The sequence below is a fragment of the Diadema antillarum genome, unplaced genomic scaffold (genome assembly GCF_040938485.1).
Source record: "Diadema antillarum isolate AM-2024a unplaced genomic scaffold, OU_Dant_1.0 scf00000075, whole genome shotgun sequence".
In the NCBI taxonomy this organism is placed as follows: Eukaryota; Metazoa; Echinodermata; class Echinoidea; order Diadematoida; family Diadematidae; genus Diadema; species Diadema antillarum.
In genome coordinates this window covers 4,274,582-4,346,670 of record NW_027270964.1, presented here as the reverse complement: position 1 = coordinate 4,346,670, position 72,089 = coordinate 4,274,582, and the positions used below count along the sequence as shown (strand labels likewise).

The 72,089-nt window shown below is 39.2% G+C and overlaps 2 protein-coding genes across 2 annotated transcripts; one reads left to right on the top strand and one right to left on the bottom strand.

Annotated features, from left to right (window-relative positions):
- Positions 1-37,349: 37,349 nt before the first annotated feature.
- LOC139717421 (trafficking protein particle complex subunit 13-like) lies at positions 37,350-56,918 on the bottom strand. The gene is made up of 12 exons (XM_071628921.1): positions 56,825-56,918; positions 52,186-52,260; positions 51,683-51,779; positions 51,314-51,383; positions 50,846-50,991; positions 50,318-50,390; positions 49,767-49,811; positions 41,003-41,136; positions 39,968-40,169; positions 39,266-39,366; positions 38,688-38,835; positions 37,350-38,098 (listed from the first exon to the last, which is right to left on the bottom strand). The coding sequence occupies exons 1-12, from the start codon at positions 56,865-56,867 to the stop codon at positions 37,994-37,996; spliced, it is 1,239 nt and encodes a 412-aa protein (XP_071485022.1). The 5' UTR covers positions 56,868-56,918; the 3' UTR covers positions 37,350-37,993.
- Positions 56,919-58,814: 1,896 nt separating this feature from the next.
- Positions 58,815-66,638, top strand: LOC139717420 (E3 ubiquitin-protein ligase TRIM23-like). The gene is made up of 9 exons (XM_071628920.1): positions 58,815-58,983; positions 59,612-59,893; positions 60,202-60,384; positions 61,201-61,416; positions 62,178-62,312; positions 62,948-63,077; positions 64,735-64,845; positions 65,734-65,858; positions 66,298-66,638. Exons 1-9 carry the CDS (start codon positions 58,822-58,824, stop codon positions 66,475-66,477), a joined length of 1,524 nt encoding a protein of 507 aa, XP_071485021.1. The 5' UTR covers positions 58,815-58,821; the 3' UTR covers positions 66,478-66,638.
- Positions 66,639-72,089: the final 5,451 nt, after the last annotated feature.

Here is a 72,089-nt window from a genome sequence, read left to right as displayed (position 1 = left end):
AGCATGACCATAACTTTTCCGGGTGAGTCGCGGGGATGCCCGGAGAGGTCCACGCAGAACGCCAGTAGGAGGCCCTTAGCGGCAGCACTTCGCAAGCAACTCCCGCGTATAGGTACTTCGCAGTCCCCGTATGCAGCCAAGATAATGACATTCCGTGGGACTTCTGCCATTCCTTCAGAGGAATTCCTTCACTGAGTTATCAGCCCCCATGCGACTGGTACAAAGGTCACACAGTCACACAGTATACCCGCAAGTAGAATTTAAGTAGAACGCGTCCAGCAAGTAAGACACATGCACTGACTCGCCCAAATCCTTGTTCGCCCTCAGAAATTTCCGGTATGCTGGAAAATCCCCACACGCAACAAGCCTGCAGAGCTTGCCCGGAAAGGTGTGACAGGGCCTAAACATGGTCGCGGGTAAAAAGATTTGCGTGCACACCTCCGGGTGACTAAGGGTGAGATACGTGCTAGGTACTGTCATGTGCGGCTCATTCCGGGGACCTCCGGGTATAGTAAAAATTGTTCTTCATTAGTCGCACGCAAGGCTTGCCCGGAAAGGTGTGACACGGCCTTTAGAGAGCCACACGTTGAAGGTATTGTTTGATTTGATTTGCTCTGATTTGATCCCACCTCTTGTATCTTCTCCAGATATAATAACAATTGGAATATCCAAAGCATGACAAAACGTACAAACCAATATTGAATAGGTGGTTTCATTCCATGTTGATCAGTGCTACTGCTAGGATATTTGCAAAATAATGCAATGTTTCAAATTACACACTAAAAGTACATTAGAAATATCACAGGATGGAATCGATATTATAGGCATGTTTTATTTCACTATTCGTGAATGTTAGCCAAATGTTTGATAGTTTTGAGTAACTGCAAAAACTACTACAAAACAAATCTTTTTTACCGTAATGCACTATTGTCCCAGCAGCCTATCCATAAAAAGCTGTTGAATTATGATAATGCATTGCAATCTCTCTTCTGAATCATTTGTGTGCTCGAACATGTGGACATATATCATTTGGACATATTGCGAATACATGTCTCAGAGTTGTGATTTATACCTAAATTTCTGGACGTTTGTAGCATTTCTTTGCCAGACCTTAGGAAGAGCATGGCCATACATGTAGATCACTTCCTCTAAGCCGCTGTTGAAAGACCACAATCGCTTGGTAAGTGAGCCATTTGTCCTGAGGGAGAAAGTTTAAAAATGGAGAACAAGAAAATCAAGTCACATACGACACTTGAGAAAACAGCAGACTGGGATACAGTTTAATCTCGAATTGCACTTGACAGAGTGTGACTCTGGATAAAACGTGTTAAATACGGACGTTAAAACGAGTAAGTTACAGTAGTGTAACTCTCAGTTTTAACGTCAGAACGTCTTCGGGTACCATCGCCGTCATGGCCGAGTTAACCTACCAGAAGATACATCGAAAATTGTACTGACTGATCTGGGTAAACTGTGCCACTACGTACTTTGAGCTTCATACATCAAAGGTAGCCATTGTTCTGTTCATGCTGCAACGAATGCAAAGAATTTAGAACCATATCTTTTCCTGTACACAGCCCTGTGCAAGTGCTGTGACTTTAAAAACACATAGACCCCGTTTACAGTGCGGGGCTGGGCCGAGCCGCGGCCGAGCCGCGGACGAGCCCAGCCTCAATTGCGAGGGCGGGCCCCGCAATTTTGTCCGTTTACACTGCCGCACTTTTGATTCAAACCTTTCGATATGTTGTCGTAGTGGCGCTCTGCTTGTAAACAAATGCAATTTGGTATTGTCTGGTTTTCAGACCCTTTGCCAAATAAATTCCGTGGCGACGAAGTCGCCGTTCGGGCAAAGGTCTTTGCCGAAGGGAAAAATCCTTTGCAGGACAAAACCACCTTAAACTATACTAGTTTTCGACGTTGAGGGGGTTAATATCCTGAACAGCGAAATAGTGTAGGTTGAGGCAGAGGGTTTGGAAGCCAGACTAAGATTGGCCGCGCATTTGGCCCAGTTTACGTTTACACTGAGAAAAGGCCGGGCCGCGGCCGAGACCACCTTCAGACACCCGAGGCCAAATGCGAGGCCAATTTTCACGCCTCGCATTGGCCTTTTGCGCGTTTACACTGAAGCGGGGCTGGGCCGAGCCGCGGCCGAGCCGCGGCCGAGCCTCGCACTGTAAACGGGGTTTTACAGAGAGTGTGAGCCCAGAAGATTTTGACCGAGTAACGGTAACTATCATGAATTGTAGATAAGTAATGAGGAAGAGCAGACTAACATTGTGTGGATATGTGACTAGGAGAGAAAAGACAAAATGGCTTCAGATATACCAGTAAATTTTCTAGTTGCCGGGAGAAACCCACATTAAGACTCCCTCAAGACCTGGGAAGAAACCATCAAAGAAGACAGAATGGCGTCTAAAATCACCCACATCAACCCAACAGACAGGATATCATGATAGAGGGTTATTGAGAAAATGAACTGTCCACTCTGAGTGTGAAAAATGATGATGGAGATGATACAATAAACTATGTGCATTCATTTACATTAACAATCACTGTCACATGGTAATACTGAATAAAAAATAAGAAGACAAACTCACGTCAAGTGATGAGTTTTTGTCAAGTCTGTTGTCGTTGTGTTGACCTTCATGGCATTTCCCATAACGATTTGAGGTAAATAGTCGCTAACTTCATCATCTGTCACTCCCGTCAAGCAAATTCTATTGATAAGATGTATAAGTTTTTCATTTCTCACAGCGTTACTTGAAGTGTACTTGGAATCTTGATACGTTGCATCGGAAACAGGAACACACAAAGTATAGAATACCACTGATATATAAAAACGAAAGCTACTTCATCAAGCCAAACGAAAGTGCAGTGCAAGCAAGTCCTATGCCCTTTCTAAGCAAGTACCCTCTTTTAAAGGGTATCATTTTGTAAGGGAAAAAATGATACCTGTACTGTATTTCTGCAATCATTACATGATGATGATAAAGAACAAACCAATTAATCAAAGCGCCTTTTACTCTACTATTTCTGGGAAATATCAAATGTTATCTGCATAGATGATTTGTTTAATATTGATCGAGGATAGCTTTAGCAACTCACACTCGGGCTCCACTTGACATGACATCTTATACATGTACTTGACTTGCGGTTAATATTACATATTTCTATCATAAAAATGAAAGTTTCCCAAAACATTCGAACATGCGAATTTAAAGTATATTATACAAGACGTATATAGGTCAATTCATTCTTTTCTATTTTCATTTCCAAACAGCATTAGACAAATAGTGCATGCTCTTATCATTCGCCTTACTGAATTATAGAACGACAAATACTCAGATATATCCCTAGTACCGTTTTGTTTCACAGAGGCCGCAGGTACATTACTTCAATACATTTATACAAAACATACAAATTAATCAATTCAATTAAAAAATAAACTTGTCATTCAATTTTAATAACCATGACGCAGACACACGAATACATATATATACACACACACTCTCTCTCACACACACACACTAGCGCACAAACAAATGAGGGAAATGTAGTGAATAGACACAGACAGGGGGATGGGGAATAGAAAGGGTGAAGGGTACGTCCTTGGACAAGGTGTTTTACCCGCCATGTCCCTCTCGACCCAGGTGTATAAATGGGTACCTAGCATTGCTGGGGTGATAATGATAGCAAGGTCTTCTGGTAGAGCAGTGGCAACACTGAAGACGCTACCCTGGATAAATAAGATCTTATTATCATTATTATTCTTATGATAATAGTAATAATAATAATAATAATAATAATAATAATATAATAATAATAATAATGATAATAATGATAATAATAATAGTAACAATGATTAATAATAATAACAATTATTATTATTATTATTATTATTATTATTATTATTATTATCATTATTATTATTATTATTATATCACTCCAAATGCATAATCAATAACCCTCATGTAATGCCAGTTCGCCGTTGACTTCGGCCTTGGTATCAGTGATATATTCACTATGTGTAATGATATGCATGTATCATAATGATGTGATGATAATGAACACACGCGTATACGCGTATACATGTATAAATGGAGAGATAGAGACAGCTGATCGCAAATGACTCACCTGCCAAAAGACTGCCTCAAAGTCGTTATGGGCATTTTTGCATACATGTCATCAGACATATAGGTGGAGGTTGTTGCAGTCGTGATGACGATGATTATGACAGACATTATAAGTGCGAAAGCTCTGAAGATTTTCCACCTCGTCATTGAGCAACAGTCCAACATTGTATATGTTTTCACCTCTTCCTGAAAGATAATTGGAAGATCTTAATTTTACAATGACAATGCATCACATTTATTTAACATAATGTACGGTCAATTTATTTTCATTTTCTCCGTTTAGTACTTAACAGCATAACATGCGGCCGTCTTTGTGTCTTCAGCGAAGGAAAACAACAAGAAAAAGATTTAAGAGCATTTATTTTCAATAAAACTCTGTGGGTTAAGTGGGACTCCACTACGGATCTAGCACTCTATCTCTCTCTCTTGGAAAAACAAACCCCGACAACAAACAGCTATTTACCTATCATTGTTGTGCCTGACATTTCTTTTTCACCTTGAATTGGAAGAGCAATCTGCACCCACGTATTACCCCAGCTGCCAGCACACCAAGTAATATGGCGATCAGTCATCCTGATTCTACGCTAGTCTACGCCAGGAAGGATGTGTTGTTATATGAATTATGCACAGGATAGAGCTGTGCATCATTCGTTTTATAAAATGGGTCGAAAATTCGAAAACTAACAGTATTTTTCAGCGTTTTTCATGTACCTTTGTGGGTCAAGACGTCCGAAGATGTTCGTCCCAAACATTTACGCACGTCGCACTCGGAAATCCCGCACATATGGGGGGTTGGGTTTCCGGACATTTAAGTTCCCGCATGAAAACTTACTTATTTTACATAGAATATGCACCCTTTACCTTAAAGACTTGATATAGACTCCTCATATAGGCCTACTAGACAACATACTCTGAAAACGGCGTGAGAATTAACCTGCTAAATCGTTGGATTTGCCCTTCAAAGTGACTCCATGTACGCGTCCGGTCCCACAACGCTTGGTCTACTGTACTGTACGTATAGTATACGTACATGTACGCACGCCACACATGTTATGCACAAGGGAAGAAAGGCCGGCCGGCCGGAACAGCCCGAACTAGAAGTTGTTTACAGGATTGAAAGCGCGTATGCATGCAATTCAAAGGAGCCGCCGCGCGCACAGACGATCGGCAATAGGATTTAACACGCAGTGCGATGGGACTAGAATAACCAAAGCACACGTGACTCATTTCAGCGCTTCCTATTGGCTACATTCTTGAACCCATTTTATAAATGATTTTGTATGAGAGCTACATATGAGAGAACAAATACAGTAAAAATCAGTGGTGTGTGTAACACTGGGCGTATCAGGTTACAGGGAAATCTCTCCCTAACCGCTAACCATGCCACGTACAAGGTATCGTTGTCTTTAATGTATTGGGGCCTACGTGTACATCTTGGATGGCCTTTCCTGTATTAATGAAGTAGCTTCTTATTGTCTGACTTCAATAACATGTACAATTGTTACAATATCGTGACTCTGTCATCTATTTCAGCAGACATAGCAATTTTAAGACAGAATACAATCTAACAAAACAAAACAGAACAAAAACCCCGAAAGACAGCGACTACTAGTATAGCTGTTAGTGGTACGAAGCATGGAGCATAATATGTACAATATATATGTGGGCGACAATACACACATACATACATATATACATATATACATATACTATTGTAATGTACGTGCAAAAATATCAATAAAACTAACAAATACTATGTGAAATTTACTTACACAACATAATACATACATTGCATCGTTCTCCCACAGACTTCCTTTTCATTTCATGCATGTGGAATAAGTACATGGGAATAAGTTTCAGTCATATTTCGTCATGCATAGGACCAAATAAACATAAAATGTATTCTTGTATGCCCTAATTGTTATCTGTAAGTGAGGTTTAAAACATGTTACTGCTGGCATGTAAATGAGTCCCACCACTCCTTAAAATAAGATTTCCGTATCATTTCAAAGTTTCTCCAGAGAATTTCACCTGAAAAAAGATAGCGGTTGAAATAAATATATACAAAAAAAAATCTCACTTTTGATCCTTAATAATAGTTCAATTAAGGATTAAGTTGGATTTGATCGTTGGATTGAACGAAATTGATTCATGCTCTCTCTTCATTATTCAAATCCCCTCCAACTAAATTCTACACTATTCAGCTACCACTCATATCAATGACAGTGTTATCTGATGTTTAAGGGTCAAAAGTGGGAAATGCTTTGTGTAACACCTAGTGTATATATATATATATATATATATATATATATATATGATTTCTAGCTTGTCTTCCGTCCTTCGGCCATTAATATTCGTTAATTAGCATGTATATTGGCATTAGGTGCAATCATGAGGTACTTCAGAATGTGAACTTAACTGTTGCCTACTGCGTGCGAAAAAAAAAGATGAGTCATCGCCGAAAGTGCGATGTAGATGTAAGAGGAAAGTCGGCGGTCATCTGTAATTGTTCGTCCATGTTGACGTTTTTTAGTGCCCTTGGGTAGTGCTGACCCTTTCTTTTTTTAATTTGAATGATTTTATGGACACGTTTGAACTCAAAATATTTTTCACGAGCAATAATATGCCCTCCTTTAAGAGCTGACTTGACTGGCGGTTAATGTTTCGTCCTTTGTCAGTAATGGTACGCATTGCGACCTCGTACTGGTTCAATACGCGTATGTGCTCCCCGTCCACAAAGGTGTTTTCAGCTTCTTTTTGTTGTCAATGATTAGGGCAAAAGGAAGTTCAGCAGTGACAATGCCAGGATTGTTCAGGGCACATTCAAATGATTTCCAACTTTTTAGTAGCTCTTAACCTCACCAAGCAATCGCACGATAGGTCTCGGCATTCACATCTATATACTTAAAGTTTAGACATCTGAAGTTTGCTTAATTGCTTGTTTATTTGTTTGTTTATTTGTTTGTCAGTGGTACGACAGAGTTGTCTGGAACGTACAGGCCATTTACCAAGAAAACAAAAAACAAGTATCGGTATCTATTCAAAATCGTGCAACTCATTTACTCTATTTTGGTAGGTCCCCTACTTCCCTCAAGCGATAATGTAGACCAAAATGCTGATCTGAGGAGGTGCTGGTAAATCTGGCGTCTAATAATTTACCTATCACTGTGTGCCTGGAATTTCTTCTTCACCTTGAATTAGAAGAGCCATCTACACCCCCGTATTATGAATATCCCAGCACACTAAGTAACGTACATAGCTATCAGTCATCCTGATCCTAGTCTACAGAGGATGTGTTGTATGACATTGTGATAGCTACGTATGAGAGGACAACTATTGTACCATGAAATCAGTGGTTTATGTACATGTAGCACTGGATTTATGGATACGGGAAAATCGCTCCCTATAACCAAAGAGCTATTATTAATGTGTGTAATAGCTCCTTGCTATAACCATGCCACAGGGTATCGTTGTGCATCGTGGATGGTCTTTCCTATGTTAAGAAGTACAACAAAAATAAAGTAACTTCTTATTGTTCGATGTTGTTCGACTTCAATAACATGTATAAGTGTTACGTATCGTGACTCTGTAATCTATTTCAGCAGACATATCAATCTTAAGACAGAATACAATCTAACAAAACAAAACAGAACAAAAACCCCGAAAGACAGCGACTATAACTGTAAGTGATACGAAGCATGGAGGATATATGATATTCTATATTTTTTTTTCCCAACCGGTGTATCTCAAAATAATTACATGTATATTGTTATAGAATAGTATATCATTTACTCATTATATCTAGCGATCCACGTCCGAAAAGCTTTGCTTTTTAGTGGATCACTATTTTCCATAATCGAATTTATTTTCCGCTCGCCCACGAAGTATTTATACGGTGTTTTTCCTAAATAGTGTACATGTTATATGTTGTTCTATAATTTGTCTCGTATATATATTACATGAACCTTTTGCAAACGTTTGAACAATATTATTTCATCACATGTATACTTTGTACTATGTTTTTTTGATTTTCGATGATTGGAAATAAACTATGATTGAATTGAATTGAATTGAATTGAATTGAATTGAATATATATATATATATATATATATACATATTATATGTACAGGTGTATATATAATTACATATGGGCGACAATACATTATACTATTGTAATGTACAAACAAAAAAAAAACCCAATAAAACTAACAAATACTATGTGAAATTTACTTGCACAACATAGTACATAAAAGAATTTAGATTAAAAAAGCACGTGCAACACATTCATATTTGACCAGCACCGCCGTGATGAACGTTAAGGAATTCAAAATCACGAAAAGCAAGCACAAACAGCAATTGGGTAACGTTTTTCCTTATGCTGATACTCTTTTGTTGTAACGACTGTATTAGTTTGTTTGAATATTATGCAAAATTAATGTGTCTTGAAATAAGTTCTTTTTTTCGAGATACTGAGATTTACCATCATTCTGAAGATCAGACAGAAGCAAACACATGCAATCCGATTAGAATTAACTGAATAAATAAAACTTTGAAATGAAAAATTAAATAACAGTGAAAACGGGGGATTTCACGTGAAGAAATGCGGTATGAATTACACAGAACAGAGATTTGTAATGTTCAAATGTTCAAAATGTAAAGTTAGTGGCTGTGAATAAATTTGAAATTGGTACTTGGACAAAATCGAACGAATATATAGGCAGCTGGCTGGAAATAAATTGATGCCAAACTTGCGTCATTAAATTGAATGAATTTTCCTCTTAATTGGATGAAATGGATTAGAATAGAATGATGTAAAACGATACCGAATGCTCAAAGAATAAACATGAACGGTGAGAATAGGTTGTTGACGAAAATCACTTGAATTTGCACCCCTTATCATTAATCGAATGCAAATCTAATGAAACTGTATGGGGAAACCTATAATAATGCAATTTTTTGAAGAAGTATATATTGCACTTTCTTTGTGTACAACTCTAGGCATTCGTGACAATTTGACACATGGCATGTTGGAACTGGGTAACACACACACACACACACACACACATTATAATATATATATATATATATATATATATATATATATATATATATATAGTAGGCCTACTGCCTCATACTCGTGCACATCACCAAGCATATAGACACTTTCACACATTCCACCTACCTTCTGAAACCGACAGTAGGCCTATGTATTGATGATCTGCCTCTGGATGTCTCACAAACAAGTATAACAGGATCTACTGTCTGAAGCCTGTGAGATTTCCGTTAATTATGTTGATGGTGTGGTAGAGTAGCAGAGCTTCACACAAGTCATCGAGTGGAAACATGGAGACAGAGTGTCTTGGTGGAATACGGATTGTTCGACGCTGTACAGTACTGCACACTATCAATGGCTGTGCAACATCTGCCACATCACGTTTGCTTCTATGGCAGGCCGGGAGAACTATTGAAATAAATAAAACATAAAAAAATAATAGTAATGATAATAAAAATAGATGAATAAACAAAGAAAATAAAATAAATATGTACATATATGAATAAAAGGGAAAAATATGGCTACAAACGGCAGCTTTTGGACTGTAAAATTTCAAAATTTTCAAGCTCGCTCGCTTCGCTCGCTTGCATCCAGCAGTTGAGCCCGGTGCGCCTCCCCCTTAATTTCTAAAGCGAAAAACATAGCTACAACGGCAGTTGTTGGACTCTAGAATGTCAAAATTTCAAGCTCGCTCGCTTCGCTCGCTCGCATTGAATCGTTATGCCATTCTCCTAATGTTGCTGACAGTAATTGCCAGTAGTTGCGTCCGATGCCCCCCCCCCCTTAATTTCCAAAGCGAAAGATATAGCTACAAACGGGAGTTTGGGGACTGTAAAATGTCAAAATACTCAAGCTCGCTCGCTTTGCTCGCTCGCATTGAATCGTTATGCCATTCTCCTCATGTTGCTGCCAGTAATTGCCAGCAGTTGCGCCCGATGCGCCGCCCCATTAATTTCCAAAGTGAAAGATAAAGCTACAAACCCCAGTTTTGGGACTGTAGAATGTCAAAATTTTCAAGCTTGCTCGCTTCGCTCGCTCGCATTGAATCGTTATGCCATTCTCCCAATGTTGCTGCCAATAATTGCCAGCAGTTGCGCCCGATGCGCCCCCATTTATTTCAAAGCGAAATATGTAGCTACAATTAAAACTCCAGTTTTGGATCTGTAGAATATCACAATTTTCAAGCTCGCTCGCTTCGCTCGCTCGCATTTTATTGTTATGCCATTCACCTTATGTTGCTGAGGGTATATAATTTGTCGATCGTTTCACACCGTCATTCCATAATCCATGTAAGGAAAACTTACAATGTTCCTCAATGACTGCGTTGTTGAATGTATCACATTCCGTAATGTATTGTAGTCCCATTATTGCTCACGCACACACGCACCTGAACCCCACCCGCTGGGTGCGTTTACTCTTGCCCTGAACCCCACCCGCTGGGTGCGTTTACTCTTGCCCTGAACCCCACCCGCTGGGTGCGTTTACTCTTGCCCTGAACCCCACCCGCTGGGTGCGTTTACTCTTGCCCTGAACCCCACCCGCTGGGTGCGTTTACTCTTGCCCTGAACCCCACCCGCTGGGTGCGTTTACTCTTGCCCTGAACCCCACCCGCTGGGTGCGTTTACTCTTGCCCTGAACCCCACCCGCTGGGTGCGTTTACTCTTGCCCTGAACCCCACCCGCTGGGTGCGTTTACTCTTGCCCTGAACCCCACCCGCTGGGTGCGTTTACTCTTGCCCTGAACCCCACCCGCTGGGTGCGTTTACTCTTGCCCTGAACCCCACCCGCTGGGTGCGTTTACTCTTGCCCTGAACCCCACCCGCTGGGTGCGTTTACTCTTGCCCTGAACCCCACCCGCTGGGTGCGTTTACTCTTGCCCTGAACCCCACCCGCTGGGTGCGTTTACTCTTGCCCTGAACCCCACCCGCTGGGTGCGTTTACTCTTGCCCTGAACCCCACCCGCTGGGTGCGTTTACTCTTGCCCTGAACCCCACCCGCTGGGTGCGTTTACTCTTGCCCTGAACCCCACCCGCTGGGTGCGTTTACTCTTGCCCTGAACCCCACCCGCTGGGTGCGTTTACTCTTGCCCTGAACCCCACCCGCTGGGTGCGTTTACTCTTGCCCTGAACCCCACCCCCTGGGTGCGTTTACTCTTGCCCTGAACCCCACCCGCTGGGTGCGTTTACTCTTGCCCTGAACCCCACCCCCTGGGTGCGTTTACTCTTGCCCTGAACCCCACCCGCTGGGTGCGTTTACTCTTGCCCTGAACCCCACCCCCTGGGTGCGTTTACTCTTGCCCTGAACCCCACCCGCTGGGTGCGTTTACTCTTGCCCTGAACCCCACCCGCTGGGTGCGTTTACTCTTGCCCTGAACCCCACCCGCTGGGTGCGTTTACTCTTGCCCTGAACCCCACCCCCTGGGTGCGTTTACTCTTGCCCTGAACCCCACCCGCTGGGTGCGTTTACTCTTGCCCTGAACCCCACCCCCTGGGTGCGTTTACTCTTGCCCTGAACCCCACCCGCTGGGTGCGTTTACTCTTGCCCTGAACCCCACCCGCTGGGTGCGTTTACTCTTGCCCTGAACCCCACCCGCTGGGTGCGTTTACTCTTGCCCTGAACCCCACCCCCTGGGTGCGTTTACTCTTGCCCTGAACCCCACCCGCTGGGTGCGTTTACTCTTGCCCTGAACCCCACCCCCTGGGTGCGTTTACTCTTGCCCTGAACCCCACCCGCTGGGTGCGTTTACTCTTGCCCTGAACCCCACCCGCTGGGTGCGTTTACTCTTGCCCTGAACCCCACCCGCTGGGTGCGTTTACTCTTGCCCTGAACCCCACCCGCTGGGTGCGTTTACTCTTGCCCTGAACCCCACCCGCTGGGTGCGTTTACTCTTGCCCTGAACCCCACCCGCTGGGTGCGTTTACTCTTGCCCTGAACCCCACCCGCTGGGTGCGTTTACTCTTGCCCTGAACCCCACCCGCTGGGTGCGTTTACTCTTGCCCTGAACCCCACCCGCTGGGTGCGTTTACTCTTGCCCTGAACCCCACCCGCTGGGTGCGTTTACTCTTGCCCTGAACCCCACCCGCTGGGTGCGTTTACTCTTGCCCTGAACCCCACCCGCTGGGTGCGTTTACTCTTGCCCTGAACCCCACCCGCTGGGTGCGTTTACTCTTGCCCTGAACCCCACCCGCTGGGTGCGTTTACTCTTGCCCTGAACCCCACCCGCTGGGTGCGTTTACTCTTGCCCTGAACCCCACCCGCTGGGTGCGTTTACTCTTGCCCTGAACCCCACCCGCTGGGTGCGTTTACTCTTGCCCTGAACCCCACCCGCTGGGTGCGTTTACTCTTGCCCTGAACCCCACCCGCTGGGTGCGTTTACTCTTGCCCTGAACCCCACCCGCTGGGTGCGTTTACTCTTGCCCTGAACCCCACCCGCTGGGTGCGTTTACTCTTGCCCTGAACCCCACCCGCTGGGTGCGTTTACTCTTGCCCTGAACCCCACCCGCTGGGTGCGTTTACTCTTGCCCTGAACCCCACCCGCTGGGTGCGTTTACTCTTGCCCTGAACCCCACCCGCTGGGTGCGTTTACTCTTGCCCTGAACCCCACCCGCTGGGTGCGTTTACTCTTGCCCTGAACCCCACCCGCTGGGTGCGTTTACTCTTGCCCTGAACCCCACCCGCTGGGTGCGTTTACTCTTGCCCTGAACCCCACCCGCTGGGTGCGTTTACTCTTGCCCTGAACCCCACCCGCTGGGTGCGTTTACTCTTGCCCTGAACCCCACCCGCTGGGTGCGTTTACTCTTGCCCTGAACCCCACCCGCTGGGTGCGTTTACTCTTGCCCTGAACCCCACCCGCTGGGTGCGTTTACTCTTGCCCTGAACCCCACCCGCTGGGTGCGTTTACTCTTGCCCTGAACCCCACCCGCTGGGTGCGTTTACTCTTGCCCTGAACCCCACCCGCTGGGTGCGTTTACTCTTGCCCTGAACCCCACCCGCTGGGTGCGTTTACTCTTGCCCTGAACCCCACCCGCTGGGTGCGTTTACTCTTGCCCTGAACCCCACCCGCTGGGTGCGTTTACTCTTGCCCTGAACCCCACCCGCTGGGTGCGTTTACTCTTGCCCTGAACCCCACCCGCTGGGTGCGTTTACTCTTGCCCTGAACCCCACCCGCTGGGTGCGTTTACTCTTGCCCTGAACCCCACCCGCTGGGTGCGTTTACTCTTGCCCTGAACCCCACCCGCTGGGTGCGCCCCACCGTCTAGCTCAAAACAATAAAATAATAATTTCTTAAAAGACACAAACACTCGACCAGACAAGACCCAGTATCAAAGAATGTGCCATACCTATGGGATGGGTTGTAAACAAGAGTGTATCTTGTTTAAACTCCACCCCTTGGATGTGGCACATGATACTGTAGGTCTTGCCCAGTCGAGTGTTTGTGTCTTTTAAGAAATTAATATTTTTTATATCGTTTTTGTATAGTCTCATTTACTACGTGATATGGGACGCGCCACGCAGTCACACCAACACACAATTTATTTTGAAATCATTTTGTATACTGTGATGTATACAAAGTGAAGTGGATGTCACATTTCACACTTTACACCATCACAACACTCCCGAAATAACAAGCCTGAATAAATGAATTTTGTTTTCCATTTCATTCTGTATGCCAGAGTATATAAGATAGATATGTCAAAAGTGCAGAGTGTACAGACCCCATGGGGTGTGCTGTCACAGTGCTGACTGGGTAGGCACTATGACAGCACACCCCCTGGGGTCTGTACACCCTGCACTTTTGACATTTTATCTCATATACCCTGCATACAAAATGAGATGGATGTCACATTTCAATCTGGGCACTCTTAAAACAAAAGACAAACAAGTTCTGAAAATAAACTTTTTTTTTAATTTTCATTTTGTAACGTTATTTTATCTTTATTGCAATCAACTGTACAAGATATCTACAAGAAGTCCATGAAGCAATCTGCATTTCCACTAGAGAATTTGATGCTTGACCAGGTCTTTGATATTGAGCGATTTTCAAGTCTTTAAGATGAAGCTATCGTTATTAGAGGGTAAGTCATGTTATTCAGCTAAATGTCTCGAGGCAATGGGGAAAACATGCATCACAAAGCAAGTCGCCAGCCATTTTGTAGGTTTCTTTGGAAGAGAATTAAAACCAAAAGAAGGGTCTAAATTCATATATTGGAGAGCCTCCATTCAGTCTTATGGTTTAGATATTAGTAGATATATATTGTCTGTCAGGAAACACCAAAATGGATTGTGGATCTATCTAAATATTATCTAACCTTACTTGATGCACAAATGGTTTTAACAGCAGTTCCACCCGAAAGTATATACAATTAAAAGCGAAACTTGTTCGCAGTCATTTGCCTTCTAGGATCATTCAGATTTTATCATAAAGGAATAAAGTTATCATCTGGGATGAAGCAAAGAAGCAGCCAGTCCCCAAAATGACAGCCAAGTCACTTAATAAAAACTTTAGATGCATTACCCGGGATCGTAAAAGTCGTCCCCACCGTGCTGACCAATGTGAAGTACGGGAGGGGAGGCCCCGGTCGTCGAAGATGGCTCTATGGTCAGCTCTAGTAATGGGTTTTTTGAGCGTGGATTAGTCTCGTTGGTTGTATGCCCCACTAAGGCAATGGGATGCTCGGCATTCTGGGTCGTAGACTGGACAAGTAACCTGTAGAAGTGTTATTAACTAGAGACATAAAAACATGATATCAAACTTTTCCGCAATCTACATCTCACTACACTGATCAGAATCGGTATTACTCTTCACTTTTTTTTAATTCTAATTTTTCAAATAAAAAGAAAACCAAACGGAAGTCGAGGATATAGATATGGTGGCACATGGCATGTAGTAACATAGCAATTTTCTATAATTTCTGTCCCAAATATGGAATTCAAAAACCAAAAGGCAATGAGAGCTTACAGCCAACACATTATCACCGCTTAAAACCGTATTTTGCTAAAATGTCCACTTGAGCTAACTGCTAGATTCTATAAATGGTTACGGAACCTGTACAAGAGATAAAAGAGATAAAGTGGCATATTGGACACGCCCTATACCGCAACACAAGTGACACAATATCATATTGTAAGCATAGATTTAAAAGACAGACTAAACTACCAATGGCCCATTCGTGGCGGGTACAGGTGGACTGGTGTCTGCTGCCGAGGATGGCTCCGTGGTCGGTCCTGCAGGTCTCCGAGCTTGGATTGGTCTCACTGACTGCACGTCTTCCATAAAGGCTGTGTGTGGGACACTCGGCATGATCACCTTTGATACGACAGGCATAAAAAATATAAGTAACCAGTTAATACAGTTTCCACACAAACAATGTTACATAACACAACAACTTTTAAGCATTAAAAAGACATCGGATGCACACATTGTGTGTAGTTTTTTCCTCACTAAGACCATAGATCTATATATTCTACAGATATTTCGTGAAGCAAATAAATATGATAAATGAACAGAGGGCTAAATGTGTTTTACTTCTATTTGCTTTGAATGCCGGTACAAAGGAGCCAAAGTAGACAGCTGCCCAACTCCTGGGAGAGATGATGTCCACGAAACGGCCGTGTGGTCCTCCCCGCTCCTCACCGGCATGATGTCGGATGCCTTTCTGCGGGGAAAAAGGACTCGTTCCTCAGCATGCATGACTCCTCCATGTAGCATAAACTCTCCTCCAGCGGTGATACAAGCTGGTCTCTATCCACGCTGTCCCCTTTAATACTTTTCACCAGGGAGGTGTTCCCACCTCCCTGTTTTCACGGAATCTACCCCCTAGCCAATGACAGAGTAAAAACTCTCTTCAACGCCCATATGAGAAAAATCTCTCGTTTTCATTGGTTCTCACAAAATCAGCAGTTTCTCAATATATCCTGTCACGCGACCCAAAGTGGGTGCGGTTAACATTCCTAGTCAAAGGATTCCAATCATAAGTCTAATCTTATTCAAATGCATGCGAATTCCCGCCAACTGATGTTATGTGGGGCAGACTATACAAGAAATACAAAAGGGGCAAAATGTCCACTTACTGCCCTATTGACAAAATACCGTGTCTTCATTGGTTCTACGAACAAAATCAGCTGTTTCTTAGGGTAGGCCTGGCCTATCACACGAACCAAACTGGGTGCGGTTAACATTCTTAGTCAAATGATTCCTTTCAAAAGCTGAAATATATTCGAATGCATGCGAATTCTCGCTAACTGATGCTGTGTGAGGCAAACTACTACGAACATCACAAAATAGGCAACCTGACCACTCGATCGATGCCTTACCGAGAAAATGCCGTGTTTTCATTGGTGCCAACAAAATCAGCAGTTTCTCAAAGTAGGCCTAGCCTCTCACAGGACCCAAACTGGGTACGGTTAACATTCTTAGTCAGTTGATTCCTTTCAAAACCTGAATCGTATTCAAATGCATGCAAACTCCCACCACCTGGTGCTATGTGAGGCAAGCTACTACTAACTTTACAAAAAGGGCAACGTGACCACTCCCTGCCACACTAACAAAATACTGTGTCTTCATTGGTGCTATCGAAATCACACAGTTTCTTCAACAACAAAAAAGTCGCACAAGGATCCAAACTGGGGGAGGTTAACATTAATGTGCTCGCTTTCAAAACATGAATCGTATTCAAGTATATGCAAACTCCCGCCGCCTGATGCTATGTGAGGCAGGCTCCTATCTACGGACAGTACGAAGGGGCAACTTGATCACTCGCTGCCCAAATGACAAAAAAAAAAATACCGTGTTTTCATTAGTGCTATCGAAATCAGTAGTTTTTCAAAGTCGCCCAAGAATCCAAACTGCGTGCGGTTAACATTTCTAATCATTATGATCCCTTTCAAAACCTGAATCCCATTCAAATGCATGCAATCTCCCACCACCTGGTGCTATGTGAGGCAAGCTACCACGAGCATTACAAAAGGGGCAACCTTATCACTCGCTGCCCTAATGACAAAATACCGTGTCTTCATAGTGCAAAGGAAATCAGCGCTTTCTCAAAGTCACCCAAGTATATATCCAAACTGGGCGAGGTTATCATTTCTAGTCAAGTGTTTCCTTTCAAAATCTGAATCGTATTCAAATGCATGCAAACTCCCGCCACCTGATGCTATGTGAGGCAAGCCACTATGAACAATACAAAAGGAACAAGATGTCCTTTGGGTGCCCTATATGGACAATACCCCGTGTCTTCATTGTGCTGTCGAAATCAGCCGTTCTTGAAAGATGCCTATCACGACGTCCGTCTGAGAGGTGTTACAGAAAAAAAAAACAATTATTTAAACAATCTATCCTTTCTTTTTTATACCCCCAGATTGCTCCGTGTCGCTCACAAGTTACACGCTCTATCGCAGGTTTTATACTGAATTGCTTTGACCATGGACATTCATCACCCGTTAATTACAGTTTCTGACAAAAGCGTTACAATAATATTTTAAACAAGCTTTCCTACTTGGATCCCATCATAACCGCCGACAGCCTGCCAGAAGGAAAACAAGGAGGCGTTATAGAGCGGTTTTGGAACATGGAACACCAAAGCCAGAAGAAATGCTACTTTTTCCAATTGTCATGCTATAGGGCCTACGCATAAATTTGCAAAAGCGCGAAGAGATATCACTTCTTTTCTGGTAACCACCTGCCTACGCGTTCCAAACTGAGTGCAGATAACATTTTCTAGTTACGTGAATGCTTTCAAAAGCTGAATTTTATTCAAATGCATGCAAACTCTGTCTGCCTGTTGCTATGTGAGGCAAGCAACGGCGAGCATTACAAAGGAGGAAAACAGACAAACAAGTCTCTTCCTTCAAGACAAATTCCTTGTCGTCGTCAGTGCTAACAACCAGAGATTCAGCAGATTTCATACACTATATTACGCAATCAAAACAGCTTGTGCTTTACATAAGGCCTGTCATATGAATCCTGCAAACTGTGAAAAATTGAGTTCTATGATTACTCAAGCAATCATCGGCGCCTGTTGCCTTTGAGACCAACTTCTGTAGACATACCAAAAGAGCAAGATGTGTAGACCTACTCCCTGCCCTCATGACGAAATCCTTTTTGGTCTTGGCAGCCATATTGGAAATCAAAATGGCGGGCAAACCGTTCGTCAGACAGATCACATTATCCATTTCCTAACCAAGCTTGTTATAATATTTATGTGCAACCAATTTCAGCGACATTCGTCATTTAGAACTTAAGATAGGGATTTTCAACTTTTTGGTCGAGGCGGCATACTTAAATTCAAAATGGCGGCCATTCGATATGTTTGTCAGACATTTCAAATCCATCCGTTACATGAATTGGAATTTAGCATGTCCAAAAGCCCTTGTGTACGAAATATTAATGCCACAAGTCATTTAGAAGCCAAGACAAGAATCTTTAAGCCCTAATTGTTTCTTCATGGCGGCCATGATATTGGAATTCAGGATGGCGGCCGACTCAGTGGTCATGTCTCTTGGATCCTGCGATTTTTTAAATCAGCGCCCCAAAAATACCTCTAGAAACAAAATGTACTTTAAGATGCACATAATCAGGTGTCGGTGACGATCATATACATCAAAGAAAGACTGTAGTGAACAGTACATGCATATTAGGTCCATGGTATATAGGGCAAGCCTCCAGCAAGCTTTGCAACTTTTGTGAATCATAAGCATGCATGATTACCTATCTATTCATATCAACAAAGAAATAAAAACAGTGAACGTTTATGCAGGAGAGGAATATGAGCTTTTACGGATTCATCATCTCATCTGATTTGTCTATGGTTGTTCATTATCACTTTGCTGGGAAGTCATGAAAAAAAGCCCTGATTTCCAAATTTTTCATAATTTAAAAAACATATATCGTTAACGTGTTTGGTTGATGTCATTATTTTACTCATCAAAAGTCATGTTGAACTAAGACTCGATTTTAAATGAACTATAGGGCCTATAATGCAAATGCATGCGGACTTTGCGTTGATTCATGATACCCTCGACGGTTTGTGCAATCAATGACCAAATGAATGTCTAAATACATGTCCTATGTTTCATAATAGTCCTCTATTATTTTTCTTATACGCCCATAAAAAAGCCCCACATCAAAACCAAGATCCTACCAGTGGCCTTATTTGTCAGTCAATTAGGTACTAATGATTAATGACAGAAATTGGAATGCGGCTTTCCCAAGCCTAACTGCCATGCTTCCATGTTCAAATGACATTGCAGTTGAACACCCAAGTTATGTCCACTATACTGTGAAGGTGCATTCCAATGTCTTTTGTTAATCAAGTAGTTCCTGAATTTGGGAGCGTTGTGAATGTCAGGGGGGCTGAGAAAACATAGGTACATATTTTGTATACAACAGTTTCGTAATCAAAACGTCACTCTGTTATGGCGATCGCGTCTAAAATAACAGCTAATGCTCTCCACTACTATACCCCCCAAAAAAGTGTTGGAGAAGAAGTGGAGGTCTCTTCGCAATTTGTGCGAATAGCATATGGGTTCTACAGCAAGACAAACCCCAATGCTGAACCCTTAGCATTTCACTGGCTTTGATGTTCCATGCTCCACGCCGCTCTTCCATAGAGTTTGGATATGGAGACCAAAGAAGAGGTCTTGATTTTAAGAATTTTGAACTGTATTTCAGAGGAAATTTTGAAATCTTGTATGCAACTTGGTGGTAATCGTGTATGGAGTAATATTTTTTTTTTCTCCTTCAAATCTCCTTGTTATTAACACCTCCGGACTGAATATTAATATCCCATAAGAAAGGGTAATATTTAACAATCTTGCGTATACTTAGTGCATAATATTGTTTCCCGGGTTTAACACTCAATTATCAAATCTTTCGAATTTAGTATTTGGCAATTGCGTGTTTCTGCCTGTTTAGTCGCATTTTACAGTTAAAGAAGTACATATATTACTACATTCCTTCGTGTATCCTATATAAATTTATATTCTTTGCACATTGCACAATTGCTACTGAAAATATTGGAGGGGCAGCGCATTGCTGCTGGCTAGGTATGTTGTATTCTAGGAATGATGCATACTTAAACAGAAGTGCTGTCTTAGGTCAAAGCAATCAACACCTGCGGTAGAGTGCATAACTTCTTGGCGGCATGGAACATGGACAAAAGAAAAGATTCTCGTTTCTTCTCCTTCTCTGACACCCCATGCTACTGTCAATGACGGGTAATCCCGGAACGTAAAGTAATGAATAATTTGCCAAAGCGGGTAAAGTTTCTTTATTCGAATGAAGCCTTTCAACCGTCGAATATCATGCAAATAATGCATGTAAAACTCGGGGCTGTTGCTATGCTGTACAGGGATTCGCAGAGATACGCCGGAGCTGACTTTTATTTTGAACATGTCCAAAAAAAAAAAAAAAAAAAAAAAAAAATATATATATATATATATATATATATATATATATACTCCAGCGTATCTCTGCGAAACTAGCTACTGGAAACAAAGAACGTCAAACTTGGTGATTAATTGTTATGAACCATTCTAAAGCATTAGCAACGGATTCGAACGCATCTCCATTTTTAAAATTCATTTGGGCATTCGTTGTCTCGATATGCCTTTAGAGAAGGAGCGAAATCTCTTCGCACTTTGTGCAATTTTTTCGTAGATTCATTGCATGACAATTCTTGAATGCTTACAGACACTCCACTGTCTTTGACTGTGCTCTAAGCCGCTCTTTTACTAGCCTTTTGACAAAGCCTCGTGGCTGAAGATTGAGACTACCTCGCCACATCGAGCAGTGCGAGAAAAGGGTGAACGCGAGACCGTGCGGCGCTCGGTCTCGCGTTCACCCGTTCTCTCGCAGCTAGTCTCTTTTTCAGCCACGAAGCCTTGCCAAAAGGCTACCTTTTACAGAGTTTGAATATTTCATGGAGACCTCCGTTCAGAAGAAATGTGGAAATCCTGTGTGGGACTTGGGGGTAATATGGCAGGGAACAAATCCCTTCAGTGTCTCTTCATTAAAAAAAATAAAAAAAATCGATCAGCTACCTTGCGCACAAAATGGCTTCGTTTGGGAAGTTTAGAATTTCAAGAATGCGAAATCTTTCTGATTATGAAATGTAATTGGCTAAAGCAGGGCCCTACTTATGTGTATACTTAAGTATCATGTTACAGTTAACAATCCGAAGTATGCCTAAATTTTTTAAACTGATTTTTGTTCACGTGTCCTGTTCTCTATACACATTGCTGCCGAAAGTATTGAAAGGGGCATCGAACTGTTGCTCGTTCGGTTTGCTGTGATTGAGGAACTATGCATATCTTAACAGGAACTCTGTGTTTCGTCAAAGCAAATGATCAACACCTGCGATAGATCTCATTAATTCTTCCCTACACGGAGCGACATTCGTCATTTAGTCGTCGAGGCGGCATGCACACTGAAATTCAAAATGGCGGCCATTCGATATGTTTGTCAGACATTTCAAATCCATCCGTCACATGAATAAGCCAGTTCGTAATTAGCTCATGTGCACGTTGGTACAAATAACCTTTCTATGTTCTTAGTTGGTTAGGCACTTCACTCATATTCAAAGCAACATAATGCGTACCAGTAAGTTTACCCGGCGTAACAATGATTTATGGAATTCGTGTTAAACAAAAAAATGATCTTGCACAGCGAGACCAGGTGACCAGAATGGTCCGTCAAACAACCCTCGGTGGAAGCATGCATTTCTTTGTTTTGTATTGAATGCATTAAAACATGTTTATATTCGTAATGCCAAATACCAGGTTTGCAGTCAGGTGGATGTAATGGCAAGTATCATGTACAAGGATTGCATGAATAGTCATTATATGACAGATGCTTATCTCCGTGAATTTAAAAACCATCATGCGTTTTGGTACCAATAACCTTTTTCTACTCATGCGCAAAGTAGAACTACGAACTGGCTTATTTGAATTTAGCATGTCCAAAAGCCCTTGTGTGCGAAATATTACTGCCACAAGTCATTTAGAAGCCAAGACAAGAATTTTAAAGCACTAATTGTTTCTTCATGGCGGCCATGATATTGGAATTCAGGATGGGGGCTGACCCAGTGGTCACGTCTCTTGGATCCGGCAATTTTTTTTTCCTGTAAATCCGCGCCCCAAAAATACCTCTAGAAACAAAATTTCATACTCTCCGCCGATGCAAGCATCTCGACCAATCTTTACAGTTACATATCGGCGCCACTACCAGTCTTATTATATATACATACCAACAGCATGCATGAATTCCTGAATCTATAATGCCTAACAAGCATGCTACGTTTGGTACTTTTCCAGACATGAGGAGTCTGCAATAAACATTTGAATCAACCACACCATTTCTAATTGTCCATTTTTCTACTCGTCCATTTATTTCCATTTGCTATTCGTCCATTTATACTACAGTGTGTAAGGGTTTGGAATAAATCGTTCCACAGTATATAAGTGACTAATTACTGTACCAGCTTCGTTCAAATAGCTAACAAATCAGCGATTCCGTTAGATTTTCCATTACTCAGCCCAAACTGCACGTATATGGTATAACCCCCTGTCAGATAAACCCTTGCAATGTCGAATGTCATAAAAGATTCTATACGGAGAATAGAGTCTTTGATATCATGCGAAATCAATGCTCACTAATTCTCGGTTGCCGGTATGCGAGGCACTCGTATAGACCAATTCGGTTTGGGCACTGTTTTTATGGTAATTTCTAATTGGGGGCTTCAAGCATGCCTGACAAAAGATAATTCATGCACTGACATTGCAACGCAGCTGACTCATCTCATAACCCATTGAAAGTGCTTTTGTTCTTCTTTGGAAGCTCCCAGTTACGGCTGCCATATAAGCTACAGTGCTCTGAAGTCAGATTTATCTATACTATTACCATGTGAGGCGGTTTGCCCTCGGGAGTGGTAACATCGCTATAAACTATCTGTTACGAATAATGTGGTATTGTTAGGCAGAACAGTAAGGCCAAACAAGCAGATATTGATAGAAGTTGAATCCAGAAATTAAAGAATGGAAAGCTTATGACTATCGAAGTTTGTTGCATTTTCCAAAACTGCAATGGCCGTCACAAGCACATTAGTATTATGTGACGAGGATATTGTCATTGCCTCACAATTGATATCTGACTTGCTTGTTCATTTAAAAAAAAAAAGATATCTAAAAAAAGTGTTGTTTTTTTTTTTCAATATGGACAGGGAGGTGTCATCTCCCTGTCCATATTCACAAACAACATTGTAAAGCCGAATGCCCCGTCCTACTAATTGACGCAGACTAATTGAAACTGATGCAAACTGATGCAAACTAATGCAAACTAATGCAAACTCAATACAAACTACTAGTTAATGCAAACTAACTCAAATTACTAATTAATGCAAACTAATACAAACCGTTAGCGGTGAAAATTAGGGAGAATTACAGCACCTGGACCTGGCTCTTCGTAGGCCACTTGGTCGCCTCGAAACAGATATCGATCAAGTAAATCCATCCTATCAAAGAATGACTAAAGTCAGGTTTACTTCAGTTCTTCAAGCAGCTCACCTCAACAGTCAACTAAAACGCGGAAAATCATTTGTATTGAAATATTGAAATATTTTTTGACCAAATAGATGTCAGGTAGATATTATTTTGCTTTTAATATGTAGAAAATGTAGAGCATAATGATTAATGATTACTTTAAGGCCGAAATACTAATTAATGCAAACTCAACACAAACTCCCAAGACACAACGCTATCCTATGTGAAAACCACGTAATATCGATTACAAATATCGAAAAATGACACCCCGAAATACTAATTAATGCAAACTCAACACAAACTCCAAGACACAACGCTAACTTATTGAAAACCACCTAAATCGATTCTAAATATCGGAAAATGACACCCCAGTACACGAGACGACGTTATCCTATGTGAAACTGACCTAAATCGATTACAAATATCGGAAAATGACACCCCGAAATCTTTACTCCAAGACACAACGTTACCCTATGTAAAATCGACCTGATTCGATTACAAATATCGGAAAATAACACCCCAAAATATTTTAAAAATCTAAATATTTGACAACCTAGGTTTCACTGAGAGTTGGTACAATCAAGCATCAAATCTCACTCTGGCAGAAGCAAAAGTTCACTTAGCGCCAGATTAAATGAAAATTATAAGGAATAGTGGCGCAGTGATGTATAGAAGACATTTTAATCTCCAATGTTTGCACTATCGAATTTTCAAGCAGGAGCTTCATTTTAAGAAATACCTCCAACACTGGAATGATTCGCAGGGAAATTTTCATGCAAATTCCGTTGTGCTAATCACAAATTCCCAACAATTTCTGGAAGATATTCAAATACTTCAAAATCAAAGATTGTGTAAATAAAAGTCGTGATGAATTCTATTACCTTTTCATTGCAGCCTCTGAATGAACAGCGAAAGAAATAGACCTGTTTAATAAGATAACACAGTAAAATACCCAAAATGAAGGTGGATCATTTAATTGTGAAAAGTATGAAAAGAGGGTAGTATAATGACACATGTTAAGATAACTATATTTCGTCCTTTTCTTAGTTACTGCATAAGCCTTTTTACAGACTGTGACTTCTTTATTTGTAACGTGTCTTTTCACTCTCCCCCTCCTTCTCTTCATTTCTCCTCCTCTCGCTCTCGTCTCCATTTTCCTTTATTCTTTGTTCACTTATCATATACATACATTTCCGTACGTCTTTGGGTTGTCTTTTTTTTTTAATTTTCCCTGTTTGTTTTTCTTAACTATACGTGACTCGTATTTCTTTCATTCTAAATTTGTACAGCTGTGCTCATGTCATCAGTTTTGGGTCCTTCTCACTCTTCCCCTCCCCCTCTTTTTCTCTCCCACCGCCTCTCTCTCTCTCTCGTCATATTTTCCTTCTTCTTTTTTTTGTTCACGGGGTCGTGTATTATAGTAGGCCTATATTACATATTATTTCTTGGTTCTTTTCATCAATCGTAACTCACTCTGATTTACTTAATTATAGTTATTTTGTATATTTTCAAAGTTACTTGCAACTCTGTTTGTATTATTGAATTGAAATATGACTTTACATTGGACTCCGATACCAAGAATATGGGTTATATAGTGAAGGAAATGAAATTTTAACTTTCCAATAATCACAGTACTGCAAACTTGTGAAAGGAAGGTGTCTATCGATTAACAGGTTCTGAAATGCAAACTCCTGAGTGCTGTTTACCCACAAATTACCTACAATTACTGCACCGAAACAATCAAAATCACATTAGCTATATTAATAGTTGCCTTTGTATGTTAGTACTTTTATCAATGTTTGTTCACAACATGAGGTTAAACAAAACCCCACATACAAAGAATATTTATATACTAACAAATTTATATTCAACATTGACACATCGACAGTCTATTATCATTTATTTTAAGAGACAATTTAGGAACCAAATATCACAACAATGTTATGTTTGAAATGTTAAATCCTTCTGTTCGATATCAGCTCCCCTCTCCATCTCTTCTTTCCCTTCTAATCTCAATTTGTCTCCATCTATTCCTTCTGTTTCGTATCCTTCCATCTCATCTTCTGTAATCATTGCGGGGCTTTATAGTTTCAGTTGTTATAGTTATTGGCTTGTTTTTAAAGATATGAATACTTTGTTGTTGTTGTCGTTTGTGTAAATTACGGTTATGTTATGATGGGATTTTTTTTTTCTCGGGGGCCTATCTAATATACTGGCTGTGCTTTTGATTTAGACTCCTCCACTTAGGTTCTTATGACGACTAGTCATTTACGGTTTGTTGCAAGCGTGTATGTTATTTGAACATGTTTTGAGATTATTATGTTTTTTACATAAAAGATAGATTTTCCTGTTTTTCATAATCATTGTGTGTATAACTCATTTTTTCCTGTTCTTGTGAACACAAAGTGGAAATGAATTCAGATCAATTCAATCAAAGTAACGATGTGATTTATTTGGGGGGCCCGTGAGGTAATACAAGCTGCGTAGGCTGCCCCTTTTGACTATATAAATTCTCTTCTGTTGCCAAAGTTTCACAATAATGCTTTATCATTTTTGTACGTCCAAAAAAAGGACAAAAATGCTATTGTATAATCATTGTAAGTCAATTATGTTTGTTTTTGTGAAAGCGAACACAAAGTGGAAATAATTTCAAATCGAATGGAATTAATCAATCATTCATACAATCAATCAATCAATCAATCAATCAATCAATCAATCAATCAATCAATCAATCAATCAATCAATCAATCAATCAATCTCCTAGACGGTGCATTTTGTTTTACCTATTGTTGTGAACAAGCATTCATGAAAGTATTAACATACAAATATAAGTCAATTATCAATATTGATATTACCTATTATTCCATCGTTTCGGCAGAGTAATTGGCAGCAATTTGTAGGTATCAGATATTATAAAGAAAATCGATCTAATGCGCTCGGGAGTTTGCGTTACACGATCTGTTAATCGATCGACACCTTCCTTTCATGACGTGTTTGCGGGACTGTGATTAGTCGAAAGTTGAAAGTTCATTTTACTCAACAACCCATATTGTGGCTATAGGAGTCCAATGTAAAATCATATTTCACGTTATTACTTCAGCAATACAGAGTTGCAAGTAATTTTAAGTTTATGCAAACAACTATAATAAAGTAAATAAGAGTGAAATACGATTGATGAACAGAAACAAAGAAGAATGTACAGAAACACATGCTTTACATAAACGATATATAGTGAACAAGAAAGGAAGGAAAATATGACGACAGATGAGAGAGGGAGAGAGAGAGAGAGAGAGAGGATAAATAAACAGTGAGAAGGACACAAGCTGATGACAAATTCCTTGGACAAATTAACAAAAAATATGAGTAACATATAATTGAGGGGAAAAAAAGAAAATTAAAAAACGTAAAACGTATAGACATATATTCATACGATGAATAACGAATGTTAAATGTTTCTTAGAGGCAACATGTGTGGGTTCACAATGTCTACGGGCAATAGTAAATAACTTTTGTGTCCCCTGACCCTCATTCTGGCTCAATTTATTTCATTTTCATTTTGTGTGACATATACAGTACAGTGTATTCCTTTGTAATGTTCATTCTGGTTTTGTTTCATGTTTGAAATGTTTATGATCTATGTATCCGATATTCTTTACTTGGTCGAATAATGGACACAAGAGCGAGAAGAGAAAGGAAGAGAATGAGGGGAGAATGGGATGCATGTTGCAGATAAGGAACAGGCTGTAAAAAGGGTAATGTAGGAATTAAGAAAAGGTCGAAAAATTATTAGTCATCTAAACATATTTCATTATTGAAAACTTGGTTTAACTAGAAAGGACTGCCCTCTTTTCACAATAAATAATTGATCCACCTTCATTTTGGGTATTTCCTGTGACATCTTGTTAAGGGGTGCTGTTCGTTATTCCGAAGGTTCGATATTCCGAAGGTTCGTTATTCCGAAGGTTCGTTAATCCGAAACACACAAATTCCCTATACCTAGAGGTTCTTTAGTCCGAAAATGAAAAAGGGTTCGTTAATCCGAACATTTGCGGCGTTATTCCGAAGGTTCGTTATTCCGAAGATTTGTTAATCCGAAAATGAAATTCGGAAAAACGAACCTTCGGAATAACGAGCTGTAACCCTTGTTAAGTATTTCTTTCGCTGCTCGTTTAAGAGGCTGCAATGAAAAACTAATCACCACTTTTATTCTTATTGGAATAGGTACAAATTCTTTAATTTCTAGGAATGTGATTATATCTTCCAGAAACAATTGGCAATTTGGGATTTTCCCTACGGAATTTGCTTTAAAATTTCACTGCGAATCATTGAAGTGTGTTACACAATATACACATACACACACACACACACGCACACTCATCTATTATATATATATATATATATATATATATATATATATATGTGTGTGTGTGTGTGTGTGTGTGTGTGTGTGTGTGTGTAAAGTGGCGTACGGTGGGTCGAAACATGGGGGGAACCATAAAGTAAATTTGACGGTCTGTATGCTTGTGCGTGTGTGCGTGAGCAATAACGGGACTACAATACATTACGGAATGTGATACATTCAACAACGCAGTCATTGAGGAACATTGTAAGTTTTCCTTACATAGATTATGGAATGACGGTGTGTAACGATCGACAAATTATATACTGTCAGCAACATAAGGTGAATGGCGTAACAATAAAATGCGAGCGAGCGAAGCGAGCGAGCTTGAAAATTTTGATATTCTACAGTTCCAAAACTGGAGTTTTAATTGTAGCTATATATTTCGCTTTGGAAATAAATGGGGGCGCATCGGGCGCAACTGCTGGCAACTACTGGCAGCAACGTTAGGAGAGTGGCATAACGATTCAATGCGAGCGAGCGAAGCGAGCGAGCTTGAAAATTTTGACATGTTACAGTCCCCAAACTCCCGTTTGTAACTATACCTTTCGCTTTGTAAATTAAGGGGGGGGGGGGCATCGGGCGCAACTGCTGGCAATTACTGGCAGCAACATTAGGAGAGTGGCATAACAATTCAATGCGAGCGAGCGAAGCGAGCGAGCTTGAAAATTTTGACATTATACAGTCCCCAAACTCCCGTTTGTAGCTATATTTATCTTTCGCTTTGGAAATTAAGGGGTGGGGGCATCGGGCGCAACTACTGGCAATTACTGTCAGCAACATTAGGAGAGTGACATAGCGATTCAATGCGAGAGAGCGAAGCGAGCGAGCTTGAAAATTTTGACATTCTAGAGTCCAACAACTGCCGTCGTAGCTATGTTTTTCGCTTTAGAAATTAAGGGGGAGGCGCACCGGGCTCAACTGCTGGATGCGATGTTAGAAGTATTTCTTAAAATAAAGCTCCAACTTGAAAATTCGAGAGTTCTTAACATTGGGAATTGCAATTTCCTCTACATCAATAACCCACTCTTGCTGGAAATTGTTATTCAGTCTGGTGTTAATTGAATTTGCGCTTCTGCAAGAGTGAAAATTTGTTACAGGAAAATAATAGTGTTTTGTGAGAATCGTTTTATATGTCCTATATATAATATCGTTTTGTTTTGTTTTGTTTTATATCGAGGTGTTCTTTTCCGATATTTGTAATTGATGTAGATAGTTTTCAAGCAGAAAAACTTTTTTTGTGGAATTTGCAGTACTATAGTGTTTCGATGTGTCATTTCCCGATATTTATAATCGATGTATAGGTTATTTTAACATTGGAACACGTTATGAGTTTGCATTTATACATCGGGTGTCATTTTCCGATATTTGTAATCGACATATGTGATTTTCACATAGGATAGCGTGTATCTTGGAGTTTGCATTAATTAGTACTATTACTACTAAAAAATCCCACCTTTGATGCCTAATAGCTCGAAAACTACATATCAGATAAAACTGTCATTGATATGAGTAATAGCTGAATAGTGTACATTTCAGTTGGAGGTGATTTGAATATGAAAACCTATATCAGTTTCATGAAATCCATGATTAATTTCAAAGTTAGGTTCCAGATTTTGGTCACATTTTAGCCCTCTGTACAAAACCTGAACTTTACACAGGAACTAATGACGTGTATGTGTGTACATGCAATGACCCTGAACAATGGACCTGGATACCGCCTGCTCAGAGCTCTGCTCAAGGCACATGAATGCTTTATTAATCATTCATTATGGATTGCCTGGGCACTGCTAGTTTGAATTCCTATCGAAGGGTGAAATGCATGCACATGACAAAAGTAAGCACATGTTTCCACGTGCTTGCATACACCACATTTTAGAATGAATAAAGACTAGCTGTGATAGTGGGATTTCTCATGAATAATATTGTAGCATTCATATCCTGGTCATTGTCCAGGACCATTGTCTGGGTGTCAACTACACACTCCCATAAGTTAAAGTTTTGTACCGATAGTCCATGGGCCAGGCCAGATATTGGTACCATCTGAGGTGGCAAAACCTTTTTGGTGTCATTTTGTTTGTCGGGCATAGATATGCTTATTAAGCTATGATAGCATTTCCAAATGAGTAGCTTAGTCATAGTAAATGAATTTTTAACCAATTTGGTCTCGATGTTATATCCCTATACTTCTGAATCGAAACTAACCGCTATACAAAGAAGAGCACTGTCTTCTGTATGTTCCATAGAGCTGTAAAATGCAGCTCTATGGTATGTTCACAGGTGTTCTATTGTAAACGCGGTGCGCTTAGTCTTTATTCAAGGCAGCGAAGGGAATATCCAAAGGTTATGATGTCCACAGCGCTTAGTCTTTATTCTAGACGGCGAAGGGAATATTCAAAGCGTATAATACAGTGTATATCCTTTTATCTAAAAACAACAACAACAACAAAAGCAATTCCTCGTGAATTTTACCGTATCTTTCAATTATTTATCATTTTCCGGCGAAAACGCTACGGTGAAAACGCTGATACCACTCCAATGTCGCTTTATTTCCCTCCAACAATATAAGATATGCAAAAACAATGTACCGGTACACTACAATACATTATAATGAATGATATTGTAAATGAACAGAGTGATTTTTGTTTAAAACTGATGTATTTGTTGATAGGGTAGTATAAAAACAGTATAGATAATCCCTTTTATGAGGAATTTTAGATATGATAACGGTACATTGGTCTAGATAAAGACTAAGCGCACCGCGTGACAGCTGTGGACATCATAACCTTTTGGATATTCCCTTCGCTGCCTTGAATAAAAACTAAGCGCACCGCGTTTACAACAGAACACCTGTGGACATACAGAAGGCAGTGCTCTTCTTTGTATAGCGGTTTAGTTTCGATTCAGAAGTATAGGGATATAAAAACGAGACCAAATTGGTTAAAAATTCATATATTATGACTAAGCTACTCATTTGGAAATGCTATCATAGCTTGATAAGCATATCTATGCCCGACAAACAAACTGACACCAAAAAGGTTGTGCCACCTCAGATGGTACCAACAACCCATTTTTCGGGTCTTGGCCCATGGACTAAGAGGGTTGAAATTAGAGCAAAATCTGAAACCTATCTGGAAAATTAATGTTTAATTTAATGAAACTGAATTATGCTGTCATTTTGAAATTGCCTCCAACAAAATTGTAAACTATTCAGCTATTGCTCATATCAATGTCAACGTTATCTGGTACATGGTTTTTGAACTATTAAGGATCAAAAGTGGGAAATGTTTTTTTTTTTATAACATCTAATATTATGGGGTGTCATTTTCCAATATTTGTAATCGATATAGGATAGCGTTGTGTCTTGGAGTTTGCGTTTGAGTTTGCATTAATTAGTATTTCGGCTTTTAATGATCGATCATTAAAATCCGTATTTCTGTGCCTCATTCTGTTCTACATTTTCTGAATTTTGAAAGCAAAATAAAATGTAAACGACATCTGTTTGGTCAAAAAAAAATATGAATTTAATGATGTTTCTATAAAATGATTTTCCGAATTTTTGTTGACTGTTGAGGTGAGATGCTTGAAAAGTAGCAAGTACTGAAGTAAACGTGACGTTAATACTAGATTTACTTGATCTATATCTGTTTCGAGACGACTAATGGTGCGTTTATCAACTCCTTTTCTCGGCAGAAACAGGTTTTCAAGGAATTTTTTCGAGTTGATAAACGCAAAGCTGTTTTGAAAGCCCTTTCGGAAAGCCTTTTCGAAAGGGTGCGTTTATCAACTCTCCCTTTCTCGGCAGAAACAGGTTTTCCAAACAGCTTTCAAGTAATTTTTACGAGTTGATAAACGCAAAGCTATTTTTGAAAGTTCTTTCGGAAAGCCTTTTCGAAAGCAGCAAATTTGTGGCTTTCCAAACAGGTTTCCTTAAAGCCTTTTGAAGTTGATATAAACGTAAAGCTTTTTTGAAACGGCTTTGTAGTATTGTACTGAAGTTACGAATAATGCACGCCTTATATTATGACCTCTTCTCCTCGGATCGGGTCGAATTGCGCAATGCATCTGTGCATGTGACAGGCCAGTTATCGTGTTCGCGAAGAGTTGATAAACGCAACTATTTTGGAAGCCGTTTCTAAAGGGCTTTGGAAAGGGCTTTGGAAAGGGCTTTGGATAAGGCTTTTGAAGGCCGTTTAAACAGGGGAAAGTTGATAAACGCAGCCAAAGTCTCATGCCGCCACTCAGAAATATTTGAAGTATGTGCTAAACTGGAGCTGCTTCACAGATAGGAAGACAATTGATCCATGTGGCATTGCATCATGACTCGTCACTCTCAAGGGAAGATATGTCTTTATGATGGTAATTGCTTTTCGCCGTCCCTTCTTAGAAAACAAGCGGCACATTAATACAGTATAGTAGGCCTACAGGACTTTCAGACTTTGGAAAGGGCTTTCGAAAGGACTTTGGAAAGGGCTTTGGAAAGGGCTTTGGAAAGCCGTTTAAACAGGGGAAAGTTGATAAACGCAGCCTAAGTGGCCTGGGAAGAACCAGGTCCAGGTGCTGTAATTAACCCTAATTTTCACCGCTATAGGTTTGTATTGGTGGGCATTAATTAGTATTTTGCGTTAGTTTGCATTTTGCATTGAGTTTGCATTAGTTTGCATTAGTTTGTGTCAATTGACACTGAATAAAAAAAAAAAAAGAAGTAAATTCCAGGACTGCCAACTCTCACTCATTGAGAGTGAGACTCACTCATTTTGGTCCTTTCTCACTAAAACTTTATTTCATTTGCATGCATTTCTATTTATCTCACTCATTTTGACTCCTAAATTATAGCAGTGGCCTACGAGAGTCTTACTCTCAACTAGTTTCCAATGTTGGCAGCCCTGAAATTCAGCTGTAGCCTAGTTTAGGCACCTAACTGTTAACGTGAGACCCATGAGTACGATGTACCGGTATTCAAATGATCTAACTGTTAGGCCTAACCGTTAGACCTTCTTTCTAGAATTTAGATTTATCTTACAAATTTCCTTCTTATATCACTTGAGATGCATGCAGTATTTCATATTTCAATCAAACTTTTGTCAGCGTTAACTGGGCCTGTGTAACGTTTAATAGGCCTAACGTTACACCGTTTCGGTTTTGTTTGTTTGTTTGTTAGTTTTTTTTTTTTGGGGGGGGGCAGTGGGCAACAATGAAATGAAATAATTTTTAAAATTATATATTGTGTTTACAGATTAATTAAACAATACAAAGATCTACCAGTGTTTATTTTGATTAATGCATACAAAGAGAAACTGCATGACCAGAAAGATATAGACCTATGTATAAATAGGCCTATATGAAAACTGCTCAATTTCTCTGTTGAGTTATCATTAACGGATATTTTCCTTACTTTTTGTATTGAAAAAAGTTTCACCAGGTGTGCACCAGTCATTCAATGAAATTCACATGCAGAAAAGGGCTGAGGAATACCCTATATCCCACATCCTCCCATTGCTCAGGTCATCTCCTATTGTTGTACACTGAAGTCTAGCAAAGACGCACAGACAATAAAGTAGGAAGAATAGATAGCAGTGGCAGATCCAGAGGGAGGCGCACTGGGGGGCGCATCCCCTCTTCATTTTTTGTTTTAAAAAAAATGGGAGGGGGCAGGTGCACCCCCCCCCCTTTAATTTTGTAAAGGCGACTAACTTTTTATAGAATTCCTGGATCTTACTTGCATGTTCCCCCAAGATATTGAACAAAGTCATATTCTTGCCCCCCTCCCCCCCCCCCCCCCCATGAAAATTTTCCTGCATATGGCCATGTTGATGAACTTGTGTTGTCAAAGTCAACCAATTGAAAATTTGAGTCGTGTGTTTTAATCATTATCACATACATATCACTATCTTCAGATTATTACAGTATTAGGCGATTATGATCATTAGAAGGCCCTGGCATTTTTATCATTCAATATGAAATCAGTACTTTATAAATGAACATCTTGATGTCACTTCGTATAAACTGGTCTTGATAAAGACTTAGAAAGAAAGAAAGAAAGAAAGAAAAAAGACTTCTGAACAGTCTGACTAGTGGTACATGTACAGACTAAACAGTGCATGACAAAGGGCACAAGACATACATGTATAAACATACACACACACACACACACACACACACACACACGCAGTCAAACACAATCACACACATCCTTCATAGTACCTTCCCGAAAACACATTGAATTGCCAAGTGCATATCAATGTCAAACAGATAAGGCATTCTTGTCATGTTTCTTGTCTTTTCTCTCATTTGTAGTACTGTTATCTAAGCAAAAATGTACATCGACTTGCAATAAACACAGGATTTCTACAATTGCCATGGGACTAATACATTATATTGCCAATGGCGATTTGCTGACTATAGTAAATGTCCTCTTTCATGAAAATTTTCATAAGAAAAACATTTAGAAAAAATGGGACTTTTTTAATGTATCGACTTGCATAATTTTCGACTTATGATAGCTTTTTCCTGTATTTGTCTTGTGCAATGTGAGAATGGTGCAATACTGAAAGGTGATTCAAGAGTATCATTATTAAAAGCAATTTGTCGTAACAAGTGGTTCACAAACTACATGAAAAGAGCACGACATGCCTGGCAAAAAGTTGGATAGCTTTAATAAGCAAATAATCATGTTCGCTCTCTAGCTCCAGTATATCCATAGCACAATGATTAAAAAAGATGTTGAAGATACGTAAAAAGAAATAAGTTCATACACTGTATTTGATTTGGAGTAGAAAGCACAATTAATGAGAGATTTAGTTACAGTTTATAAATGATACCATATTCACTACGATGTACCACAGTCCATTAACACAGAGCTGTAAAACAATATGAACAGCTGCATCCAACAATTGATGTTTGTTGACACTAACATTTCACCTTTTTATCCATTCAAGATTTATTGTAGCTTATGACAAAAATGGGCTGACAAAATAAAAGTATTAATGCAAAGGACAGTATTTACTTTAAGTTGCTGATTTGAACTTCTGACCATCACACATGTTCAATATCTACATACATGTATATCAGTCATAACAGTGGCCATTCTGTATTCCTTCCTTACAATGTATTACTGTGCATCTTTTGACAAGATGCTATTGCTTGCAATGTTTGTGTATTTGTTTATGAAGACATTACCAATAAAAGTCCATATCACAGTAGAACAGCACTCACAGAGCTAGAATAATATAAAATCCAATGCTATATGTGAAATGTTGCTGTCCTAATTTTTCACCTGAAAATATCACTCATAACACTCTCCTTTATAAATAGTTTTTTTTTTAATCTAAGAAAGTGTGGTCGTAACGATTGAATTCTCAGAACACATTCAAAGATGATCACACTTAATTAGACAAAATATGTTGAGTCACAGTTTTTCTTTAAAATCATGTCATACATGTACTGGCAAAGAAAAGGGAGTAAAGACAATTACACAGTGACAGTGCCCTTTGTACTCTCATAGCGAGTGGTGAAACATAACCAACATGTGTAACCAACATGCGTGACCTGTTACATACTATCCTTATAAAGCTATAGACTAAACAGCCAAGAAAACTGAAAGATATGGTCATATAGCTGACACATGTACTACAATTTTTGATAATTGTTCACAGATTGCAAGTTTGATATCTCGCCTACATCTCTTTCATATTCATTGTCTAGGAGCACTGAAATTTGAAAATGTCTGATTTGCATGATAACATTTTACACTGGTTTTTTTGTCTTCTATTTTTGCTTCAATGTACATTATACTGTGTTTATACGCCTTATCTTCTGCATACCTGACTGCATTCTATCCTAAAAAAGCAGTCCTCTCAAAACCTTGTTTGTCTGGTAGCCAATTTTCTCATTATTACCTCCCCCACGGAAGGAGGTTATGTTTTCATCGGCATTGGTTTGTTCGTTTGTCTGTGTGCAAAATAACCCAAAAAGTTGTGGACAGATTTAGATGAGACTTGCAGGAAAAGCTGATAATGACACAAAGAACATGTGATTAAATTTTGGTAGTGATCTAGAAATTTCTATGGATTTTTGAAGAATTTTTTATCTTTTTGCAGATAGGGTCAAGCTGCACATATCTGAGGTTTGTATACGTGCTCTAAAGCGTGTGCTCTGCTCGGGCGAGGCGCTCTCACTGTGCTTTTCTAGTTTTTGTAATAAGTTTTTAGGGGAAGAAAGTGGAACAATTATCATTAAAGCTTCATAGAGTGATGCTGCAACCATGTTGCCAGTGTTTGGTGGTGACAGGTCATGTACTGTAAAAGTGGTTTCTTTCGCGTACAGATACTTTCGCGGTTTCCATCGGTGCCGACTTTTTCGCATGTGTTTAAATTTGCGTTCGGCAAAATCGGTGAATTCACAGTCGGCAAAAACTGTTTTATTTTGCACATGAAAACCCAAACTATAATCCAATTATTCTTTTATTTATTAAATAGAAATTAAAATTACATGCAGGCTTACCTGGCCTGAAATCCCGTCTCTCGAGTACTTTATAACATGCTTGTACCTACATTGCGCGGTATCGCTGTGTGTGTGTTGACCATCAATACACTCAATGCGCGGAATCTTTGTGTGTGCATGTGCACAATAGCGTTGTAACAAGCGGCAAGTTCAAAACATTTCCATGCGTGGTTAATTTCGCGCGACTTTTCAAAACATTTTCGCGTGATGTTAAATTCGCGGTTCAACCTCAAAGCGCAAAAAGCGCGAAAATAAAACCACCGCAAAAGAAACCACTTTTACAGTATGACACTGATGATCATGGTGGTTATGTCCTTGTCAACACCAGAAAGATGCCAGTACACTAAGGCATTATTCACGGTGGCTGTACCAATCTGAATAAATAGTGTCTGTCACTGTCGATGTGACTGTTTAGTTACCAGCCTAAAATTTGCTGCTAGTAGTGAACTCATACCCTGACAGTTCTCATCCAGTGATTTCCAAGACACTGTACGATGAATGACTGAAGAGACCCAGCCATTTACATTATGAATTAACAAATCTCATGATTGATGAAATGGGATATGTAGTAGAAGCTCTCATACAATGCATTTCACTGATCCATTACACTGAACAGGCTATTAGTTCTTCTGTATTAACTTTCAGCAAAATTACAGATCATGTGAGATATAACCACATTAATTCATCATATACAGATCTTTGTTGATTTTTTTTATTTGTCTTTACATGATTTTACTGTTACTCTTCTCATTGATGCAAGTATATAACCGCCAAATCACAATGAGAGAACAACTCTATTATGATGACTTCTCCTGTATATTACATGGAAGAATATTTGCCATGTTCACCATTAACATGAAGCACTCTTTTAAACAGCTATTTGGTCATGCAGGTTTCTGCACTTGATATACAAGAACAGTGAAATGGTAAATTTAATTTCTGAAATGATATTTTTTTCTGGTGATGATAAATTGACATCACAGACAAGTAATATGACAATACATTCAATAAATGGAAAGAGGAAAAGTAGAGAATGCAATACTGCATTAACCTTTTACATTTGATAATCATCAGACCCATTGATTGGCTAGCAAGAAACAGCAAGAAAACATGCTGTAGGTTGTATCTTCTCATTTACAGTTTACCAGGAAACTGCGCTGCTTTATCGATGATTACAGTTCTTCAGATTGCAGTTGTACTTCAGCATTAGGTTCAGGGAGTGGATACTAAGACACCATTTGAAACCTTGAACATATACCACAGTTTCCTACTCTGGAATGGAAATCTACAGAAGGAATGGGTAGGAAACAATGGTGCCATGCCAAGACATCATGCTATTGAGACGCTAATTGTGATCAGCACATGCTTCCTTCATGGGGCCCCTTCGTCATCAGAGTACACAAAGACTTGAGCGATGTCGTCATGTTCATATGTTCTCTTGAGGTACAGGTCCACCAGTCTCATGCCTGATATACTCTGTAGATAAGTGACATGGACAAAACAGTCTTCTACCATCTCGCCTCTACGAAAAGATATACCTAGTACACTCATATATACTACACACATGGATATATGTGCATGTGATCTTAAACATTCCATTATAACATTATGTGATAATGTATTACAAATCTTCACACTGAAACCCTTTCAATTTCTTAGAAACCTTGGTAGACCTTACATGGAGTAGGATAAAAAGGCATTTATCAGTAGTCATTTGTCATCTAATCAAATTCTTGCTAGAACTTTGGAAAAGGAATATCAATGCCTCATTTCGAGTGGGAGAATCTGAAAAAAAAATGTCACTGTTTAAACATAAAGTCGATACTGCTAAATCCTCTCAAATTAATACATCAAATTAATTGTTGGATTACCAGGTAAGCAGGTGGCAATAATGGATGACACTTCCCAGTATGATAGAATGTAAGGGACTACTGATTTCTAAGTAAAACCCCAAAGTACCTGATAATGCAATTTGTTCTACTCTGAATGTTGTAAATCATTGCTTTGACAGATGGTATAGAATACAGAGTAGGATGACCCTGCCTCCTAAAATTAAAATAAATACCTGTAAGCCAGGAACAGTTGGTATAAGTTGTAGTTTGATGTCCATGCTTGCATTGGGCCCTAGTTTACCAAGCTGTTTGCCTGATATTCCTAACCACACAAGGCCAGTTACATTGTTCAACACTAACTTCAGATCCATGGTCCTCTCACTGAAATAGAAAATGCCAAAGAATGACAGTTAGTGGCATAGTGTATCACATAATGCAACAATTCAACTGAAAGTGTCCCCTTACTGAATCACACCACAATACATATTTTCTTGCATGCTATTCATTCAATGTTTAATGATGCAGTCTTTTCAGATGTGGTTTTTATTCATTTTTATCCTTCAGATAGTAATATTCTTTGGAAGTCTATTTACTAATAGTAAATAGACTTCCAGCAATTTTGACTACCAATGGTAAATCTTTTAACATTTTATAGCAGCTGTAATGTCTTTTTCAAACCCTCTCTAGGATTGCTACATCTCAGTCTAATTAGTAAATCCTGAAACCTTCTTATTCACATGCAAACATCCCTCCCCATGGACTTGTAGACAAGGACAATGAGAGTGAGAGCAAGAGCAAGAGAGTCACTTACCAGCAGCTGGTGACCCGACATGTGAGTTGAAATGGTTTCTCTAGAGGCACGCTGTCAGGAATTTGAGCAATACTCAGCTTGAGATCACCATAACCTGGTGCCTAAACAGCAGTAGAAAAGGACAAAAATGACAACTCTTGATACTCTACTGTAAAACTGTCTGCACAAAAACCCATTAACGGGTCAAAGAGGCCAAATTTCCTGTTGATGTGAAAATGTGTTTTTGGTCAACACAGTCAGTATTCTTTTATCTATCTATCTATCTATCTATCTATCTATCTATCTATCTATCTATCTATCTATCTATCTATCCATCTATTTATCTATCTTAACTCTAAAATCTCCTCTTTGAATCAAAAAGCATGCCAAAAAGTTGTCTTGTTTTCTATCACTTATTTGAATGCTTCGGAATATCCCATATATTCATGAGCTTTATGTCATTCTGAAGTTGAAAATCCTTCCTTTCAAAGTCTGACCTAACAATCAAAATAAATATTCATGGCAAATTAGGACATGACCAAAGTACATTGAAATTGCAAGAAACTGAATGCTCACATGAGGAAGAGAAAAGCAAGCAAAAACATAGATAGGCAAAGAGAGAGAACACTTTCATCTGATTTGTATAGTGTCCATGTCACAGCCTGACGCAATTTTGACTTGAACTTCACTTGGTAAGACACTATGGGCTACAATCGCACCCACCATTCTCTGTAACTGACTGGTCTGCAGTCGGCCCTTTTCCCCTAGCGTTGTTTTCCAGACAATGTCCAGCTTGCCGATGCTAGAGACGCCCTTGATGAGAGATGGACGTTCAGCGCCAGCAGGAGTCTTAGCTTTGAGGCAGTAGAGGTACTGTCTGGTATCCATTGGGTTGAGGTACGTAAAGCCTCCAAAGATAAGATGTCTAGTCATATAAACATGATAAGAGAGGAAAAGATATGTACAAGAGAGTTCTGGGGAAGTGGATTTGACTGCCCTTCCAAATCTATCCTGGGCCCACTTGCATAAGAGCTGAGATCAAACACAAGTCAAAAAATCAAACATAAGTCCCTGAATGCTCAATTGAGATTGTTTACCAACTTTCCCATATTTGAAAGGTGTTTCAATACCCACTATCAAAATGCATTTGCAAACACCTTTCAATCACATTTCTCGACTTGGTGCATTTATCAACTCTGTCATGAGTCGATTGTGAGACCTTGTCACCGTGCAGCTCCACTGTGGAGTTTGACCTAAGGAGTGGAGATGTGTAGTTGGCAGTGGTCAGATGGTGGTTGACGTGGGCAGGTCCAAGCTATAAACACGTTTCAACAACTCTGTGTTTATCAACTCTACAGTAACATATGCGATTGCACCTTTTTTTTTTCGGTATTTCAGAAACGTGTTTCAAACCCCATATTCAACACAGCTTTGCACTCATCAACTGCCCAAAACTCCCTGAAAGTTGTTTAGAAACCTTAATTCTGCACCAGAGGTGAGTTGATAAAATTCACTTAAATGCAACCTTAGACTTCCACTTGATTTTCTGACTTTCTGACTTACACTGTATATTTGATTGCATTTTGTTATGCAACAGAGCCCTGGCTCTGAATAGGCTTCATTGCGTTACTACGGGTAAGAAAGAATCAATAGAAAATAGATTGTTCACATTCAAAGTAATGCTGGTTTGATATACCATTGATACAAAGAGTCACTTTGTTTTCCTTCTATAAAAGCAAATCACATCAATGTCCTTACTTTTTGTCTTCTGCTTGTGTAGAGTTGAGTTCTTCCACTGTGTAGTCTGCTGCTGGTTCCAAGGCGACCTTCTCCATGCACATAGGAGACTGTGTGATGTTCTGAATCTGAGCCTCGAGGTACACTTCATCTGACTGTATCACAAACACCGGGAAAGTAAACAGTTTTATGAATTAGTCACAGATCAAATACTGGGATGTTTGACATGTCTTGGAAGAAAGATGAATATCGTATGTTCAAGGCTGATAGTAATTTTGAAGTACCAAAAACAGTAACTATAATGAATAATGATAACAGCATTGATGGTGATTACAGTAATTAAAGCTAAATTGTTTTCATATCAACACTGCTATTATCATGACCACTTTCAACTTCGTCATATCAAATAACATCATTGTAATAATCTTATCTTTGATACTCATTCCAGTATCTGCTATAAATCATAATAAAAAAACAGAAAACACAATTCACAGAGATAAAGGTGCTGAAATTGATGTGAAACTGTTTTTACAAGCATTTACTCTGTGTGTGTGTGCTTGTGTGTGTGTGTGTGTGTGTGTGTGTGTGCATGTGTGTACCATGTAAATGACACAAAAGCTGGACTACTCGCCATTTCACCAGCCCCAATCTCTCAGTTTTTGTTTTGTTTTGTTTTGTTTGTTTGTTTTTTGCTACTTGGCATACTGTGGTTTCCTTGGTTTTTGCACTGATCACATGAGAGAACTAGAAGCATCACATGACAACATAGAATAACAGGCATCAAAGAATGACCAGAGTCGATCTAACTTACAACATGGTCTAAAACTCAAAGCTAGGTACACAGTTTGCTATTCACACTTCATCTCCTACTGCATTTTACAGGTGTCAGCTTCAGTAAGGGTCAAGCTTACATTGGGTCAAACTCCCGGGATACTACTTAAACAATTCGCTTTTAAAGCAGTGGTGTCTTTGAATGGCCATCTAACCAATGACTTAAATTAATATGAATGAGGCACATCAAGAATAAATTTGCCAAGTTCATACTAACAATTTGCTGTCATGTTTTAATATCATAAAACAAATGTGATTACAACAGAAGTCACAGTAATTCTTATCACGTTTCCCCTTTTCCTGTAATGAGTCTAGGAGGTACTGGACGAACAAGTTAGGGGGTTCTTCAGTATTATGCATGATATACAAAAACATAAATACTGTCTTAAATGTTCAATTTGGATGCTTTTGTAAAATGTGTGATAGGAAAGGATAGTGGCTGCATGCCTCAATACTGACATCTATTCTTGCCCAGAACATCAGAGGAAAAACAATGACAACATTTACACTACCTATATAAGACATTATGCAGTCCTGCACAGAAACTTGGAAAAAAAAAGTGCTAACAAAAAATGTATATATGATCAGCTTTCTTGCAATAAATGCATGGAAGGATACTGACACATAAACAAAAACTTACATTTGATCATTCTTTGAAAATTAATTGAAAACTGATCATTGCAAGCCTGAAGTATTTCCATCCTGTTTTCAATCATGTTATATGCATTACTGTATTTATAGGGTGACGCTGAACTAAGTGAATGGGAAAAAGTGAAACATTTGAATAATATTCTTTTTGATTTTGACTAAGGCTTGACAATCCAAATATGTATCCCCTAATCCTTCCAGACCAGTCCTATACTTGCCATTGCAAGCTACTGATTATAAGCCACGTTAAATCTTAAAGGAGTACCTGTATTCTTTTCTTAATCTCCATATCTTGGAAACATGATACATGCAAAAATATAGTCATTTCTGCCCATTTAGCATCAGAATAGTGCAAGTGTAATGAGTGTTAAGATTGTCAATTTTGCATTCTGATACACTAAAAAATTAGCTCAATATGAATGAATATAAAATCATGCTGACACCAGACAGAACAGAGCACTTTGAAACTCAAAAAGTACTACAAATCTTTGAAAGCGTAAAATGATGGATAAATAAGCAAATTCAACAAAAAATATATCAAAGAAATAAAAAAAAGACATATGAGATACTAATTGTGAAAAGGGCCAAAATAATATCAGCACCTGCTAAAAGCTGAGAAAATGAATACAAGGAAGAGGTATGAGGTACAAATGACTGGATGGAAATTCAGCAGTTGAAATAAAATGTTGAACACAACCTGCAAACGGAGAGTCATGCAAGGAATAATTACATGTACTGACAAAATTTCATTTGTGTGTGTGTTTTTTTAAAGACATGAGTGACAAAAGTGCAATTTTCCGTTGACAAGTGAAACATAGATATCTCTCACTTTTACTTGAGATGATACAGAAATAAATGTCTGTCTTAGAATACTCACAGACTAACATACTCACACTCGACACAATCACATCGTATCTACCATTCTACATACTGTATACATGTACAGCAATACAGCACTATTCCTGATTACATGTCAGCGTGAAATTTTTGGTGATCAAATTTTCCCGAGATATTAGGAGGGGCAGTGAATATTTTCCCACTTGCCTTGAAAGACACCATGTAACAAAGTCCTCACATTTTCATCCTTTGAGAGTCAGGCCTGTTACATAGACAGCACACTCATTCAAGTTGTATGTTGACTAAGGGCAGTTTACAGAGAAAAGAAAGAGAAAGAGAAGAAGGGAAAGAGGGAGGAGGGGAGGAATGTTCTAGAGAGGGGAGGGCTAAAAATTCTAGAGAAGAAGAAGAGAGGGAAGAAAAGTTAAAATACATAAGGAGGGAGGGGAGGGAAATTCAAAGGAGGGAGAGAGGAAAAGTTGTGGAGAAGATGGAAGGAAGGAGAGGAAAGAAGATCAGTCTTTACTTTAGGTTTGTCTTTTTGTTTGCTTGCTGGTGTATTTATCTCTTTGTTTCAACATTTACCCTGACACTATCAGTCCTAAAGTTACCCCTCATGTTCATAGATTCTTCAATACACAGAGGGCATTGTGTTATTAGCAGGTGAAGTTTCCCGTACATATAGTTCAAACATGGGACACAATAGGGAGCCATGTTATTAGTGCTTGTCCCAGGCTTAAAATGTGAGCATTTTGGAAATTTTCAGAAAATAGGAGTTATGAGAAATGTAATTCTGCAGAAAAGCCACCTCGAATTTCTGTGTTGCATTTTGTTTAATTACAGCACATATGAACAGAAGGTAACAGGGTGAGCAAAGAATATCACATAAATGGAATGATATATATAATGACTATATGCATGACAATGACATAAATTGAAGATTACAGCATAGCCACCAAACTGTAACATAAAATGACAAGGTCAGCAAATCATAGAAATAATTCAAATGGTTGCAGCATGTGTAGCAGCAAGTCATCAGGGAGGACTGGAGCAACTGGGTGTAAAGTGGCAGAAACTTACAATGTAATCCTGGTTGGAAGGCAAATTGGTTGGGTTGAAAGTAGATGCATGCAAACAAGAAAAACAACACATTTGATTATGTCTTGATATCTTCTTAACACTCTACTCGGTGGTCAGGAAACCAATTTGTGATTACTCATCATTACAATAATACAGTGTTTCTGGTATGGGAGAAGCACCATTGGTATTATGTCCAGATAGAGTTACATCTGAAGCAGGGCCATATATTGAATAAAATATGGCTGTCTGATGTCAAGCACAAAAGCTACATATAACCTTGCTCTTATATGTCTGAATTCAGTATATTGGCTCCTTCTACTTATTGGTGTTGTTTTTTTAAGTTTCAAAGGCTGCTTTTAATACTTTATAGCCAAGAAGTTTAAGAGCTGGTCCATGTAGATGTACCTCTCTATAAAAAACAAAAAACAAAATTACAAGTCGTTGTAAAATTTTAAGTCACAATTGTTCTCAGTTTAAACATAGTAGTAGCAATAATAAGAGTAGTGAAAGTAGCAGTCCTTGTTGAGAGATTTTAGTAGGGTTGATCTTAGTACAAGAAGTGGTCATGACTCAAGTAGTCCTGGACAATCATTGCATTAGCCATATCGATAGTAGTAGCAGTAGAAGCGGTATCAATTGCAGAGTTTGCAGCAACAGCGGTGTCAGTACAGAAGTAGTAACAGTTACTGATAACAGCATTCCTTTAAAGAAGTAGAAGTAGTACAAAGTACCAGTGACAGCAGTGGCATTTATGTAGAAACTGTAGTAAAAGTAGTGCATTGTAGTAACAGTTGTAGTAGGAGTAGCAGCAAAAGTAGAAGTAGCAGTGGGGAATGTACAAGAAGTGGTACTTGTTGCAGTAGTGGGGAATGTACTCGACAGAGTAGTTGTAGCAGTAGTAGAAGTAGCTTTAATTACAGAGACTCCAACTGTCCCGCTTTCGACGGGAGATCTCCCGCCAAAAGCCAATTTTCACAAAATCTCCCATTCTCCCACTTGAGAGTTAATTTCGCCCGCCCTGGCTCTGTGTCTCCGCGCCAGGACGTATTTTCTCCCACCGAAACACCTTTTTTATATGAAATTAAGTTTTATCAAGCCAAAATATATGATTTTTAGTACAATCATATGTTGAAAAATAAGCCAGAAATACCACGAGAGAGCATCTATAGAACCCTAGAGCTTCCAGGGCCGGGAACACTGGCCATATTATAAAGGGACTTTGCGCTTTGCGCTCGTGATGTGCGCCTTGCGCACATCAAGTTAGAGTCTCCAGTTTGCTAGGGGTTTCAGGCGGGAGAATCTCCAGATCAGAAGGTGCTTGGGGTTGGAGTCTCTGTAATACATCAAGCGGGAACAGTTTTAGATTATGGTGGTCATGTTGGCTGTGAACAGCTGGCACAAGCTCTTTACTGGTTAGCTGTACTTTAACTAGTGTACATACATGTACAGATGACCCTTCAGTAAGGTAATTAAAGAAATTCAAATTCTTCTTTAGTATACATGAATATTTCATTCCTTTGTCTTTGAGAGCATAAGTCAATTCATTAATGTTTCAGACACTTCTTAGAAATCATTACAGTATTAGCATTTACTGTACTATCACTAAAAAAAAAAATAGATTTAGAGTGACAAAGGAATCACTTCTTTTGACTATTTACCTTGTTACAAAGTCACATCATATAGCAAATAAATGTTTTCTGGGATTCTGGTTTGTTTCTTTGTGTGTGTTTGATTGCTTTTACATTATAGCACATGGTAAACAGCAGGTCATTGTCTCACAGGGGGTATAATAATCACAAAATTTCAACAGCTTTGCAAACTAAAAACATGGGAGTATGGTCTATTGACTGCTAAACATGCAATGTTTCCAGCCACAGAAACAGATTGTTTAATGTCTTAAAGCAAACTTATGGATTTGTCAACTTGGGGATATCCTAATACGCATTCAGCATGCATAAGAAGCACATCAGTACTAAGCAGCTATATAAAACATGGTCCAGAAAAGCAAAACAAAGCAAATCATGTACTCTTTACACCATTGCAACATTTCTATTCTCAAACTACTTTTTTTTCTGTTTTACCTAGCAGTTAGCACTGAGCTCCACATACAAATCATCCATCAAATTATTTGTCACTGATTGTCACTCATTTTAGTTATGGATGCATGGCGATTATATTGGGGCTGCCAGTCCTTAGCAAATACAAGGCAGCACTAACATTGAGACTAATTTGTAACAAAACAGCTCCTTGTGTTATCAACTCACTTTTTTTTATTATTGCAACATTTTTCTTTTACTGTTATTTACAACATTTACAATGATTGTTATTTGTACAATTTGAAAATTACTGCTACCATTTTATGTTTTGCTACAATGAACATACACCACACTTATAAAATGGGACACACTGTTCAAATATCCTTGTTATTAGCAGAAATGTACTTATCACCCACAGTATTTATATTTCATAATTAATTTTATAGTAACTGCTGAAGATTTGATGCCAGAATGTGTTCTACATTGTATTATACCCTGTAACTTTGTCAAATGTGAATCACTCTAATGAATCCCTTTTTCATCTGCTCCTGATCTAACATCAAGTTCAATGACTGAAAAGAAATTTTACACTGACATGAACTGCAACACAGAGAGATACAGTCTAGACAGAACAAAGCAAGACAACAAACACTTCAACTCCCATTATTCCATATTGCCTAGACAAAACGTCAGTGAAATCAAAGTAAGCATTAATTGCTGGCGATATACTTGTATAAAAGCTTATCCTGTGAATTTGGTAAAGTTTTCCTGCATATACTGTCCTTGTTGACAGTCAAAGTAAGCATTAATTGCTGGCGATATACTTGTATAAAAGCTTATCCTGTGAATTTGGTAAAGTTTTCCTGCATATACTGTCCTTGTTGACAGTCTTTTGGGGGCAATAAGATTCATTAGGATCTATACCCTCATGACCATTGTAGGAAAAAAAATCATGTGGACACTTTAATACTTATCTAGAAGAAGTATTACACTGACAACTTGACAGGAAAATATAAAGTTGTGTATTTTTGAAATATAAATAAGGTTTGGTAAAATGTTGTAGCATAGGCACAATGTCCACAACAGAGTACAAGCAAGGCACAAGAATAATATGTGGTTAGAAAAAAAATACACATATTTCATGAACTAACAAAACACTTGACTAGAAAAACACACAAAAAAGACTAGAAGCAGTTACTGTGGTCTAAGATGACAGGCTTCAAACACATCAGTAACCTTTAAAAATATTGATTGATTGTTGCTGCTGTTGTTGTTGTTGTTGTTGTTGGTCTGTTTGTCTGTCTGTTTGTTTGTTTATTTGTTTATTTACCTGATAGCCTCCAGTGGCTCTCATTCTCAGAGAGTACTGTTTGCAGAATCACAGAAATATCAGTGGATGATATCAAAGAGAGTACATGCTCTGGTAAATACAATAATTATTATGCAATTGCATGAGTCAAAACAACCAATGAGCTCAGAGAGAATGGAAAGAATAACCATGACAGTGAATTCAACATCAAAAAAAAAAAAAAAATTCTTCAAATGAAAAATATGTATATATGAAACACCTCTTAGATTATGGGCAACATTCATGTTCATGTATCTTGCTGTATCCCACTTACTTCCAATGACCTTAACATCATCATATCAACAGAGAGTAGCTGGGTAATTGTGACAGACCTAAAATTGTTCAAAATCTAGCCATGACAGACTGAATCATTGAGCAATGGGTTCAAACATGTGCTGTCATGTTAAGAGATGATTTCATTCATTTACAGCACCTAAAAGTGGTTGCTTGGTTGCCTAAGGCAAGGAAATGCTCATGAAGGCAAATCATTTTGGAACATGGGCTGCAACAAAAAAAAAAAAAAAAATCTGCTGAAAGCATTTTCATTGGTCAATCATCAGCAACAAATAGATCTGATTGTAAGTTGGATACACATCTGAGAGAAATTTGCAGGCCATTTTGTTTTCAATGCCACAGTTCAAAATGTTGTTGTTTTTGTTTTACACTAAATTCTGGTGACCTTTGACCATAATCTTTATCTTTCATCCCTGCCATTTGAGGCAAGTACATTGTTAATCAATTTCTATTATTCCTACATAACATTACCACTTAGCATTAATAACCAAAATCTCCGCAATAAATGTGATTTTAACCAAAATATAGTGACTTTTACCTTGACATCTGACCTTTTACTACCATCATGTTTATGCAAATAATCATATATCATTTCTAGGGCCTACCCTGGGCCCCGTCTTACAAAGCCTTCAAATCAATCACAACTTGCATTGCAACTCACAAGAAACTCGTGATTGATTTCTATCACAAGTCTTTATAAGACAGGCCCCTGTTCACCGTTTCACATTGCAAGTAGACATTTTTTTACTCACGTAATGACTTAAAATTACATGTTGGGGGACAATTTTAGTGGCAGTCAATTTCACCACTATCATCTTCCAGGAAACTGAATTACCACTAGACATTTCTAACTGAAGTAACAACTGAAAGTGTAATATTTAGCAACCAGACTGAAGTGGTCTTTGCTCCTTGACCTTGAGGGATTTTGCCCAATATCTCATCTGCCCATCCTCACTTCATTTAGCAAACATAGGCCAGAAACCAAGAAAATCCACATAACAGTTCTTCTTAAATTGCAATGACAAAAGAGGGGTGGGATGGATGATAGGACTGATGGACAACCTGAAAACATAACACCTGCACCCTTTGGGGCAGAGGCATCCCCCCCCCCCCCAAAAAAAAAAAAAAAAAAAAAAAGTAAAGCAGAAAAAAAAAAAAACATCCTTCATTCAATGAGTCTTGTGATGACCCTCATATTACATTTAATACCTATAAAATAATGCTACCTCTCCATAAGAATAAGACTTATTGAACTAGTAGTGACTGCAACAACAAAAAACAATAACAATAATATTAATGATAATAATAATAATGATAATAATAAAATGTAAAAAAAAGATGTCAAAGCACAGAAACTTGAAGTCCATTGTTTGTGAATCATAACAAGAGCAGATGTATTGCTTTGTAAAAGATTTTTGAAAAAAAAAGATAAAAATATGTGAGGTACGTACACTGTACATGCCAAGAATCCATTTATATGATTTTATGCTGCATTTACTGAATATTTTCAAGCCACATCCAATAATGGAATTCTTTCATGTATCATCACAGTTCAGGGAAAGGAAAAATCCCTTGCAAACCTTACCCATTATGAAGAGTGTCATTCCTTGAGTAAAACTTTTACGAGAAATATTTAACACATTTGACATTAAAAAGACAAGGAAATTCTCCAGTGAAACATGACTGTATTATCAGAGTATAACTTACACACCTCAGCATTGTAGAACTTTGTCTTGACATCCAATGGCTTTAAAACCTGTTGAAAAGACAGAATTATTATTGGTACAAAATACAGGCATATTTTTAACATACACTTGTACACTTTGTACAAGTTCCAGTAATATCAACTGAATATGGAATACATACATATTGTATCAATGCTTGAAGTCCCCCAAAGCAGAGCCAGTCTGTGAATATGCAAATGTCGTTTTCAATGATTGCTATTGCTTTGTGAATAATTTCTGTATTCTGTTAATTTCACTTCTAATGTAATTTTCATTATTTCTATGATTTTCTATTACCCGAAAGTGATATTGATTTTGAAATGTGTACATCATGGATTTTATATTGGTCTAACAAGACACTTTCAGCTAGCTATTCAAAATGCAAGTATTTTCCTGACATAGGATTTTCAGAAAGACAGTTGTAAAATTGAATGGACAGACAATTCATACTCATTGGGAAAAAAAAAAAAAAGATAAGCACATACGCCAAATGTTTCGGCATACACAGTACTTTTCTCTGAATCTATTCCAGACATACCTGAAACTTGTAAAACTTTCTGAAGCTCAAATTCTCTCCTGATGGAGTTGTGTAGCTCACAGCACACACTAATCTGCAATAGAAGAGTGGTTGTATGTGTAAACCATGGCAGTGCAATCAGGAACATTTGGAATACTTGACAGTGATAGAATAGTGCTGTGTTGGCACAATATGGATATTATTTCTTCTTTACCACAAACTCTTAAAAGTATTATATCAAGAATGTCATCTGGTGCTGTGTAAATCAGCAAAACTGTTCTGTGTCCCAATTAACATGAATAATTTTTGAGTCCTAAGCAATCAAAATCTGGGATAACACATGGACTGTTCATGAATATTTAAATTACTTTGGAAACAGAAATAGCAAACCAATCCTCACATATCAGAGAAGAAATAAGACCCTTCCAACTATATCCCTCATCAGGCTGAATGCAGCCACTTGCCAATCTATGGCATATGTTACTTCACTTGTCTCCGACCAATACTAGTGAAAGCTCTATACTGCCTTGATAGAATCCAATCACTTACATGTGTGTGCCTAGCTCTTTGACCTCATGGTGGATGACCTGGTCAATGCATGCCCCAGGGGCAAGGGACGGTGAGGGCGGGGTGGTGCCTCCTGACAGTGTTAGCCTCTGAGAGCTGGTTTGGAGGTCTGTCTTCACGTGAATATCCTAGAGGGCAGCAAACAGTCATCACACACACACTTCAGAACTCTTCATTGTGGCAATAATGTGCATAATGGTTCAGTCACAGCAAATGTTTTATGATGAATATTAGGAACATCATGGCAATATTGCTGAACATCACACTGAATTCCACAAATTCAACACTCTTTTGTGCCATAGCAAAAACAGACCTTTTGTAACCATAACTAATTTAATATAGTTATTACAAGAAACAGTTCAGACCAGGTTTGCATTGCACGAAATGAAAACCAGTATGAATGAATGAATGAATGAATGAATATACAAATGTATGAAAACAGTGTATTACCTGTGTATTGTGAATACTGTCATTGTGGACGCTGACAAAGCACGAAAATGTTTCTCCCAAATAAATACTCCTGAAAGAGAGATAAACAAGAACAAAAGAATGCAATTTAACATAAGAAACATTTTGTTCTTTTGTTATAGAGGTAAATAGAAATATTCAACAATTTGTTTCTGATTTTTTTTCTCAATGCCACTAACCAACATACTGTACATGCATTAAATGAAAAGTAAACAAGGAAACATACTGACCCACACACACACACACACACATACAAAGAGAAGCTAATCCCCTGGCAAGTCATATGTTCATATACAGAGGAATGGGAAAATCAAGTGATGTTGCACAATTCACAAAGGCAGAGTAACTTACCCAAAATTTTGCGGAAGGGTCAACAGTTCCCCCATGGTGAAGCCAGTCAAATTTGGTGCAACTCCTAGACTGGGGTAGAAGTCACTCAGCTTGCCTCCTGTTTAATAAATCAATAATATATACATATCTTTTTTATCAGACTGTTTAGTATCTCATGTCTCTATCTCTGCCTTCTTACTTGATGTTGCTATCAACTAATCACATAAAATTTAGTAACAAAGTAATGCCTTCATAAGAACAAAAATGAGTTCATCAGATTTTGTTAAAAGACATTGCTGGCTTATAGATGATACAATACAATTTACTTTCCCCACGCTTTCCAACTTTTGTGAAATCCTGAGCTCTACGGCGAAATGTTGTAAGAAGAAGGTAATGCATTCATGATATTTTCATGTGGTAAAATCTTTCAAAGGAAGGCATTTATTCTTCAGTTAATAGACTTGGTAGCTAGAAATGTTGATGATGCCACATTGGGTAAGAAAATGCAAGATGAAGGAACTCACCATTTCCAGGCAAATCTTTGCTCTCACTCAGAATCGGGATGTTGGAGACAAAGGAGGGCTTCGTCAGCCTCATCACTGAAATTACAACAGGACTCAAATTGTTCATAAAATGTACATAAATACTGGATCTTCATCAAACCTTTGTTACAGAAGTGCCCCAGGTTACCATTAATTGTACCTTCTTAACTTATGCATGGATGCATGCAGGCACATTTTGCAAGTGTTAGTGAGGGGACACTGTACATCTGTGCATGTATAGTATTTGAATTTAACTAAGAGTAGGGTGGTGTAGTTAAGTGTAGAGCACTTGGTTGTATTGCAAAATTAGCTGGGGAAGACATGAGGAAGTCTTTCTGATTTCACTTGTCATAGAGAACATACAAATTGTAGCTGTTGGTGTCAAGGCTTTAAAGCCAAAATATAATTCTTGTAATGCGTGCAGAACTGTTGATTATTGCTCCAACATGTATAAGTATGCATAGGAAATGTTTGATTAACACAATTTCAGTTGTCCAACAACAAAAATGTGAAATATTAACCAAAAAGTCCACAATCTCAGATCTTACCCGATCATGGTTGATACATGTACAGCATGTACATAATTTTTCATAATCGATTATCAATAATCAGCAAATCAGGCCACGGTAGTATCCATCAGTTTTCTGCGCTAGCATGAATTGCATGCAGATTACTATTGCCTGACAAGATCAATCATCGTGTAATATTCTCCCTCCCCATGATGCTGAATGAGGATGGCCTGGCCTTCTGGTTTAAAAGTTTTACTACGATCAAAATTATTCTACACTTTTGATCTCGAAAATACTCCAAAACAACTCATAGTCTTGACACATCATGCCATCTAGGTTTCTTAGTAGACACTTTCGAGATCCAGTTGGTGGAAATTAAAGTTTAATCCCTTGTGAGAACTATGTTTTAGCTTTAACAACAGACAGAATTTCCAATTTCATTCAGAAAGTTGTGTACATGTACACAAGTGTCAGTGACATCCTTTATTTCTTTTCTCCTTCAAAATGGTAGATTTACCAGTAGGTGTTTTTTTTTTTATTTCTTCTACTTTCCTTGTAAGGGAGAATTAATCTATCATTGAGTAAAGGGAATCAATCACACACACACACACACACACACACACACACACACACACATCCACATACATGTTGCCCACAGTGTATATACACTTGTACGGTTTGTGGTGTACATTCAATCAGAAAACAAAGATTTGAATTCGAGTAACACTAACACTAGTAACAGCCTGACAAGAATAGTGACATGAACATGTTGAGGTTAGCATGATTTTTTATGAGCCCAATCAAGAGTTTTATAAAAACAATTGAGTAAAATACCCTTTTTACAGCAGGCTATGTACAGGATGCCTATTTGCAGCAGAGGCCATCTCATTCATTGATGAAAAGGCCTAATCAGTTGTCACTTTCCATAACACTTGTGAGTAACTCCTGCTTGTGTTCTAAAGCGGGACTATAAGCACACTAGACAGAAAGATCCGTCTGTCTGGATGAGTCTTTTATTTTTTTGACGTTATTGCTCTCCTCCGGAGACATACAGTGTATAGGTGGGGATCCGTGAAGCCAGATGCAGTCTCCGTGGATCATATCCCCGACGACCAGATACAGACCGATCTTTCGGTCAATAAGCACATATGATATTTATTAGCTGTTTTATTGACAAATGAAAGTGCCCCTGCCAGAAATAGGCACCCTGGCCTGGCACTCCTGCTGCAAACTGGGTTGATTACTCTGTCTAACTCTACTGATAGCACGGTTAGGCCGATTTGAGTAACAGCGACCAGCCCGAACAGTAAAACTGTGAAGGAGCGCCCAAGGGTTTCAAGGTTAGGCCTCAATTTACCGTAGTATTTTATCTAACGTTTAAATCTTTTTTTTATATTACACTAACATTGAATACCATTAAGTCACCACTACCTAAAGTCGCAAGACATTCACATTATCGCATGTAAACGCGCGCCGCGAACGGAGATTAGCTGAGGCGAAAGATTTTCATCCACATCGCTCTCAAAAGACATGCCTAATTCACGTTTTTCCTCCATAGAAACACATGTAATCCAAATGTATTTTACCATATGTAACAGGTGACAAAAATATTTTTAATGCGAAAATGTTGGCATACTCGTGAAATAGGCCCCACCACTGCGTGTCCGTACCAATACTACAGCTGCTCGTCTGTTTATACTCGTGAATTCAACCCCACCGCATGGCGGTCATCGGTAGGTAAGCACGGTGGTGGGGCTTCCTTCCACAGTATAATACTCGTGAATGAGGCCCCACCAAATGGCGTTTACACGAGATTGATACAGCGGTGGGGCCGATTTCCACAGCATAGCATCTTTCGTCCTCCCTTTATCCCGTTTTTTGCTTTGGTCTTCAACTTCTTATTCTCGGAAGGACTCCCTAATGTCCCTCGACTAATTTAATGGCTAATTTAGCCATAAATACAACCCTACCTAACCCTAAACCCTAACCCTAACCCTAACCCTAACCCTAGCCTAGGACCTACCCTTGCTTGCTAACGCATGGGTGCACGCGCACTGCGGTGGGGCCTATTTCACGATTTTGCCAAAATGTTTTTGATTTCAAATGGATTTCAGGTGGCAGATTAACAAAGTTTTTCAAAGAAGATGATGCACAATTCATCCTACAACTAGACTAGTACCGGTAGATACAAGTATAGGCAGGTATCCTATTACCGAACAGTATCCTATTATCGAACGCGTAAATTTTCAATGGAAGCCCGTTCAACAACTCGTATACGCGCGCATCCATTGCACTATGCACGCGCTGTTGCTCACAAGGGAGGCCGGTGCAGAAAATTGCTAAACTGCAGCAAAAAACGTTAAGTATAAAATTACAGTGCAAATTTTTAGTAATCGCTGAAATGTTGATGTTTGATAAAGCGTTAAAAACATTGACCGAAAATGCAATGCCTAAATTTCCCCATACAGAGGGGGCATGTTCGGGAAATACAATACGATTTGCGTCGGTAAAAAGACACGGTTTTTGTGGAAGGATTATTTGAAATACTGATTTTGTTAAGTGCATGGCTTAGTTTTCAAATAATACTGTTACAGCTAAATTTATCAGAATTTTAACTACCTTCTAGGAGATCTTTAGCTAAATTGAAGCATAATGTTGCGCGTCTGGAGAAATTAAATAAAAATCGTTCAGTAATAGGATACACCTCCATACAACCTTGTTGTAGAACATTGAAGTGTGTGTATTTAAACACACACGTTTATGTGGCGTGCGTGCTAGTAGTATGGGCGGCGAGCTAATTCAGTGCCTATCGTAAGTTCGCCAACCCAGGAGTGCACAGGAAATACACGCAAGTGGAGACTATAGTATAAGTATAACTTCATAACGTAAACTTAAACTTTAATTGACGTTCAATAGACCAGAGATTGCAGAGTCTAGACAGAGACAGGCAGAGTCAGTTCGGGAAACCCACTCACAAGGGGGGCCCCTCCTTATAAGTAACCCGTCCCCCTTATAAGTAACCCCGTCCCCCTTATAAGTAACCCCCGGGGCACCCCTTATAAGGAGTCTCCACGCTTTTTTGCAATGCAACGCGAAAATGAAAGGACTGCGGCAATTCGCTTGATTATGTCCGTAAAGCTTCACAAGTTTCCTAGTTACTCACGAAATTTGAGCAAAATCGGTTTGAGGCATCATATCTAAAATCATGGATTTAAATGCGATGTCAAACGACCCATGCGAATGCTGAAATGCGAGCGATTACTGGCGTGAGTGTCGCCAGGCGCGGCGGCGCGGCAATGCTTGAGTGCAGACGTGGCGACTGAGTACATGTACCTAGTCGCCACGTCTGCACTCAAGCATTGCCGCGCCGCCGCGCCTGGCGACACTCACGCCAGTAGTCGCTCGCATTTCAGCATTCGCATGAGTCGTTTGACATCGCATTTAAATCCATGATTTTAGATATGATGCCTCAAACCGATTTTGCTCAAATTTCGTGAGTAACTAGGAAACTTGTGAAGCTTTATGGACATAATCAAGCGAATTGCCGCAGTCCTTTCATTTTCGCGTTGCATTGCAAAAAAGCGTGGAGACTCCTTATAAGGGGTGCCCCGGGGGTTACTTATAAGGGGGACGGGGTTACTTATAAGGGGGACGGGTTACTTATAAGGAGGGGCCCCCCTTGTGAGTGGGTTTCCCGAACTGGAGTGGAGACCGAGTTAGTTACGGTTAGCGGAAAAGGGGTTAATTTACTTTTCACAAGCCTTTTTTACAAGCATTTTTACAACATTACAATGATTCTTGTCTATACAGTCTACGGTCTAGTGCGTCTAAGAAGTTAGTCACTTATTTAGTGTGATATTCCAGAAATAACAAAAATAACAAACGCGTAATGAGATGAATGGGACTACTGACAGTACTGTTACATTTGACATAGACACGCACACACACCCACTGCACATAGCACAGCCACTGAGCCACACAGGCATGGCACAGCATTGCACAGCACACGTCAGATCATGGTTCGAGGGGCGCGCAGCATCAACTTTATGGTTTAAATTCCCTCAAATTATGACAATTCGGCCACAACTCATTTGCACAGCATATTAACCAACCTTTAATTGAAAGAAGCTGCTCTTTTTCCCTTGCAACATCCATTTTTTCTCTTCAGCAGAAGGCCGTAAATGTACGTGTTATATCTGTCAGCAGGTTGTGTACGTGTGTATACGTACGTAAGGGACGCGCGCCCGCGCGCCGCCCGCTCGATCGCGCTACGAAAGTCTACATCCACGATGTAAATAAAGATGCTACGTATGTTATGTGTGCGTGTGTAGTGTACAGTAGTATGGTACAACTGTACGGTGTATTGATCATCCACAAATGTGTGGATACAGTATTCAGTAAGAAGAATTGATACTGTCATCGTATACCTCGGGATCTTGGTGCTTTTAACACCATGTAAGACCTCTGCTTTGGTAGAAAAATCACAGAAAAAGCGAAGATATGGCTTCAGCAGATGTTAGCCTTCTGAGACGTTTGTCTGGGGCACGTCCAAAACAGAAAAATTCCAACGTAAGTCAATAAAATGTCGATTCAATACTGCACTGGCACTGCCATTGATTGGCACTGAGGATGATACTGAGCTGAGCTTACCTGGGAGCATTTCATGAAGCGTTTTGGTCAGATATTTTTCTGATAAACTGTTATAAATCACTGAAATCCTTGCGTCTGATTGGCTGAGAGCAAATTTGTCAGACCAAAAATGCTTCATGAAATGGCCCCCCCCCCCCCCTGAATTGTTGGCTATCTGTACCAGTCGAGCTCACCTTGGTTGACAGAAAGATCCGTCTGTTTTTTAATGTTATCGCTCTCCTCGTATTACTATAAGGATGGGATCCGTGAAGCCAGACGCAGTCTCCACGGAACATTTCCCCGATGACCAGATACAGACCAATCTTTCGGTCAACCACGTACTCGCCTAGCCTAGACAGAAAGATTCATCTAAAGTTAGTGTCAGGTCCGGAGCGGAGGAGTCTTTTATTTTTTTTTACGTTATCGCTCTCCTCCGGAGGGGATCCGTGAAGCCAGACGCAGTCTCCGCGGAACATATCCCCAACGACCAGATACAGACCGATCTTTCTGTCAACCACTCACCTGGCTCGTCATGGTCGTAGACGTGTTTATCGTGTTTATAGTCTATAAAGATCTACAGACTACACAGCTGCCTCTCAGGTAGCCCGACCAGACGCTGTTCGAAGCTATAGACAACAACTGGGCTGTGTATAGTTACCTCTCGGGCAGGAAAAGTAGCACAGCTACAGTAGGCACTATGTCTATGCATATGCTGGTGCAGTGGAAGCTGGCTGCTAGCTGCTAAATTCCATGAATAATGTAGTGTAAAGAGCAGGTACTGTAACTGATAAGTATTAGAGGTCTAACCCACTAGTGGTACCATTATCAGTAGTTTCACAGTTAAAAGTTTTACCTGCTGTGCCAGCATGACAAGTAAATTACGTAGTAAATAAAAACTGAATCCAGTGAATGCAGACACGTTATACCTTTGACCGTGCATGTTCACCTTAAAATGTATTCAAATCCAAGTGTCGACCAGGTCCATCGGGCATCACTCCATATTCTGTTTCCACTTCAAAATGTCTGGATCATCATGTTCTGGTACAGGGGGATTCAAGTCAAAGATATAGATTTTATAACAGATTTTATGTTATGCCCTTTTTGTTAAGGCATGATATTTTATGAATGGACTTACTTTCCTTTAACTTACTTTTACTTTTCACTTTTTTGTGTGTGCAGGAGTTGTCTTTATGTTTGTGTGTGTGTTTGTGTTTTATGCGATGTCTGATTCTAAAGTTACATTGTAGGCATAGTGTTACAAGAACCTAATCAAGGAAGCTTACATCTGCACTAACATTTCACTCTCTTTTCTCTATCTGTCTGTTTTCCTACTTTCACGATTCCTTGTTTTTAGGTTCTGGAATGCCGTGTTTGTGAAGACATTTTCAGTCTCCAAGGTGACAAGGTGCCCCGCCTCCTTCTATGTGGCCACACCCTTTGCCATGAATGCTTGTCTCGTCTAACCCTTCAAGGTCGGGCAATGCTTTGTCCATTTGACCGCCAGCCTACTGAACTGACGGACTCTGGAGTGTGGGGCCTGAAAAAGAACTTTGCTCTCCTTGAACTGTTGGAGAGACTGCAGACATCCAAAGACAGCAGTCTGGTGTATTCAGACAGCAGCAAGACTGATGAGAATAAAGTGGTATGATGCACTGAGTAACATAATGCACTGACATGCCTTCATTCAGCTATCATTCATGATACGCAGAATCCAAACAAAGGGTTTACAATTGTGAAGGTTTTGCTTCATATGCATCTATAGTAACTTAAGTAAGCCAAATATTCTGTAATTAAATGCCATGTGGTATGTATGACAGCTCTTCGGTGGGTGACTCCTATTATAACAAAGTCCTCGGGACAGGCAGTTTTCTTTCATTATAGCGAAATTCTGTTATATCTCAACAAATTAAAGGGTACAAAGATATCTAGACGATAATTTTGGGCCCTAAGTTTTACTTTGTTATAACCTTGTTCATTAAAACGGGAGTGTACTGTATTAGATGTGAATGGGACACCAAGAATTGTTATCAATTACATGATTTAAATGCAGAAATGTAATGATACAGAGGACTGAATGTATGGATTGTAGTGACATGCATCAATAATCAACATCATTTTACAGTAATGTTACAAACAGAAGCATGAAATATGAGATAAATTGCTTTTTACGCAGAAATATTTCACACATGCTTATAAATTGATTGCTGCTACATTGACGGTCTGTGAATGCATGCTGAAGGTTCTAGGTTCAATCTCTTGTCCGAGTCCAGGTCTGTGGAGTTCCCTGTGATGAGAATGAGCACCACCAAGCAGAGATCTACTGCACCGTGTGCAGCACCAACCTATGCCGTCCCTGTGCCCAGTCCACCCATGCCACCCGCACTCTGGCTAAACACAGACAGGTTCCTCTTTCTGAGAAGCCCAAAGAGAAGTCCATCTGTCCTGAGCATAGCCCTCATATTATAGAGTTTGCTTGTCTGGAGACAGACTGCCGGGCAACACCCCTCATGTGTTTTGTCTGCAAGGACTACGGTAGTCACCGAGGGCACAAGGTGAGAACTAATAGGAGCAGCAGTCCGCCAGTAAAGTCATGGCTCATTGTATATTTTACTTAACTTTCATCTAGGTAATAGACTTTGGATGATGAACTTAAATCTGATTGATACATTCCTCTGATAACTAGCTCCCCTGTTAGATTTGGTGAAAAGACTGTCCGTCTTTGCTGTAGTGAGATGTGATAATTTTGCATTCTGTCCTGCGTTGTATACCCCGGTGATCAGTTGTGAGTGACATATATTGTACTGGCATATATGGTGATTGGTTGGTTTGATGATCAAAAGTCATTTCTCATTTATTTCAGCACACATTACTGGAGCAGGAGGCAGACACCTCAAGAGGTATGGTGATGGGGGTAGTCCAGCAGGTCCGGGTCTTCAGTGAGGAGATATCAGAGTCTGCTCGCAGGCTGAGCGACATCATTCAGCAAATAGAAGGTGGTGTTGGCATTGTGGAGGATCTAGATGGTGTCGCAGAGCCAAGACATGTAAGGGTTTATCCAAAGCCATGCTTTTATTTCAGTGCATTTGTAGTACTTTTTACTTGATGTAATAGCTGTTTTTCCAAGTGTATCTTCTAGTACTTCATGTACAGTTAAGTTATGATATAGTTTGCACACTCTTTATTTGGAAATGAATGAGCCAAAACTAGTTATGCAAATTTGATTTTTCCCTTTGTTGCCATAATATTTTTGTTTGTAGTGTAATTGTTATTCCGTGGAAAGTAGGGGCTTTGTGTAATATCTGTTCTGTTTTATCTGTTCTTTTTTACCAAATCATCTCATTGATATAAGCAGAGATGTCAACCAATACAATTTTATAGTATTTAGTACCATAAACAGTGTGAAATACGATAATACAATATTGCCTCCTGAAAGTACGACTTTTCATCTTTCAAGTAAAATTTAAAATGAAGCCAATATCAACCGCAGAAAACTGCAGAAAACAGCGTTATCGTATAGAAAGATATACTGCTAAATACCTGCAACCCCTACAAAAGCATTGAATGACAAGCCTAAATGGGCTGCAAGTTCATGGATGCTTTACAATTTTCTCATCAACGTTGATGAAGTAACAACATTTTTACATGCCTGTTCTTACCGCGGAAACATTTTTTCTGACATTTCACTTGCCCAGAGCCAACGGGCTAGTGATGGTGCCAAGATTTCATGAAAATCTGATTTTCCTCTTAAAAATCTGATTTTTTGGATATTCCATCTGTTTTTCCATGTCAAGAAGTTGGCATCTCTGTGTAAGATGTCAATATCAGGGACTGACCCAATTACTCCTGATGTCCACCATAGGTTCCAGGGACAGCAGAAATGGCCAGGGCCAAGGTGCGGACCTACTTCGAGGAGCTTCATGAGACTTTGCAGCGGCAGGAGGAAGTAGCTGCCAGTGTCTTGGATACTCACATCAGGGAACGTCTCCACCTTCTCAGACAGCAGCAGGAACACTTTGCACTCATGATGTCCAGCATTACCTCCATCAGCTATGACTGTGAGGGTATCCTCAACAGAGTAAGAAATGAAGTATTATATGCGCCATCTATTTCATAGGGTTCTTATTTTTGCAAATTTGCACGAGTCACGTGCTGTTCAGAAATTCAACAACATGCAAAAATGTTCACTATGATCCTGACATAGATGTGGCAGGCAGGTGCTAACATTTCTCTGTTTATTGCTGTGTTCCACGAACATGAATTTCACCACTTGCAAAATTGCTGGAAGTCCTTATTTGTGAAAAATTATAGTCGCTTCGTATATGGTGTATATAGTAGTGGTTCCCCTGTGGCTGATAAAGCTGTGGATTGATGACATACATTCTGACATTATGGATTTATGAATACTCCAATGCAAAACATATGACAACATTTAGGTAGTGCTACAGCTGATGTTCACGCAGATCCAGAAGTCGGCATAAACTCATAGCATAATGCCTATCTATGATATGCAGTGATTGAGGATTACAATGTCAAGCCAAGTGTTTGTATTGTCAATATGCTATCTTGTTGGCTACATCATTAGCATGTCATGCACCCACTTGAGTTGCATCTGCTATGACTCATTCTTGAAGCTGGAAATGTGATGAAATGACAAACAAAGAGTATACCTGGTAAAGTAGACCTTTGAGCAGTACATGGTAGTCATTGTGACACTATTTGTTGTGAATGAATAAATGAAGACAGAAACAAAGAAACACCGTATATAGTCACCACAAAATGCAAAATCATATTGAGACATGACTAAAGCCAAGTTGACTCTAAATCTATCTTTTGTAGGATGATGCCAAGCTGCTGCTGTCCAAGCAAGAAGTGACATCACTCCAAGACTCTCTACAGTCCCACCAACAGCAATTCACAGAGGTCACTGAACACATTCAACTTGATGCCACTATACCAGTGACATTTACAAAGGTCAGAACCTTTATTATTGCTCTATCATGAGGCCATAGATTGATGGGTACAGTTGAGTCAAAATGTCACACCATTAGATATGTTGTGTCTTCAACCTTACTGTGCTTATATTTAGTTTGTTGACTGGCAAGCATGCTGATCAAAAGATGACTTAAAAGTGAATATCAATGGGAGAGATTACCTAATCCCCCTAATCCCTATTTTGTCACCATGGCCTTCCTGGTGGACTGGGGAACATTGAAAAACCTGGGTGGGCTTGCTAACTTTACAACTAGGGTCAACTTTCACTTAGTGCTGATTGCTTAAAGTCCCTTGGCACATAAAAGGTTAAGTATCATTGGTTAATACGCTATGGTCAGGATACTTGGGTGTAGAGAACCATGGGCCTTGAAATGGCATGCACCAATGTGTTAGTCAAAGTGTCAATAAGGTATTGAGATGTTCCATGCATTATCTCTGCATGTCAAAGTATTATTTGATATTCCTTGTCCAGTGTATTAAATTGTTACATTTGGAGGGACTGTAATAAATATTTCATTTTGGTGTGTTCTTTCATTGAGTCATTAGGTTCAGTGTAAGATTTTTGTGATGGAGATTTTATTGTAAAAGGAAATATGTATTGCATTCTCCAACAGGACAATCGAGTGCACATTGGACCCAAGATGGAGATGAGAGTGGTTGTTTTAGGACTGGATAATGCTGGCAAGACCACCATTCTCTTCAAGCTGAAACAAAATGAGTTTATTCAAACTATTCGAACAATTGGTGAGCATCAGTCCAGTTCATTCTTTCTTAACATCTTAACGCCTTGCTACATTTGTGTTGACGCTGTTTCCACTAATGATGCCTCAAAGTTCCCAGTAGTTCACTGTCAGTTGGTGAGAACTTCTGGGTTTTTTTCTTCAGTTATGAGCTATGTAGTCATTGATGTGTCTAGAACATGTATGTAAGAATAGCTTACAATGTAATGTAGTTTAGTTGTCGGTAATTACTGCTGTGGTTCAGTATTCATGATTGCAATGTTGTGAAATCAGTCTTCTTCATGATGGTCACTCTAGAAGATTTTGCAGATTATAATGTATATAGTCATAAATGGTTGTGAGCATCAATGCACACCATAATTTCTTCACCTGTCCTGTATGAGATAACTTGTTTTTATGCCTCCGCCACGAAGTGTCGCCGGAGGCATTATGTTTTCAGGTTGTCCATCCTTCCGTCCTTCCGTCCTTCAGTCCGTCCGTAATCAATTTTGTGGACAGCATAACTAAAAAACTGTTTGAGGTATCGTAATGAAACTTGGCAGGTATATGTATGAGGAGGTGAAGTTGTGCCTATCATCTTTTGGGTCCAGATGCTCAAGGTCAAAGGTCAAAGTTCAAGGTCAAATACTCAAAATTTCACTATTTCCCTCATATCCATGCAATGCTTGAAGATATTTTCTTGAAACTTAGTGTATACATGAACTACCAAATAAAGATTCTCCAGAGAGAGTTTCGGGTCTTGAGGTCAGAGGTCAAAGGTCAAGTGAAAATGTTAAAATTTCACTTTTTTCTCCATATCTCACAAATGGTTCAAGATTTCTTCATGGAACTTAGTAAATATGCATGTACTGACTGGCAGTGATTATCTAGGGAATTTAGGGGTCAGGGGTCAAAGGTCAGGGTCAACTCCTCAAAATTTCACTATTTCCCTCTTATCTATGCGATGCCTGCAGGATTTTTCTTTAAACTTAGTGTATGCATGTATTTCCCAATAGAGATTCTCTTGGAAGATTCTTGCCAAAAGGACAAAAGGTCAAAGGTCAAGTGAAAGTGCTAAATTTTACTTCTTTAAACTTATAAATGGGTCAAAAGTCAAGTGAAACTTCTCAAATCCCCAAATACCTGCAATCTTAAACAATATTGCCATTTACTGTAAAAGTGGTTTCTTTCGCGGTGGTTTTATTTTTGCGCTTTTCGCGCTTTGAGGTTGAACCGCGAATTTGATATCACGTGAAAATGTTTTGAACTTGTCGCTTGTACAATGCTATCATTATCGACCGCGAATTTAAACACACGCGAAAAAGTCCGCACTGATGGAAATCGCGAAAGTTTCTGTACGCGAAAGAAACCACTTTTACAGTATCCAATTCAACCTAGTTCAACTACAGTGGACATGCAACACGTTGGTGACAAACCTGTCATTTAGATATTTTGCTAATTATGTGAAACTGTCATCACACATTGTCAAGACATTGTACTATAGACCTATTAGGAGAACCATGCATTATGGCAGAGGCATACCAGTCGCCATAGCGACATTTCTAGTTTCTTGTGTGAATTTGAGATAGACATCCATAATATTCACAAAGTATACATTCTTAGAACTGTCACTGAAGGACTATTTATATAAGCATTTGACTATAATATCTTTGCTGTAACAGGTTTCAATGTGGAAACAGTAGAGTACAAGAATCTCAACTTCACCATCTGGGATGTGGGAGGTGACACCAAGCTCAGACCTCTGTGGAAGCATTACTATCTGAATACACAGGGTAAGTCTTTGCCAATCAGTATCTCAATACAAAGGAGCAATGCCTAATGTGGAGCAAAAAAGCTTGCCGCTTGTAATTAGATGGTAAAGAGATTGCTGAGCTGCCTCTTGAGTTCCTCTCACAGTGAATGTCATTGGATCATGGTTTGTATATGTACTGCTTTTGCTGACAAAAGTCAGACTAAAGTCCTTTTGATGTTCTGTTTATATTCAGAAGAGAAGTTGTTCTGTTATGAATAAACTCATATTTGTTACTGCAAGGTGTAAAAGTTTTGGTGATGGGTAAGTAAGTTGCTTGGAAATGATAATCTACCCAAGGAATGCTAGAAATAAAATCAATTCATAAAAGATAAAAAATGCCTGGAAACTGACAAAACTAAGTAGTCTTTATATATTTCCTGTACAGAAAGCTAGAGCAATTCCTGATCAATATACCCACATAGAAAACCCTTATTATTTGTATCTGCATTGACTCAAGTGTTCTGAGTGGCATTAACTTTTGTTCATTAAACTCCTATATAAATCTGTCTTAAGAATAGCACATTAAGCCATTCTTAAACATCTCTAGTTACAGACCATTTTTGTAATGTATTGCAATTTATTGGTGTTTCTTTTCCTACAGCCTAGTAACGAAGCATTTCATTTACCGGCAAGCATTGTGGTCGCTAAGGGCGACTTTTGTGAACAAAGCATGCTTAGAATTTGAATACATTACCAAAAACAGTCTATTGAAAGTGATCTTTGAATATATTGAGTGTTTTCATATTATCAGCATCATCATCATCTTTGTCACTGCTAATCAATGAATTGGTCATGCTAATCACCCACATTCGTGGTGGCCGTGTTGAAAATACTAATGATTGTTATCATTATTCTTCTGTCTCCAAAGCTCTCATTTTCGTGGTCGATTCCACTGATGGTGACAGACTGGATGAGGCATATGACGAGCTTGCGATTCTCATGTCAGAGAAACAACTCAGGGATGCTCTCCTGCTGGTCTTTGCAAATAGGCAGGTACTGTTCTCTTTTCTCCTCATAATTTGTAGGTAATGTTCATGTTCTTTGTACATGTAATTAGCCAAAAACACTCCTGTGCACAGCCTGCTTTCCTAGCTTTGCTAGGGCAATTGATGACCACCGCTCCTGGTTGCCCCAGGTGACTAGCAATGGTCAGCAAACGGTATCAACCACGCACATAGCGCTATATGAGAAGAAACAAAGATGACAAAGAACATAAATGCTTCTGTAGTCAACCTGTTTGCATCAGACAAGCTTCTGTCCATCCTCCTGGCAGGTTGTCTGTTTCCCATTTCATTTTATCATAATGAGTGAAAAAAGAAGCATTGGTGGTCAGTGCTTGAGTTCATGTCTTTTTCTCTAGTTTGTGCATTTTGTATTATGCTGAAATGTTTACCAGGTAGTGTCTTTTTTCTTTTTTCATCAATCTGCTTAGGATCAAGCTAATGCTCTGAACATAGACACCATCAGTGATCGACTAAGCCTCAACAAACTGTGCTGTGGGCGGAGTTGGTTCATCCAGCCATGTGATGCGTTGAGTGGGGCGGGGCTGTGGGATGGTCTGGAGTGGCTGTCAGCTCAGTTGGTAGCTGCAGGCGTCATGGACCTAGCATGATGGCAGAATAGACTGGACTTGCAAATTAAACACACTCCTCTCTTCAAGCTCTGACTACCCACATGCCGTAAGGCACATTCTTTGAAGTGAAGAAGCTGACATCATAACCTTCATGCTTTATCAGAAAGTTTTCACTGATCGTCTGCTTCATGATTTCATACTGCAAGAACTCAAGAGCATGTCTCCTAAGAGCTATGTCAAAGTAGCTATGCAATGTTCACCAAAACTGCTGTAGTGAAGAGGAGATGATGACCCTTAATATCATGATGTAGTCAGCAGGGCAAGAAGTGATCTAAAGTGCAGCAACCGTGCATGAACTCTGAATCCAAGAAGCATACATGAGGGCAAAGATCATGGGTAGTTGTCCCCACCACTCATACGGCCACCAAATGACTTGAATAAAATGGCTTTATGAACGACTGCAGTATTGGGAGCAGTATTTTTAGCGAAAGGTAAACATTTCAATCAATTATTAGAGAGGGTAGGGTAGGTTGGGGAACCTACTCAAACCTGGATTCCCCCATATTTTGCAAGCATTTTGTGGCTCGCATAGTTTCGTGATAAGTGTATTAACCCATGTTGATTTAATGGTGATTCAGATTATTTCAATATAATCTGCTAATGGTACATAGCATAGTATTGGAGATAACATGTGCCACCAAGACACTCATCAGGCTCATGGTAAGATGGAGTCATGTTTGATGCCTTTTCTTGACAAAGCAGCATTTTTTTAACAAGACCAGGGCCCCATTTCATAAAAGATGTTAGGATGGCAATTCTTGCTGGAATGGCAATTTCCAATAGCAACAGCCAATCAGGAAGCTGGATTCTTGTCGTTGCTATGACAATTGCCATTCCAGCAAGAGTTGCTATCATATCAACTTTTTATGATATGGGGCCCAGAAGACATCAGCTAATGATGGTAGCAGTTATATAATAACACTAAATCATATGTCCTCATGATGACCACTTGTAACAGGTCATGTCAAAAGTCAAGTTCATGTTACCAAATCCTCAGCTGTCATGGAAGGCATGGACACGACCTATGCATGTAAATGAAGGGATGACCTAACAACTCAGTGTTCGTTTTATAAAGGCATCTGTGCAGGTGTAGAAACATTTGCTAAGTCACACTGAGTTATCTTTCGAGTTTCATCCTCATGTTTTTTTGCCAATTTGTCACATGTAGGGGATTTGTGTGTGTCTATTTTGCATTTTTTGGCTGTAGTTTTTAGTGATTTATTGGAAAGCATGGCGGAATTAACCTGTGCAATATCTGTGAACAGCCATGATGAAATCTGTTGAAGAACAAGAACAAGTTGTATAGGATGGACGTGAGTTTAAAATGAGTGATTAGTATTCAAACAGTCAGTTGCTTGTTGTAGACTATGCAATGTTATATACAACATACATGAAGTTTTTTCAGTACAATGTTTATGGTATATTGAAGACAAACCAAGAACACACGAGAGTATATGGACTACTGTAAATGATTATTCAGTGTTCATAACAACTTTGACCTTGTACATTTTGTTACGAAACGTTGCATATTGTAATGCTGCTGTACATATCGAGCTCATCAAATCAATGTATTTCCTAATATACTACGATGTAGGTATAAAAGTGTGAAGTCTTGGCATTGTTTTTGATGCTGATTTTCTATGTTGATATGATATATGTAAGTATATCCGAAGGGCTGGATAGTAATTCCAAATTATTACATTGGAAGAAAACACCTTAAGATGTTGCACCATAATGCTGTTTGAGTTTACTGTGTAATTAAATGCTGTATACTAAACTACAATAAACAGGTCTGGAACTTCAATAATGTAGGGATAAAATGGTAAAATCTTTAGATGCAGATGTATTTGATTCATGACACAGCTTATTTTGTCTTCAGCACATTGAAAAAATTGGAATGTCATGTGAAGCATCCTGTTTCACCTGTAAACTGTTTTATTGGCAAGAAGTTAAGAATTCACGGTATGATGGAAATTCCCTTCATATGTGATTCCTTAGTCTAATTTTTCATAATGCCACCACAAATCTTAACATATATATAAATAAAGGCTTTATTTCTTCTTCAGAAATTAATGATGAATACATATGAAATCACTTTACATGTGTTTTACAAACTCGGCCAGTAAGCAGGGAATTCCCCCCCCCCCCCCCCTTTCTCCCTCATACACTAAGTACTAGGCAGTATATCCTGATTGATTTTTGAAAAAATGATCCATGCCAATGTAACATTGACTGAAAATAAAACATGCAGATGATCAGCAGTCTGAAAAAAAAAGATAAAATATTCCTGAGATACAACCACATAAAGTACACTGAAACTTCAGTTTGATGGAACCAAAATGGCTGTCTCTAGTGTGAGTAATCAATCAGTTGAGACACATCGTATAACAGCCAGTCTCGGCATGATTATAGATTTGATCTCTCCCTTGTACAAAACATTCATAAAGTTCGCCCTCTACTGGGAGGTACGTGTGCAGTGCACCATCCTATGATCAAATGCATGTTACATGTGTATGCAGTATTATCCATGTGTAGGATTGAGGGAATTTGCCTTATGACTGTAATTTGTCACACAGACAGCTGGCATTACTCTGTAGTCTCGTAACTTTCCTCCTTTGTACAGTTTGTGAGGCTCAGATTTCCAGTCTTATATAAAAGTCATGACAAGATGCAATTTGTGTGCCACAAGGAACAAGCCTGGTTTATTCTCATTTGTGCAAAGAGAAAACCTAGTAGGACTGTGTGGAGATGTGCAATAGGTTACACAAAGTTTTCTTTACAAGATTTGTCAAGAGGCTGTCGCGGTATGTCTGTTATGGAGAATAGATAGATTTTCCTTTGATATATTCTAAAGAGAGGAAACTTATTTCAATAGCTCACATACTTCAGTCGTTTTATTTCAAGGAGAAACATGTTACAAAGTGTGTTTGTAATATGCTGCCTGTTGGTTGAATTCAATCTGGCTTGCGAATAAATTTAATGTGTCTCTCGGCATGTTATTGCCCTGTAAAATATGCAAGATAGAGGTTGCTCCAAACTCTCTACCCTTCAAGTCAAAGCTTAGTCATGTGTTCTTACTTTGACTGTGTATGCACTAATGCAGACAATAGTACTGGAGCAGTGCATGGATAACACCTAAGCAATTTGGCATACTTCGACTTGTACCAAGGTTCTCACTTTTTATCATGTCGTCCTCTTGTTTCTAAGCAAGCTTGTTCATTATATCTCAATCTTTTTATTGACCGTTTTGTTTTTCTTCTCGTACTTCTGGGATTCTCAAATGTCTCTTCAGTTTTCCTCCTCCTCTTCTCTTTTTGTGTGTTTTTCATTTCAGTTTTGCTTCAGTTCAATCTCATTTCAATTCAAATTTTATTTCCAGTGTCACATAAATTCTTTCAAATAAGATGACTACAACAGTTAATGTAATACAGAATATGAACATAATACGAGGAAGTGAAAAAAAGACTTGGAAATGCACAACATAATTTATATTAAATTGTTTAATCTTCTGTATCTCCATCATGAAATGCCACTCAGTGTCAAAGTGTATGGATGAATGTTGTAATATCAAACAAATAGAATGACTGAATTTCATTGAATTGGATGTGAGATGAAGTAGTTATGGGATTGTTAAGTAACATTGTGGTGACAGTTGTCACATTTTTATACAGTATGTCCCAAAAAAAAACAAGGAAAAGTAGAAATTACGCGGTGTGTAATATATGTCCCCGCCGGAAGTAGCATTTAGTAGCAAAATGTACAATATAGGTAAAAAGATCAAGGTCAAAGGTCAAAGAAGTCAAAGGTCAAAATTCTATGTAGAAGTTTTGAAGCCCTCACCTAGTGCCATCACATAAAGCAAACGGAATCGAAATCGGGTTAGAAATGGCGAAGGAGTAGCATTTTGTAGCCAATGTACAATATAAGTAAAAAATCAAGGTCAAAGGTCAAAATTCTGTGTAGAAGTTTTGAAGCCCTCACCTAGTGCCATCACATAAAGCAAACGGAATCGAAATCGGGTTACAAATGGCGAAGGAGTAGCATTTGGTAGCAAAATGTACAATACAGGTCAAAAATCAAGGTCAGAGGTCAAAGAAGTCAAGGTCAAAATTCTGTGTAGAAGTTTTGAAGCCCTCACCTAGTGCCATCACTTAAAGCAAACGGAATTGAAATCGGGTTACAAATGGCGAAGGAGTAGCATTTTGTAGCAAAATGTACAATATAGGTCAAAAATCAAGGTCAAAGGTCAAAGAAGTCAAAGGTCAAAATTCTGTGTAGAAGTTTTGAAGCCCTCACCTAGTGCCATCATATAAAGCAAACGGAATCAAAATCGGGTTAGAAATGGCGAAGGAGTAGCATTTTGAAGCAAAATGTACAATATAGGTCAAAGGTCAAGGTCAAAGGTCACAACTGAAATTCTGTATACAAGTTTCAAAGCTCCCATGTAGTGCTATCATATAAAGCAAACAGAATCAAAATCGGGTTAGAAATGGCGAAGGAGTAGCATTTTGAACATTTTGATCACACACGGACGCACGGACGGACAGACGGACACACGGACACACACACGTACGGAGCCCGTTTCATAGTCCCCTGCTCGAACTCGTTCGGCGGGGACAATTACAATCAGATTTTCGCATTGATGACACCCGATATTAAACCGTCTAAATGCTGCTTCAGTGTCTTGAAATATAACATCTTAGCTCTACAGCGTCAATTTGGTTAAGCGGTCACAGAGAAATGTGGATTGTTGTAAGCAGTGGCGTATCTAGGGAAAACGGCGCCCGGGGCAAGCGCGAAAATTGCGCCCCTATAATTTCTGAAAAAGTGTTCAACCCCAACCCCATCCCGGTAGGGACTTTAAACCAAGAGCACATGATATGCTTTTTCAAGAACTTAAAAGGGGTCTTTTGAGAGTGATTTAAATGTAATGAATTTTGATAAATTTTGGCGAGTGAGCGCAGCGAGCGAGCCGAAAATTTTTGTATTTCAGCTTACAAAACATGGAATTCTTGTCATTTTTTGCTCATCAAATCTTACAATTCTAATCAAGATATAGTGACGGCCTGATACGCTGTAGATAACGATTTATACCAACAAACTGAGGACTTTAAAAAGTACTCTAAATTAGTATGCGCGAGTGAGCCGAATTTGTATATTTCCGCGTCATCATCACGTTTTGTTCTTATCACTTTTTTTTATTATAAATTTTGGCGAGCGAGCGCAGCGAGCGAGCCGAAAATTTTTGTATTTCAGCTTACAAAACATGGAATTTTTGTCATTTTTGCTTATTAAATCTTACAATTCTAATCAAGATATAGTGACGACCTTATAGATAAGGATTTATACCAACAAACTGAGGATTTGAAAAAATACTCTGTTTTATAGTACGCGCGAGTGAGCCGAAATTTGTATATTTCCGCGTCATGATTACGTTTTGTTCTTATCTTTTTTGACTTTTTTTTTGCGCCCCCCCCCCCCGTATGTTCGAAACCGTTGGCGTCCTCTTGATCCAATCGGCGATCGCTTCAGAACGAATGAAATTGCAGCCGCTGCTGCGAGTAACATTTTTCCTGCTAAATATAAAATGA

Excerpts from the sequence above, each read along its gene's own strand:
- LOC139717421 (XM_071628921.1), bottom strand. The coding sequence starts at position 56,867 with ATGGATGTTGCAAGGGAAAAAGAGCAGCTTCTTTCAATTAAAG. Across the intron at positions 49,812-50,317 it reads GAAAGTTTTACAAGTTTCAG|GTTTTAAAGCCATTGGATGT; the intron begins GTATGTCTGGAA and ends TCTTTTCAACAG. Across the intron at positions 38,836-39,265 it reads TGTCGGGTCACCAGCTGCTG|TGAGAGGACCATGGATCTGA; the intron begins GTAAGTGACTCT and ends TTTCTATTTCAG.
- LOC139717420 (XM_071628920.1), top strand. The coding sequence starts at position 58,822 with ATGCTTTGTCCATTTGACCGCCAGCCTACTGAACTGACGGACTCTGGA. Across the intron at positions 60,385-61,200 it reads GTGTCGCAGAGCCAAGACAT|GTTCCAGGGACAGCAGAAAT; the intron begins GTAAGGGTTTAT and ends TGTCCACCATAG. Across the intron at positions 62,313-62,947 it reads TACCAGTGACATTTACAAAG|GACAATCGAGTGCACATTGG; the intron begins GTCAGAACCTTT and ends ATTCTCCAACAG.